A 56,047-nucleotide genomic window follows, 5' to 3' on the forward strand; every position below is an offset into this window, starting at 1 on the left:
GTAGATGTATCCCCATTGACACTGGGCTCCACAGCTTGGCATTCTGATCAGTTGAAGCTTTCTGTAGCTGCCTCCCTCTGTTGCAAGGAGAAGCTTCCTCGGTGAAAGGCAAACACTGCACTTACCTGTGAGAAGGACAAAGGTTTAAAATGCAGTAGTGATTATGCTGGTTTAGTGAAGCTGTTGCAGATTCTCTGGTAACTATGGCTTCATTAGCAGTGAGTAGCTGGCTAGACTTCCAGTACCAGGCAGTCTCTCTCCTGTTGAGCAGGTCTTAAGTCCAATTAGAGCTGTTGGTCACCACCAAGGTACGTGTGCCACTACTGGATCCTTAGGTTTATGGTGCCCTGCTGATCATTGATATGGTTTGTAGGCATCTTAGCTAGGCAGGACTGTTTGTTGCCTCTCCTTTGGATGCTTGTATGGTAACTTCTGCTTCCATGAAGGTGGGGCATTCAGGTCAGTTCCAGCTTGTGAGCATCTGGGCCCTGTTTCTGAAATGCACGATGTCTTCAGCAAGAGAGATTTATCTTCCATCTCTGAAGGGAGACCAAGGGGAACAGCAACAGGCTGTATGTTTTGGGAGTCTCTTGGGTAACCCAATTTATTTTGAGACAGGATCTCTGTGGCCTTAGCAGTCCTGGAACTTATTATGTAGAACAGGATGACCCCAAGCTCACAAAGATCCACCTGCTTCTGCCTCCTGAATGCCGGGACAGGTATGCACCATCATGCCCACCTAGATTTATTACACCATGTATGCATGCATGAGTGCCATGACCTGTGCATGGAGATCAGAGGACCACTGTGGAAGTCTGTTTTCTCCTTTAACTTTGGTCCAAGGGATGGAACTATGGTTGTTAGATTTGGCGGCAGGCGCCTTTACACACTGAGCCATCTCTATGACCCCTCCAGAGCTTTAAATTCTTCTGAGAACACGTGACCCTGTTATGGGGAAAATGGGATAATAGATAATTTAGTATGAACTTATTCATACTAATAATAGGGGGTAATAAAGTAAATATTTGTGAGCTATTATTTATGAATAATTTACATTTTTTGTTTTTTGTATATTGATACAAGTTCAAATTATATTTGTTATTTCTGTTTACAATATTTGTACACCTATACAAAGCTATTCTGTCAGATTATATATATGCATGTTTCTACCTCTGTTTAAGACATTTTGTATACTGATACAACTTTTAGGATATATTTTCATATTGCATTTATATATTATTCTTACCTCTGATCAAGATACTTATACATTGTTTACATTTTGAAGTCAATGTCTTCATTTGCTGCAAATTTGTTTATAGATTATTTAATATTCTGACACAAAGTCTTAGTCTTTAAATTATACAAGCATTAAATATTCTAGTTATATATTAAATACTATATTATAATTATTGTATTATTAAATATTATATCATTAATATTAAATATATTGTATAATTATAATAGTATAGATATTATGGAAATGTTCATGTTTGGTATACATATAGTCAGATTAATTAGGTTCTTTAGATACATGAAGATTGTATTCTGTCTAGATAGGTAATCTTCAACTACATCAAGAATTTGCAGAACTTGGCATTTAAATAACTTAGGGTTTTGCTGACATGAGACACAATTGCTCCTGACAGCGCCAATCTATTCCCAAGAGAATGTTGAACACTGAAGACACTCTACTTGAAGTTTATTTTGGCACAGTTGGCCTTTGGGAAAGGAACTGCCTATACCTCAACCACTGACAAAGTATCTGGTGTCTGGACTGGATAGGCAGGACACAAGGAAAAGGAATGCCAAACCTTGCCAAGACAGGATAAGACAGTTCTAAAAATTTCCTGCCTCTGAAAATAGTCTGTTAATTACGCTAGGCCTTAATCAAAGTTGGTTGCTTCAACATTGCAAATGAGACTTTGGGGGATTGCTCAGGTAGTCAATTGTCTCTGTCACATACTGCTCACTTTGGAAGCTGCTTTATTGCACTTCCTGCCTACTCAAGTAATATCATTTTCTTTCTCAGTCCTTCGATGGGGTTGAAGATTAGTCTTAGTTACCTTCCTCTTATGATTTAGTCAAACCATTTTCTGATGCAAGACTCTTTAGAATAGAATGTTTGTTTATTAAAACATTTATCATGTGTTCCTTGTTTAATATTGTTTATGTTGGTTGTAATTTTATACTTGATATCTGTTCCTGTTGTATATAGTTTTGTATTGGGTTTGGATAGCTCTTATTTAGACAAAAGGGGGAGGTGATGGGGAATCTTTGCCAGCCAGTTATCTTTAAGAGGTGGGGCCAAGTTAGGACGTGGCTTTCTGGATACCAGGAGAAAAATGCGCGGCCCAGGTGCACTCTCTCTGTAGTTCTTGTGCTACACAGCTGAGCTTGGATGTCTCTTTCCTGTTTCATGAGTTTGCCCCTTATAATAAAGAAAAATATAATTGGTGTATCTTGTAGTTAGTCTGGTATTTCTCGACCTGAGATAAATTAACAACCCTGAACCCTAAAGCCTTCTAGGAATCCAATCTGAAGGGAGAAACCTGGTCCTATCCAGTTCTGTGACTCAGAAGTGACAAATCAAGATCCTCCTTGACTCTCTAAGCGCATTTCCAGTCCCCAGGGACCTGAACCCCACATAGCACTTTGTTAACAGTGAGAACTGGTTTCCTTGTGCACCAGCAAACCACCTCAGCTCCACGGCGATGCCTGAGATCAGGTGAGAAGGCTGCAGAGGTAGCGTTTGGTGACTGAGGAGCGCAGCAAGCAATCCCACTCCCTAAGCCGGCAACCCTGAGTCCCCTTGTGTTCGAGCTAGAACGAGACCAAGACTCGCTTTCTCATGAGTCAGACAGATCCTAGAAGTCCATCTGCCTAAAGCCAGGAACAGTCTTTTCCTGTGTGTTTTCATGTGTGTGCACATACCCATGTGAAGAAGTCAACAGGTCAACATGGGGTGCTGCCCTCAACTGTTCTCTACCTCATTTATGAGACAGGGTCTCTCACCGAGCCTGGAGCTCACTGGTCCAGCAGGGCTGGCTGACTAGTGAGCCCTGGGCATCCTAGGCTCTTCCTCCCTCGCGCTGGGATGATAGGCCTGTGGCACTACCCGTGTGCCCAACCTTTCATATGTGGAGCCCCACTTCACCCACTGAGCTACACCCCCAGTCCTGGAACAACCTTGATGCATCTGCCACTCTTCAAACTTTCAGAAACCACAAAAACCATCTCGAGAGTTAGTTATATAATCGCTTTATTTTTTCCCCCACCCCAAAATGTAACATTAAAGCCATTCCAACATACAGATATTCCTAGAGCTTCTTGCACATCTCATTTTAGCTAAAGGTAGGTATTTCAGTAATGAGATGAAGATTATCCCATCAAAATGGCAACGTGTCTCAAAAAAATGGGTTTCATATTCCTGTAACTCTCTGCCTATCCCCCCAAAGCCCTTTAGTCCAGAGCTACAGGAAGACAGCTCACAGTCCTGGCTAATTCATCCCTACTCATGCACAGAAAGAGCCCTCCAAACAAGCAGCAGGGTTAGACTTCAGAACAGGCAACTTCTTTTATTTATACAGATAAGAATACAGAAGAAAAGCCCCCTTGGTTAGTGCTTTGCCGCCACCCCACATTGCTGCATACCAAGCGGCTATGAATAATAAGGACCAGCTCACTGCAGGTCCTGCAGTGCATGCAACTTAAAAGTCTCTACAGCACACAGTCAGTCCGAGGCTCCAGGCGGACTCTAGGGAGCCACTGGATTGCCAGCCGAGTCCGCTGTGCTGCTGGGATTTGGAGGCGAGGCTGCTTTGGCTTCGGGCTGTTGGCTTTCAGTCTGTGGATCTTCGTTTCCAGGACTTTTCTCATCCTTGTCAGTGGCCACGACACCCATGCCCATGATTTCCTGCAGCGGCTGCTCTGACCCAAGGTTGCTGGGCTGGAGTTCATAGACTTGTACTTGACCTGGGACATCGATTGCTTTCTGCTCGAGTTTTTCCAAGATGGTCTGAACCTTCCTGACGCCATCTCTCCTGGCCTGACGTACGTCGGCTCGCCCTTCGGGGTCTACAGAATCCAAGGCCAGCAGCTCTTTGGTCAAATACTCTTCGATCATCAGGTACTTTTTATCAGTCTTCTTGCCTTCAAAGTTGTCTACAGCCTGCTCCAGCCCCTGCACCTTCTCCAGGATGGCTTCCACTTTGAGCACACCTGGGTGTTTAGGAGGGGCTTCGGCTTCTGGTTTGGAGGATGCAGATTCTGCAGGGGCAGGGCTTGGGGCTGCCTTCTGTTCTGCAGCCACATTCTTGGGGGAAGAAGGAACAACTGAAGGGGCTGGGCTTGGAGAAGGACAGGGAATTGGGGCAGAGGAGACCTTTACTTCCACCTTCTCCGCAGGAGGAGGTGGCTGCTGGGAAACAGGCTTAGAGTCTGCCTCCTTGCGGATCACTTGAATGGGGATGTGTCCAGGAGGGAGATCAGGTCCAGCTGGGCCTGGCTTACTTTCTGCTTTGTTTTCAGGTTGGCTGACAGGCGGAGGCTCTCGTTGGCTCATGGGCTGCTGAGAAAAGACGATACAGACTTTTAATAGCCATCTGAAGCAATAATTTATAGCTAATACTAAATAGTAAGAAGATCAGAAATAACCCTTTTACTGAGTGTGTGTGTGTGTGTTGTGTGTGTATCACAGAGATTCACCTGCCTCTGCCTCCTGAGTGCTGGGATTAAATAAAGGCGTGCGCCACCACTGCCCAACTATAGATGATATTCTTATGGCAAGAAAAAGCAGGCCACAGTAATTCTCAAAAATGAAACAGCAGGCTGGCTGCTCATGGGTTTGCTCAGGGTACTGAGTGACTCCATTACAGCCCTCGGCAGAGACGCTGCCTCCGCTCCAGTCTCTCCTTGCTGGACCCTCACAGGTGACCTTTCAAATGCCTGGTCCAGACTTGTAACAGTCTAGTAGTTTCTGCTCAGACCAGTTGTTTGTTTGTTTTTGAGAATAAGCAAGATGCTCACAATAGTTGAACCTGGAAGAGGCTGGCCCCTGGACACTGGTGCTCTGCTGAGATACAACACCTACCCTGGCATCTGCCACACAGTCCTTCCAGGGACTAGAGGTCACGGTCATATTTTTAAAAATGAATTATGCTCCGAATGGGAACTGAGCAGGGCTCTTCTAGCACTTAGATGAACACCTGTACTCTAAAATCCTCTTATGCCCCAGTTTCACCAACTGGGAAAAAAATTTTGCTCTATTCTCGCCCCAAGTAAAAATATTAATTCTGCTTTAATGGTCAGATGAGTGAAATCCTTGAAAACTCTAAAAATGGTTCTTTGAACAAAATACAAAAGGAAGACCACCAAGATCAAGGTCAACAGAGGTCAAACTAGTATTAAACGCTCCTTGACTGACGTGGGAAACATGGAGCAAGCCTGAGCGAAATTCTCACTACCAATGGGCGCTCTTTCCTAGGATTGCTAAACCCTAGGATCCCGAGTGGCATGTCTGTCTCACTGGCAAGCTCTGCTTCCACCAAATGCCCTTTGTCCCATGTCAGCCCTCACCACTCCTGCCTCCACACAGCCATCCCCCACCCTGGGTTCTAAAAGCAATGGAAGGCCAGGTAAGGAGAAACACTTAGGAAAGGGCGTCCTGAGCTCTTCAGAAATGTCAAGGTCATGAAAGCTCGAGAGGCTGGGGAACAGTTCCAGAGACTAAAGAGAAATGACGTCTAAAGGCGGTGTTTGCGGTCCTGGATCAGATCCCGAAATGGGAACGTGCTGGGAAGGAAATCTAAAAAGTGGAGAGTATACTGGATTGTGCTACTGCAAGAATATGACATTTCTGGAATCAGGCCATCCTATGGTCGTGCTTCTCAGGCAAATATTTGCTGAACTATCCAGGAGTAAAGGGCATGATATTTGCAAACACTTCTCGTGCAGTTAAAAAGTAGACGATACAGAGGAAGAAGTGACGGTGAACACGAGTGGGGCGGGCATTGTGGGGGGGTAGGAAGGGGGTACTGGGGATGTAACTCAGTTGCCAGTGTTCGACTGGTGTGTAAAGGGCCCTAGATTTGATACCAGCACCACATGAACCCAACACAGTGGTACACCCTGTAACCCCAGCACTAGGGAAATAGGAACAGGAGGATTAGAAGTTCAAAGTCATCCTCAGATACACAGTAACTGTGGAGCCAGACTGGGTTACTTGAGAGAATGTCCTAAACAAAACGAAACAGTGGACATGGATGAAGGGCCCCTGGGACTTCTTTGTATGAGTCTTAGAAGTCTTCTGAAAAGTTGAAATGATTTCCAAATCAAAAAGCTAAAGACAGTGCTGGGGAGATGACTCAGCAGGCAAGACATCTGCTGCGCACACGGGAGGGCTGGAGTTCGGGTCCATGTATGTATCCATGCATGCATGCACGCCACACACATGCAGAACCAGCAAAGAGATGAAGGTTTTCTGTTTCAGGGACTTAGATAATATCACTGTTCGTAGGAGATTTTCTTTTAAAAACTGTGATAATAATTCAGCTGCTCCTGTGTCAGCCAGAGGAGGCCAAGGACACTGAGTGTCCTGCCTCTAAGGTGCAGGCTGTTCAGTTTCAGTAACATTCTCTCCCCAGTTTCCCGGGAGGATAGGCAGGGTTGCACCCATGCTATATCCTGGACCAAGATGGCTTTCCATTATTGCCTGCCAACGCATCAGTCAAGGGCCACAGTGCCCTACTGTGTGTCAGACATGGTCCCTTGTTATCAGGCTCAGGGCTGACGAGATAAGAGGGCCATTTGGTGTGTACAGAATAATCAGGTGCTGGACCCTAAGGGACTCCAGCAAGACGTGGGAGAAAGGAGGTGGCTTCAGGGCACAGACTAGCTGCCCTTTGGAGGGCGGGGAACAGGGACTGCGCTGGTGTTTTTGGCATTGGATCCGGCCTGAGCAAACTCCCAGAGGGATCAAGAGGATGGCTTGGAGACCAGAGAAAGGGAAACAGTGTACCTCTTAAACTGGAGACTCCAACAGTGGTTGGAGTGTGAGTGGGGGCATGGGGAGACCAGGAATCACTGGTGTGGTGAGCATTAAGGAATACAGAATGAGAGAGACAACACTGAGAGTCAGCATTACCAAGCTCCCCTCTGCCCCCAGAGTGAGTGCAATCGAAGCAAACAGCTGAGCAAACGCTGGGGAAAGTACTGAGGGCTCAACAGTCCCTGTCCTGCGTTTTCAACAAGGACCGGCAACTTCCAGAATTCAGCGTTTCTCGAGCTCTGCCTATGCTGACTAGGCAGCACTTTGAGGAAGCCCAGGGCACCTGTGCAACCCCTCAGCTTGCGACAGCCATCAGAATTTCGGTCAGCCGCTGTCTCTCCATACCTGAGGTCTGTCAACCACGGTGTGCACACGGATGGGTGAAGGGGAGTGAATGGGTGTGCCGCTTCTGGCCGGAGAGCCCTCCCGGCTGGATGCACCCCGGACTGGTGACCTGAATGGGGATGTTGCCCGGAGTGGCCGGGGCTCCCAGTCATCCCCCTGGATCTTGTGGTACACAGGCTGGTGGGTCTGGTATTCACCCTGCTGAGCTGGGTAGTGGGTCTTCTGGGCTTGGTGGAAGGCGGGCTGGGCTGCCGGCCGAGGGATGTTCTGCTCGTGTATCACGGGGATGGGTATGTAGCCCCGGGGGAGCTGGTGGCTACCCAGACTGCTCCTGCTGGAGGAGGGCAGGCTGGCTGAGGAGGATGAGGAGGAGCAGTCAGAGGCAGCTGGGGACTGAGACCGCTGTAAAAGACAAAGGGCAGAGGCGTGGTGCCATGAGCGGCCCTGCTGTCCTGGCACTCCGAATTTCCACCAACCACCCCCTGGCCAGGATAACCACAGTTCCCAAAACCTTCCCACTACAAACATTTCCAAGGTGTGAGGAGAAGGGCAGCCTTTGTGTGTCCCTTTGTGAGGAATCACGTGCTCAGTGCTCTTGGGGCCCGGTTTCGATCTTCAATACCACCCTCTCCTAACACTCGGAATGTCGTTCACTGGGAGAGCACTTGCCTAGTACGCCCAAGGCTCTCAGCTCTGACATGAGAAAGCTCGAGTTCAAACACTTGGAAGCTCAGTTCTCTGGGCCTCACCTGAAATACGGGCAAAGGCTAGGCTGCCTGCCCACCTCACACGGTTGCTTTAAGGATTAACTGAATGCGTCTGTGCACATGCCTTGGCAGGCAGCGGTGTACACTGGAAGGGCGTGGTCCGCTGTGTGGGTTAGGTCTCCTCACTTCCTCTTAACCACTTACTGGAGAATGCAGTGGGACCTCTATTTGGGAGCTGCCCGTGTCTGCATGCAGGCCAGGCCCCTTTCTCTTCTAATTTACTTTCTAGTCTTCTAGAAAGTGAAGACGATGGCTCCTCAGGCGGCTCACACTAAAAGCCTTGTTAACTTAAGTTTTCTAAGATCTCTGCCCACTGTGCTGTTTTGACTCAGATACCGCAAAACTTTACAAACATGGGAAGCACACCTCCAAGGAAGGAGAGGGACCTCCAGTGTCCCACATCAACTATGACCTTTCACCCCGGGATGGTGAAGCTGAGCAGACGTAGGGGAGGCAGTCAGGACTCTGACACAAGCAGGAAACGAGGGCTCATACTCAAGAACAATGCCAAGGGCCCGGGGGATGAGCTGGAGACAGGAGGAGGAAGAGGGCTTAACAGCTGAGGAACCCTACCAGATCTGCCGGCCACAAGCCTCAGCTCAGAACCGGATGGGCTACATCTTCTCGCTATTAACGCACCTTGCAGTGCTGAGCTTCAGGGCTCAAGCCCAAGTCTAAAGCTGCTGCCCTCTGACTTCAGCTGTGTTTCCTTTAGTGGCACGCTCTGAAGACAGAGATGCCGTCCTGATTTCAGCCCCAGCATAGGTCCAAATGGTTGATGTGTGTTTGGTAGGACTGACGAGAATAACAGAGGGCTCTCTCCGAAACAGAGAGTCCAGGGTGAATAGAGCGCTCTTACCTAGGAGGCCAGCCAGCTGCTGTCAGCTTTATGGTCTCTACTCTATGCATTCTGACCATGCAACTGCCATCTTGGCACCAATTCTTTCACTACAAAAATATCACAGGTGTAAGATACAGGGAGCAATATGAGGCTGTCAAACTGTCTCTGCACGGTGCAGCAGGCCGGGCTCTGAGCCCTGTGTCCCACCAGGCATCTGGCCCAGCATGAGCCTGGTCTCTTACCTCGGGTCCATGGGCTGCTGGGGGCTGAGCTGCTGCAGCTGTGAGCACTTGTCCACACTGTTTATCCGGCTGGGTGGCTTCTGTCATGCCGCCACGCAGAGGAGACTGGGACCTCTGAGGAGCAGTGGCTGCTGCCTCGGTTCGAAATCGCTGCACCCCAGGCTGGGAGTAGGCATGGAAAAGGTGTGGCTGCCGATTTTCAGCGCCTTCATGAAGGACAGGAATGGGAATGTAGCCTGGTCGGAGCTGGGGGTATACAGGGTGGCCTTCTCTAGCGGGCAGCAGCCTGGAGCCTTCACGGGAAGGGCCATTGGCAGAGGATGCAGTTTCCTAAAATAAAGTAAGGAGAAACGAAGACTGGTTAGAAACAGGGCAGAGAGACCCTGAGGGGGAACGGTAGTGCTGAAGGCCTTGATCCTCCGGGGTGACTTGGGCATCACAGGTCAGACAGGTGAACTGAGCACAGCGGACAGACCACTCCACTGACTCTGCTTTTCCCAGATTCCCGGAGACTGCTATGTGATCAACAGTTTAAGATTAAGGGTACTGGGAATGGTGGTGCATTTCTTTAATCCCAGAACTTGAGAGGCAGAAGTGAGTAGTTCTCTGACTTTGAGGCCTTCCTGGTGAGTTCCAGGCTATCCTGGACTATATAATAAAACCTGTCTCAGAGAGAAAAAAAAGATGAGGTGCACCTGGAAGTCAACGTATCAGTTTGAAGCACAAGAGGGAACCCACTCTTCCACAGTGGGGAGACAGGTTTTTCTGGGTGACCGTAAGGCAGCAGTGTAGGGTAGCAGCAGACAGCAGCTAACTGCCCCCGCAGATCTGCAGAGGCTGACATCAGGAGGTGACCCAGGAAGACTCAACTCCGACTACTAAACAGCAGCAAACTTCTCAGCTCCCAATAAAGCTCTCGTGTTTCCCAACCACAAAGTTTGTATTTGGTTCAAACACAGAACCTAGCTTGAAAATCTTTCTGGAGAAGTATATATGTTTGTGTGCCGTGAATGTGATGTCGTGTGTGGTGTGTGTGTGTGTGTGTGTGTGTGCGGTGTGTTTCAGGGGCGAGCTGCTTGGAAATATTTTTAGAACAAGTTGCAAGAAAAGGAGATACACAGGAATGCAGAAGTGGTGCAAGAAGAGAACAAAACCTGGGGATTAGTCCCGGTGCCAGTCTCCCGGGCCAGCTCGCAAGTCTCTGCCTGGCTAGACTTTACAGCAAGGCTGCTGAACTTTCTCCTAGGCCCATCTGTGCATTTCCTTGTAAGATCCAGTTACTACAAAAGTTACTGAGCCAGGTCAGCCAGAACCCCCTCCTCCCAGCCCACCACTGCAGCTATCTGATCAGGTTCCCAGCGCTACCGTCCTCCCATCCTCCCCAAGTGTCTGATCACCCTTGGCTTGGAAGAATCCTGCTGGGTGAGTTTGGTCAGAATCTCCTCTGACTTGGAGCAGCTTTCTCCTTTGAGTGATTTTCTGGCCACAGGTCCCACCCTGCGCCTTGTCCGTGCTCAGAGGGAGCTGTGCTCATCTGAACTTTTCCTGGCCGCACTTTGACAAGCACCATAGATACCACAGGACATTTCTCCCACCCCCCAAACGCTAAACCCTGTTTGGGTTAAGAACAGTTGGGGGGTCCTCCTCATGTCCTCTCACAAAGTTGTCCCTTTAGAGGCCTGGCTATTTTGGGGACCCTTGAGAAGGCCAAGTTCCAGATGTACCTCTTGGGGAAGATCTTATTTCAGGCACTGAGGCTGGCCAGCCACTCACTGGGCAATGACATCTCCAATCAGGGCCATGCAACTTAGCCTCCAGCCGTCTCCTGAGCAGATGCGTCCTCCTTCCACAGAAGAGGGGAGCTGTGCTCTGTCACTTGTACATATCCAAGTAGGTCGGTATTTAGGAGAGCGAGCCTTCCTCTGTGAGGTAGTTCTCCGAATGGCAAACATATGTCAGAAGCTGGGACTCTGTGAGCTCGGGGTGTTATTTCTACAGCTGCAGACCTGGGCAAAGGCTAAGCACGGACCCTCACGGTTGATTTGCACCTTGAGTGAAGAGGCATTAATTCCACCATGTTTTGTATTTATGTACGGGTCTGGATACCAGGTAGCTGGTCCAGGAATGTGACCCTTTCGGGCCCATCCACTGCCTCTCTCCTGCTGAGACCTTGGCCCTGGAGGGCCTCCAAAAATCAGAAAAGGCAAGGGTGTCACTGTGTCCTTGGGGAGAGGGGCAGACAAGCACTTGGTACTCTCAGATTAGAATGCCCACGTGCTCAGGACATCAGCATTATTTTAGCCTGCTTAACTCTCAGGTCACCCAAGAGCTGGGAGGAGATCCAGGCTTCACTGACAGAGCCCAATTCTGGCCATGAGGCATGCACCATAGGGAGCTGGCAAGAGACAACCAAAGAAACCTGCTATAATGTATTTTCTAGGCAATGTGTCCACTCACTGGGACAGGCACCCTGCTTTGCAGTTGAAATCAGACTTTGCATAGTCCTGTCCTATGTTTTGGGGGACTGCCTGTGACTCACTGTTTCTTCGGCACGAACAGAGACTCAGGCACTACCTACCCCCTAGAGTCAGGCAGCTAACAAAGCCTGAGCTAGCCTCATCTAAAACTTCCAGGGAGCATCAAGCCACCACTCCGATGGGCCCTGGGGTCATCAAACCAACAAGATATGACCCTTGCAAATAGGGGGTTAATAAGACAAGTTAAAGGGCTGGGGCTATAGCTCACTTGGTAGAGTGCTGGCCTAGCATGCAAGAAATCCTGCATTCAATCCCAAGGAGCACATAAGAACAGGTACAGTGGTGCACACCTACAATCCCAGCACAAGTTCAAGGTCATCTCCAGCTACACATTGAGTTTGAGGTCAGCCTGGACTACATGAGACCTTGTTCAAAAACTAGACAAGTTGACGCATGAAACAAATAGGAAACGTGTTTACCTGAAAAGCCAGGGTGGCTGAGGTATTAGACACGTGGGGCTTTCCCACCGTCTCGCTAGAATCCAAGGTCATTTTTACCATCCATCAACAGCTCAGCGAGCACGGATAATTCCCTTCCCCTATAAGCCTTCATTTCCACTTCTTTAAAGCAAAGCTGGCAACAAGTGCTCTACAGATTACTATGAGATTATTTGTTTGTGACAGGACCTTACATGTAGCCCAGGCTGGCCTCAAATTTCTGGTCTTCCTTGAACTACCCGGGTACAGCGATTACAGGTGTGATGTCAGGCCTTGCTTTCTGATTTCTTTTTTCAATTTTTAAATGTGTCTTAGTGTTTTCCTTGCATGAATGTATGCCATGTGTGCACGGCATCCTCTGAGGCCAGAAGAGAGCACGGGATCCCCAGGGACTGAAGTCACGAATAGCTATTGGGTACCACGTGGATGCTGGGAATCAATCACCAACTCTCTAGAAGAGCGTCCAGTGTTTGTAACTGCTGAGACCCCTCTCCAGGCCTGAGGGTTTTGTTCGTTTGTTTGTTTGAAAGACTGAAATTCACTATATGTTCTAGATCCAATTGCCTTTGCTAGCCTTTAATAGATAGTCATAACTGCTGCCCCCTGGGTGAAGTTTTATACGACACACTGAAGAAGGATAAGCAAAAGGCCTAGAACAAATCAGGGTTCCCTCCCTAAAGAGACACAAGAGACTCCCAAGCATCAAAGGAACCCAAACCAAAGGGCAAAGCTAACTGATGGTGACATAAATCTGCATGCGGTCATCTATGAAAGTGGCTTGGAAGGTTCTAGAAGGAACCTGGAGTTAAAACATTCTCTGCATCTGGGTGGTGCATATGTACACATACCTCAAACACTGCACTTTTCTGCAGCCCCTTACCGCTCACCCCATCACAGCTTACCCACCCGACCCTATGCCCCCACAGACAGGCCTGACTGGGGGGGCTTCTCCTAGGGTCAGCTCCTATACCAAAGGCCTAAAGACCTTGCATCTTGTGCAGCTCGCCTGTGTTTCGTACCTCAACTAGAAAAGCAAAGGAAGAGAAGTAGGAAGCCCCATCCAGCTCACACAGGGACCTAGACAGGAGAGGCAACATATAACCCACATCTTGCCAGAAGTGTTAGGCCTGGGCCCAGGGAGGAAGGGGCGCGGTAACCAAGAGCGGATGCTATACCGTGGAAGATGAGACTGAAGGGAGAGGGTCCTCAGCGAGGTAGGAGGAGCCAAGGAGGAACGAAGAAGTCAGAGATGAATGAGGAGTGGGGACACGCGAGGCAGAGATGGGAAGGAGGTGTGATGAGAAAGAGATGTGAGCAAGGGATAGGAAGCCCTCCCTTGTCGGAAGGAGGTGAGGAAAAGCAGGAACCTCCACCAAGACTCTGGCCTTGAGCTTGGAGTCAACAGGAAATGGCCCTGCTAGCTGCTGGTTGGCACTATCTGGACATTAGTGACGGGCAGCCAGGTAAGCCTGGCCCAAGGATTTTCCTTAGAGTCCTGAGTCTCGTGGGTCTGTGTGAACTAGTAACCCACACACGCCAACTGATAGAAAGCCATCATCATCATCAAGAGTGCTGCACCCTAAAGAAGTTCCAGGCTCCCCTCTATCCCTCTGTTGGGTTTTGTTTGAAAAAAAAAAAAAAAAGGATTTTGAAAAACCAACTGACTCACAGAATAGGTCAATAACACATCTAATTCAACAATAATTTCAGCTATAGCGAGGTGCACACCACAGTGCCTTGGCCTTGCTGATGCTCGGGTTCTTACTCTGGAGTCTCAATGGCAAAAGCCTGTTTTCATTAAGAAAAAGCACTGCCTGGGAGAGATGCAGGGTCCATTCTAACCTGTGATGGTCTCACGATGACACATGCATGCATACACGCCAAAAGAAAATGTGTGTGTAATATGTGTAATTCCTCTTGAACACCATTTAAACATACCTCTTTGGTTCAGAGTGATTCTCAAGGTCAAGCTCACATCCACAGGGGACTCGGGGTCACACCAGCGTCTTTGAGGTAAGACTCCCCACCTCTACCTGCACTCCTGACCGCAGTGAGGACCCCAGGAACCCTCTCCATCCACACAACAGGCGCTTACCGATCAGACGCCCGAGAACCTTTCACCTCTTCCCCTGACCTCCCTACAGTCCAGCTCATTACCCTTATCTTTGCTGAAGCCCTCAGAAAGGGCAAACTCTAATTAGGAAATGAGGGCCTCAGGGCTGACTTTCACTTATCTTACTGCATTAATTTATAAATGAATGCACTAATCTTACTCTTGTTTTAGAGTGAAAACATTATTGCAAACATTAAAATCCTGAGGCTATCTTAGGGTACCAAACAACTCCATGAGATGACCCGGAAAAAAAAAAAATCAGGAAAAATACTACATGAGCCCAAACGTGCCCTTTTAGGCATAAGACACTATTAGAAAAAGTGTGAAGCTAGGCTCTGAACCCAGTGAGTGATGGGTCTGCAGGAAGTGCAAAAACACTAAAGGGACACACTACCGACAAGAAGACAAGAAGACTGCGCTTGGCTGCTTCCTGCCCCACCCATGTGCTCCATGAGCAGGCTGCAGCCCCTCCCTAGACCTCAGGCTTTCTTAGCTATAAAATTCAGGGGAGGCCCAGAAATCCTAGAAAGTATTGGTTCTCAGGCTGTAGGACCCAGGAAAAAATAAAAAATGATGAAAGCTGTGTCCATCCCAAGAAATCTTATTCATCCTGGGAGAGAGGGCCTGCCTGGGAAGAAGGACCTGAGGCACGTGCCAGAAACTGCTGGAACTCCTCTGTGGCCATATCACCACAGGCATGCCTTCATTTGTCAGAACCAGTATAACTCAGAGTACCCCAAAGTTTTATAACCCAAATTAAGACAAGGCTGAACCCCACTCCCACCCCCGTAACAGCTCTTGGGCTTGGCACACTGTTTCACTGAACAGAATGAAAAGCAAGCCTCGACCCAACCACAGCTGGCTCCCTGGACACTCAGCAAGTGGTCCTCTGAACCCTGGAAACCCCCTCCTGGCTCTTAGTGAAGTGGACTTGACCCCTAAAATCATAGTTCCGATTTATCAGGAGAAAAGATGGCGAGCAGGACTTCCAACTCAAGCCCCGGAGTCTTAAGCAGAACACTAATTCCATGAGCTGGTTTTCAGGCCAGAAGAGCTTTCGCCCAGGTGAGCTGTTGAGTCTTACCAACAACACTCAAAACTGCTAACACCACTGAAAAGACAGAGGTTTCAAAGAGACACAGTGCAAGTCCCGGTGGAGCTAGGACCTAGGCAGAAACAAAGTGACTGGGCTCGCCTCTATCAGGCGGGGTACCTATGACAAAACTTTTGCCTAGGCAGATACCTGAGCTTCAGGAACCCAGCACAGCCTTTGTGCCCAAGAGGCCTCATAAATGACTGGTCATCGATGAGATACCTAAGCCAGCATGTATCTGGCAGCCAAACTCAAAATTCTCTTACTCCCCTGGGTTGTGACGTTGCTTCTGGAGGGCAAATTCTGACTCAGAAGGCAGACCCACATGCCTCTCAAGTCCATTCACAGTGCTTCTGAGGAGACAGGCTTTGTTCTGGGACTCCCAGGAAGACAGAGGGCCATGGGGCTGAAGATGGCTCAGCAGATAAGAGCACTGGCTGCTCTTCCAGAGGTTCTGAGTTCAATTTCCAGCAACCACATGGTGGCTCACAGCCATCTATAGTGGGGGTGGGTTTGCACATTCACATTGGCCTTGAACTTGCTATGTACCTGAGGATGGTCTTGAACTCGTGATCCTCCTGCTTCTTATCTCCCAAGTGTAGGGATTAGAGGCATGTGCCACCTCAACTGGCTATTATTAAAAGACATAGAGAGACAGGGTATGAGAAAGTCTTCGTAAAGACTGAGCTACTCCCTGTGTTGAGCTACAATCCCACACCATCATTCCCAGAGATTCCCAGAGAGATGGCTCCACAGACTGTTCTTCCAGAGGACCCAGGTTCAACTTTCAGCACCCACATGGCAGCTCGCAACTGTCTCTGACTCCAGTTCCAGAGGCACCCTCACACAGACATCCAGGCAAAACACCAATGCACATAAAATAAAAATAAAGTTTTTTTTTTTTTGAGAGAGAGAGAGAGAGAGAGAAAGAGAGAGAGAGAGAGACTAGTTAGCAAGAATGTCAAGGTCTACACTGACTAACCTGGAAGTAAACAGGGCCAAAGAAGCACCCTTAAAACCTAAGCCCTGAGCTATTCTTTCAGATGCTAGTCAGCTACTTGGGGAGGGGCTTACACACAGAAAACCTCACTGCTGGGAAACTGCATACAAATGCAAGGAATAGGGCTCCCTTGCACACCCAAAGGCTTGGGGGGGGGGGACGTCAGGCCAGGGCAGGGTGCGTGAAGGTTGGCCTGGGAGCAGGGCATCTGCTGCCACCTCCTCAAAGTTCACATTGTGTCCCTCTGTCCCTCCAAGGAGCCCACGCACAGTCTGAGGGCAAGTGTAACCAGCAGCAGCTGCCAGGTATTTCCCCTGCTGGAGGGAGCACTGGGAACCCATAGCCAGCCTCCAGCCTCCCACGTTCCCAAGCCCTGGAACCTTCCTCTGGTTTTCCACATGGCAGATAAAAGAATGAGATGGATCCCTAGTCACAGGGGAAGCTGGCGCACAGCTCCATGAGGAGCCCAATCAAGAGACACTTGACTCCTATACTCACAGCTTCAGGGGAAAATCAAGTACTTACTTCTAGGGAGAAAAGAAAAAGAAAGGCCACCTGCTTTAGTCAAGGCAGACAGAAAAGTACTACTCTGGAAAGCAAACTGAATTTCAAAAGATCAGGAGGAGCCCCTCCTCGGGCCTGGAGCAGTTCCACAGCCTTCTCAGGTGTCACTCAGCCAGACTAAAGGGAAACACGGTGGTCCCTGTCACAGGGCCTTCACCTAATGTTACGTCTCAGTCACTTATTCCCTGCCATAAACCGAACTCCTGGCTCTTGCCTGGCACTGTCCTCAGGACTGCGGAGACAATGGAGGGACAACTTCTTCTCAAGGAATCAGGGCCGAAGAATGAAGAAGAGTTCAGCGCAGTACAATGCAGTGTCCCCCTCCTGTCCGTCCCTGGTATAAAAGAACAAGTCCTCAGAGCCAAGGGGCCTGATGGAGGCCCTAGAAGGTGCCAAGGCCTTCATCTGAACCCCCGCTGTGTCCCAAGCTACTGTGTACCTGAACACAACCCTCACAGGGACACTGGAATCCTAGGTCAGTGTTCTGAGGGCCATCTGGACACCAACCAAGGGAGAACCAGTTACATTTGGGACAGACTTATGAGAGAGAAGACTTCAGGTCTGTCTGTTGTCCGAAAGACCCATGTGTGCCCAGGTCTGCTACATGGGAAGGTCAGCTGGATGCCTATCTACAGAGACCTTCCCACTTCACAGTAAACATCTTTAGGAACAACACATAGGCCTCAGTTCAAGCTTAACTTGAACTTGAACGAAGCACCGTCCATGCACTAACTCCTTGATCCTCTTAACCCTGTTAAGAGTGGTTCACCGACAGAGGGACCAGGCTAATGGAGGACGTGCAACTTGCTTGGATTTCTAGAACCCAGATTTGTCTGGCGGTAAGGCCAGGCACATAACTTTTCCCCTGCCCCTTGACTGCCAATCGTGAATGCTGTGTGTTAACATGTGTGATCTCTCCAAACCCTTCGGATCCACTGCTCCTGAACCGAGGCTCAGTTTGGGTACTCTCCAAGTCAGGGAGTGCCCGCTGTGTGCTGAGTCACCGGCCCAGCCAAGGCAGGACCGGCAAGCAGACTTTGGGCTCCATTCTGAGTCACCCAGGCTCTAAGACTTCACCATCACCAGATGCAGGGGTGCTACGGGAGGAAGACAAGCCGGTTGCACCTCGCGAATGAGGGGGTCTTGTTTGGACGTAGACAGCCTGAGCTAACCTGGAAGGGTGAACCAACCACAATGCCTTTTCTTCTACATACTCAGCTGCCTTCCAATTCTCCCACAATTTGGCTTTTCAAAACTACCCATTCCTTACTTATTCATTCAGTGTCCGAGAAAGACATTTCTAAATAACCGAGGAAAAGCCCCTACACTTCTACTTTGGTGAGTACTGAAGAAGATCCTTTGGAATAGGAAGAATTTTTTCCCAAGAAAATGCTAAGGCATTTTCAGTGGAAAGCCCCAGTTTGGAGGATACAGCCCTGTGCTGGGAACTCGGGAAACGTGATGGGTTTACAGGCTCCCCTGACACGGACTGGCAGCAAATAACGATTCTAAGTGGTTCTGGATAGACAGTAAAGAACTTTATATATGTGGTGTCTGCTCTTACTGCCAGCCACAAGAAAAAATAATTAGATTCCTTTGCCAGAGCCACCAGGCGCTGTCTGCTCCGGATCTGCAGTGTCTGGTTGCTGTCATTTCCCAGCCCCTCCCTACAGACCTGACGAAGATGCTGTGTCACTGATGGGAACGAAACAGCTCCTCCAGACCTGCGAGGGTGGGTTCAGGGAGTCAGCACTGACCGCTGCACAGAAAAGGCCATTCAGAAAGTGACTAAGAGGACAGGCCTCTGGGGGACATCTGGGAACCTAGGGACAACACGGTTGTGCTGGGGGATTGTCGAAGGGCTTCTTAAGACACACTCTGTGTTTATACTTCTATGGAGGCATTGTCCCATGCCCACAGATTCTGCTAGGCAAGGAGAGGCTGAGATGAAACAGACTGCCTGGAACACTCAACAGGGTTGAGAGCCAAAAGGGCAAAGCAAGAGAGATCCCCCACTTAGAAAAGATTCGGATTGGAGAGCAGTGCAGAGCCTAGAGCGGCGACAGCCTGCTTCTGGCCCGAGAGAGGCGAGGCAAGTCAGTAAACATGCCTGACACTTCTACAGAAGCAGGAGCAGGAACGACAGGCCGGCCTTTCTGTGGAGCCACAGGCTAGGTACATCCCTCTGCGTCATGGAATAGTTTCCACCCTGGTGTCTGGAGTATTTAAAGAGACAAGGTTTTCAAAAGCGCACATCCACATCCAACACACGTCCACACTGCTTGGCTTCCCCCAGAGCTACCAAGGCCCCAGAGATATGTTTCATAGAAACAAGTGACAGTTTTGTAACATCAGCTGTCACACATACACACACACACACACACACACACACACACACACGAGACAAAGTTCGGCTCCTGTATATGTGTGAAGTGAGGAGATCCGGTGCCTGGCTAGGCGTCCCTAAGGTCTGAAGCAGCAGGAGATTTATGTAGTGGTTCCTCACAGTGCAAAGCAGGGGGGGAAGGGGTTGGAGAGCAGAACAGCGGGGTGGGGGTGGGGCAATGAGGATGCTCATCAGGGCTGTCACTGTAGAGTCTCCGAGGCTCTTGAGAAGCAAGAGCCTTGTTCAGCTCTCGGCTTTTCTTCATAAGGTCTCACATATATTTAAGACTAAATTAAAGCATGAAGGAAAAACAGAAAAAAGAAAAGGTTTAGATTAGGTATGGTTTCCTATTTTGGATGGAAGATACCAGAACAAACATTTTTAATGTCGAGAAACGGTCATAAACATGTAGAGTGGTTTATATAAGGAAACCATGTGCCATCCCAGAAACGGGCAGTGGCTAATCAAGCCTCACGGGGCGGTATGAGGCTTTCTGACTCACCACCAGCCCCGACGGCATCCAACAGTTTAAGCTTTCTCAGGCCTGACTAACGTCAAACGCTACCACAATTTTCCTGTGTACGAATTCTAACCCTCATAAAGGACACATCTACTTCACAAAATGAGGGACAGACTGTGTCCTGGGAGGTGCAATCAGTTCTTGTGTGAGCCAAATACACAGGCTGTTCTTTAGAGGGAAAATGAAGGTCTTGGACGCACACCCTCCCGAGGCACGTGGCCGTGCTCCCGATCCACTTCCACCAAACCACTGCCCTGACTGCAGCTTGCTGGAAAGGCGAGGGGAATAAACAGCCACTCATTTCCTGACTCTGCTAAGAGGTGCACTGGCCTGTGATGGATGTAGAAAGAGCAAAATGACCTCATCTCTAGAGAACAGGAGGCTCGGCTGAGCCTGAAGCAAAATAAATGGGTCTTTCCACTTTAACCGTAACTCAGAAAAGACTTCCAATGTTCTGTGAAGAAGGGACGTTACTCCCTCTCGCAGATCTACGTCCAGTCTGCCAGAGTGGAGGCGAGATGGGTGGATAGAGAGGAGGCAAAAACTCCAGGTCTGGGAGGAGGGCAGTCTCCTCGCACTGCCACGGCCACAGCCACGATCACCCCGCCACTGGGCACAGGGTCTCGAGGCTCCAGCAGTCAAACACCAGGAGTACTGGCAGGTCAGATGTGAAGTAGGTCAGCATCAGGGGCCACTGTGGCTTTCACGGCCAAGGTGGAAGAATCAGAATCGCCAGAAAACCCTCTGAACTTACTTCTGGGTGCCATTCTGGGCGATTCAGATTCAACGCGGGGTGGGAGTAGAATGGGTCAAGTAACGACGATGTGCATTTTTAAAGATTTATTGTTTCTATTTTATTTGCGAGTGGCTACATATATGTCTGTGGAACTGGAGTGAGCCACTTGATGTGGGTCCTGGGAAGTGAGCCCAGGTCCTCTGCAAGAGCAGCAAGTGCGATTACCTCCTGAGCCATCTCTCCAGCCCCTTAGCACAGTCTTAAAATGCTCCCCTGGAGGGCATCAAGACTGGACAGGTAAAGACACCTACCACCACCAAGCCTAAGGACCTAAGTTCCATCCCGAGAACCCACATGATGGACATTACCACCTCGTCCTCTCACCTCTATGTGGAAGCCATGATGTATGTGCCACACAAACAAAATTAAACTGAATTAAAAGAACAGAACACATCTCTGGAGACTGCCAGGTTGGTGAGAGTCCCCAGATCCACAGAGGTAAACAGCCCTGCTCCACGAAAGGGGACAATCTGCCTGGTAAGGGATCAGCACTCTCGAGTACCTGGCCTCTGTTTGTTCATGGAGGAGAGATGCTGGGGAGGAGCTACCAGGGCTCATGTATCTCCAGATCCCAAAGTGAACACTAACGTTGCTACAGAAAATGGGGTCTTGGCTGGCGTGGGCCTCCCTGATTAGTGGAAAACTGTGCAGAAAACTAAGACGGAGGAATCGTGTGACTGCTGAGAAAGGCACTTGCGTACAGACATCACCGGCTCCAGCAGGAACAGGCCAAGGCACTGGTTTACTACAAAAACAGGGGTAGGAGGCTTGCTATCACCTCTTCAGAGACGACCAAAGTCAACCCCGAGAAGACAAAGTTTAAGACTGACTGCAACACAAAGGGCCAATGGTTCTCTTCTTTCGGTGAAGGACTCATCTTTATCAGCTTTGACTATCAACAACCACGTGGCTTTCTTTCCCAACTCAGTGAAGGGATCCTCATCAACTGAGAAGCAGCTCCCACCCAAGGGGAATATGCTCCGAGGGTCTCTTAGCTCTTCCCAGACAAGCCTTTGTTTTGGGCAGCAGCTCTTTCTCCTTATGCTTCAAGAAATCTACTTCAAGGAATAGGGAGACGGCTTGGCAGTTAAGAGGTGCCTTCTGGTCTCCAAGAGGACCTGTGTTCGATTCCCAACATTCACAAGTTGGGTCACAACCGCCTATAACTCCAGTTCCAGAAAATCCAACACCTGTTTGGGCTCTGAGGGCGCCTGTATACGGGCATACACATAAAAATAAAGAAACCAATTTCTTTTTTTCTTTTTATTGTTTTATTTTTCAAAACAGGGTTTCATCTGTAGCTTTGGAGCCTGTCCTGGAACTAGTTCTTTGCTGTTGTTTCTGGTGGTGGTGGTTTGGTTTTGTTTTGTTGTTCGAGACAGGGTTTTGCTGTAGCTATCAAGTCTGTCCTGGAACTAGCTCTTGTAGACCAGGCTGGCCTCAGACTCACAGGGATCCACCTGCCTCTGCCTCCCGAGTGCTGGAATTAAAAGTCTACGGCTATCACCAGTGGCCCAGCCGTAGAAACCAATTTCCATTATAGGATATTAAAGGTTTTCCCAGTTTGCAGCCTGCAGTAAGTAAAACTGCCCCAGTCACACAGATGTTCTGTGACCATTAAAGCATCAGTTTGGAAGGAGTGAAGCCCAGGCTCAAAGCAAGCACAGCTTGAGGGACTTGGCTCCCAGACGGAAATGTTCGTTTTCTTTTCATGCTTTGGTACCATGCTGGCAAATCTATCTCAAGTAGCTAATTTGGTAAAGGAACCCCTTCTCCTGAGTTAATCACAACCCACCATCAAAAAATCCTGGCTAGCAGGGCAGTCAGCATGCTCCAGTTTCATAAAAATTCCCCACTTCCACTTTTGTACAGGTCAGTCCGCTTGGCCCCTCTGTTTGCTATTGGTGCTAGGTGGGTGGCCTTCAGAAACACACTTGAATTAAGGGCCTTGTAAGTTTAAAGTTATAATGGTGAAATTTTCCAAGTTTTTTAAGACTAAACATCTATCTAATTTAGTACTTTGCGCTTTGTTTAGTAAGAACAATGTTAACTTGTTTAGTTTTTTTTTAAACCTTGTATAGTCTAAAGCATCTACTTCGTGGCTACAACACCTACCTCGTGGCTATAGAAAGATCCCAGTCCTCAAGCTGGGCAGTGGTGGCACACACCTTTAATCCTGGCACTCGGGAGGCAGAGGCAGGAGGATCTCTGTGAATGTGAGGCCATCCTGGTCACAGAGTCACAGGACAGCCAGGGCTACACAGAAAAACCCTGTCTGAAAAAAACAAAAACAAAACAAAACAAAAAAATCAGTTCCCACTTGCTGAGTACCAGCATGGGCATGCTCAAACTGGATGCTCACTCCCAACAAGGGGTGCCAGCAGGTTGTGTGTGAGTCTTCTTGTAGTTATAGGAAGGAGGTCTCAAAATACAGCTGTATACAGCTGTAATACACTATGGGTTTTCTACTCCCCACAAAAAGAGAACATTTTACCACTAATGAGTAAAACAGACACAGACAGAAAAGATACAAGTATGCCCACCCAATTTCAGCCAGGAATAAATACATAATTAATTCCTTGTAAATGTAAACTCCTGAGTATGTGGCTCACTGCTGGGTACAGTGGTTGTAGCGATACTTGTAAGGAAAAAGTGTGTCTGGCATTTTCAAGACCTTGGGTTCAACCCCAGCTCACATGCATAAAATTAAAAGTAGAATTTTCTAAAATTTTTAAAAATCATTTATAAAATGATTTATACAGCATTTCAAATTTGGTGAGTTTTTGAAAATTCTAAATAATATATCAACTCTTTACTGCTTTTATTTTGTTCAAACAGCAATAATTTGGGGGGGAGGTTGTTTTGGTTTATTTTTTGTTTTGATTTTGTTTTTTTTGTTTTGTTTTGTTTAAAGCAAAGTTTCTCTGTAGACAAGGCTGGCTTTGAACTCACAGAGATCCTCCTGCTTCTGCCTCCCGAGTGCTGGGATTAAAGGTGTGCGCCACCGCGCCTTTTAGTCTTGAAGTATAATTATTTTGCCAAACTTTTCATTTTGAAAAGATTAAATTTACATAAATTATTACTGATCAGTATGCTAAGTATGACTCTTGTTAATTATATATTAAGAGATCCTACCTAAATCTGTATCTTTAAGTATTTTATTCAAAATTTAATTTTTTTAAAGACAGAGTCTTAAAAACAGGCTGGCTTCATTCCAAATTTAATTCATTATTATTTCTTGAGGCAGACTCTGGCCTTGAATTCCAGACCCTTCCGCCTCAGCCTCCTGAGTGCGGGGACGACAGGACTGCACCACGCCAGACCCAGACTTCGTCTCAAATCTGTGTTTTCAAATTTTCTTGCCCTTGATGCTGACATAACAGGCCTGGCTGTGCGCAAACGCAGCATACACCTGCTGTGTTCAAAAGACTCCCCAGCTGTTTCTGGTAACAAAGTCCGAGTATTTTAATACGACAATAACAAGAAAGAATTACGCCATTAAAAATATATTCTCTTTCTCTCCAGTGTGAGGCAATGGCTAAGCGTGCGAGACAATGTCGGATCTCTAGTTTTGAAACTGTCAGAAAGAGTATCCTTAAAAAACAACAACAAGAAGATCAAGTATCCTCTAACTGAGAGTTGTTTCAATCAATAACACAAGTTAAAACTTTAAATATAGCGGTAAAATAACTTATTTATTCGAGCCTACTGAGTCACTCTATCCCTGAGATCACGGGGGAAAAAAACTAAGTTCGGAACTTGAAGGTGAAATTCCCAAAGAACTCCACCCCAGCAGCTCTGCCAGCTGGGCCGGACGCCGCCAGCCCCGGATAGAGCCGAGGGTCTCAGCACGCGAGGCGGCGGGACAGAAAGGCGGCGGCCGGGCCAGGCCAGGGCCTCGGCCGCTCATCGGGCCGCTCGCCCCTCCCGGGGACCTGGCGCACGGCAGCTCCGGCCGCAGGCCCTTCGTCCTTCGCAAGAAGCTGGTGAAAACGATCCCATGATGTCACCACGAGGGTGGCACCTCGCTGGCTACCCTCCAAGGCCACCCCTTCGGAGGCTCCCCCCGGGCCCGACGCTGTCCGGGGAGGGTACGGAAAGGGGCTCTCCGGGCACAGCAGGGCGCGGGGTGGGGTGATCCCCGTAGCCCCGGCCCGACCCCGGCCCCTTTAACGGTCGAGGTGGGATCGCGAGCCCGACTCACCTTGGGACCCTCGGGGGGCACGCGGGGGTCGTTCCACGTAGTGGTGCGACTGTTGTGGTCCACGAAGAAGGGCCAGCCGGTCTGCGGGTCGATCTTGATCTCCCAGCCCGGGGGCAGGGGTTCTCGGTCACCGGCTCCGTTGCCGGACGCCATCTGCATCACGGGAGACTGGGTTGCGGCGCTCATGCTGGGTCGGGGTCCGCCCGGGGCGCGGAGCTAGGGCGCGGGTGACGAGGTCGTGGAGTGCGGGCACCTCTGCGTCGCCGACGTGTTCGGGAAGCCGGCGCCGGGCACCTTTATGAATTAAAGGACTGGGTGACGTGGCCGAGAGGGGTGGAAGTATCTGGAAATAGCCTCCTCTCTGCCAAAGGGGAAGGAGGAGATAAAGGGAAGGCAGCAACTGGCCGGCTAGAAACTTCTGGTCCCATCCAGAGAACTTGGCGGCCGCCGCGGGCTGGATGTGGAGCTCCGCCCTGAGTCATCGGCTATAATCGCGATGGGGCGGGACCGTGGGCGGGATCGGAGGCGGGGATCTGTCACCGCCCCTCCTCCTCCTCGTCTTCTGCTGTCCCTCCCAGCAGCTCTCCTGTGTGCGTCCCGGGGCGTCTGCGTCCTAGGGCGAGTGCGCCTCGCAATGGATGGGCGTGCACCGGTGTCCTTGTGCGCCCGAGATGGTTTTGATCTCCGGACTCGCAGCCACTTCTTCATTCCTCGTGGGGAGTCTCGGGCCAGGAAGCCCACGGGCCGGGTGCCTGTGGCCCCGCCTCTGTGACGGGATTAAATCATCTTTAAACTCGGAAAGTCTCGTCCGCCCCCACGCCCAAGTACGCTAATACACTGGCGTCCTGCAGTGACGTTTTAATAACTTTCTTTCGAGGGCTTTGGGACTTCTCCCGAGAAGTTCTGGAATGCTGATCTGACGTCACAAAAAAAAAAAAGCAAGAAAGTACTGTGGAAACTCACCTGCCTGCTTTGGAAACCTGAAGAACAAAGAAATGAATTGATGGCTTCATGCTCTTGGCCTTCTCTAGTATAGACACTTTCTTACAGTGACTAGCCTTAGAATATATATTCTCTGGAATTTGGAGTGGGTTTGTTGTTTATTTGGCTCTGTTTTTAATGGCAAAAATGGACTCTGATTCCGAAAATAACGATCAGACCAAACCCTGCAATTTTCTCCTAATCCCATAGCCGCCCCCCCCCCCCCCGGTTCCCAGTGCACTCCGGAGAGTGTTTGGGGGATTAAGTTCAGGTTAGGGTACAGCCTCAATCCTTACTTCAGGAACACCCTGGCCTAATACTGAACCCAAATTCCCAACTCAGATTCAGAGAATGTTCTGGAACCTTCAAAGATACTATCTCTGGCCTCTTCCCCTAAGATTTTTATACAGTAGCAAATGCTAGAGGGTTCTGCCAGACATTTCCAATGAGTGATTTTTACATCCAGGGACCGTCTTACCACCCTGGAAGCCCCAAAACCTCAGTATTAGTACTGACATGGCTAGCCTTCAGGAACTGTCACCAACCACACTAACGTGGGTGTCCTGACTCATCATATGGCAGTCACGTTGAAATGTTTAGACTCCTTAGATTCATCAGTCAGTGTCTGCCTTTTGCTTCTTTATACCTGAACCCACCCGGCACATGACTGGGTCAGAGTCCATCTCCTATAAAAGAATAAAGATCAATATTTATTGAAGACAGAGTGAGAAATGATTTTTTTAAAAGACCTGGTCTATCTATGTGCCCATGCTGTCATTTAATTATGTATGTAGACCAGACTGGCCTCCAACTCACAGAAATCTGCCTGTCTCTGCCTCCCAAGTGCTGAGATTAAAGGTATGTACACCACTGTGCCTGGCTAAGTCCTTTTATAAAAAAGCCTTTAGTCCCATTATTTTATTTTATAAAAAAGGACTTAGAGAGAGAAATATTTATTTCACGTGTATGGGTGTTTTTGACTGCTTGTATGTATGTACACTGTGTGCGTACAGTGCCTCCAGAGGCCCAAAGAGGGTGTTGGAGCCTCTGAAACTGTAGTTGCAGACTTCCTTGTGGGAACTGAACCTGGTCCTCTATAAGATTAGCAAATGCTTTAACTGCGGAGTCATCTCCCCTTTCACCCCCCCCCCCAATTGTTCTTTCATTCTCACCATCCAATCATAACTTCCTAAATATTCCTTGACTCTTGTCTTTCCTGTCCGGGTCATCCTACCCTCCGTATCCTCACACCACCTCTTAATGGGTTTCCCAGTCTCTGATCTTGTCCCGTATAGCAGCCAGAGAGACCTTTTCAAGCGCCCAAGTCCACTCTCCTCGGTCTGGTACGAAGGGCTCTTCCTCACTTCCCTGGTGCTGGTGTATACTACAGCTGGTCCTGCTGAGCTATCTCTGGCACACACTGCTTCCTCCACGAGGACAGCCGCTCTCTCCACTCCCTTCACTGGCCCTCCCAACTCAGCTTTTCCCGGTTTTGCCTTTGGCACCACTCTCCGTCACCCCCCAGCGCCCCCATACACAACACCTGAGTGGCGTGACCCTCCATCCACATCCTGCCCCACCCTCCCCATTGCTCTACATTGTAATGCTTGTTTGTTTGATTTACTTCTGGGCTGAGTTTCTGAGAGCAGGAGCAGGATCTTGATGACCACTGTGCCCCCATCCCCGGGCACAGTGTGTGGTAAATAATAGTTATTAAGGCAGCAACAGTTGTAATGGCTACCGCTTGGGCAATTACTGCATGCCTGGCCCTGCGTTAATGGCTCTCCATGAACTGTCGCATTTGATCTCTGTGGTGGAAGCTGTGATACGCTGCTTAGATCTCCTTCCAGGAGTGAAGGCTTGGTGCTCCCCTCCGCAGAGAACGCTGCCAGAAGAGATCAGGACCTGTCCCATTTCTCTACCAATAGTGCCAAAAGAACGCAGACTTTTTGGTTGTTTGTTGTTTGTTTGGAGATAGGGCCTCTCTAGCCCCAGCTGTCCTGGAATGTGATATGCAGACCAGGATCATATTTAGCCTCAAATCTGCAGAAGTTCCACTGTCCCTGCCTCTGGAATAATGGGACTAAAGGCATGCACCATAAGGCCCAGTGAGATAGGAATTTTTATTAAAATCTTGTGTGCATGAGGAAATGGGCTTAGAGATGTTTAGTAACATGCTCACTGTCCGGGGAGTAACCCAAGTGAAGAAAACCACCTTGCCCAAGGTCAGCCTTTCTTCTAAGGTGGCCTGTGTTCAATGAATGGGTTCACTGAGGGCCATTCTGCCCAACCCCCAGGACAGGACCAATGGGCGTCCCAGCTCCTGTGCCCTCTGGGTTTGACTACTGTTTTCTCTGGAACTGTACCACAGCTCAGCCTGTGTCTGTGCTCCTAAGAGGATTCTTGACTGGCTCCTGGTTCCAACTCCATAACCTTCACGTCACAGTCTCCTTCCTAAGGATCCTAAGTTGGGCCAGACCTGCAACAGAGACTTTCGACCCCAGATACTTAGGAGGCTGAGTCAGGGGGATCAAAAGTTGAGGGCCTGCCAGGGTTACAGGGCCACACACTGGAACAATGCTCCCAGTAGCTCCATGGCTAGACAGCCGGCTATTTCCTTTTCACAGATGAGGCAGCTTGGGTTTGGAGATGCTTGCACGAAGCTTTGATTGGTGGAGGTGGGATCCGCATTTCAGCAACTGACTCAAGCCCACGCTATTAATCTGGCACTCAGTACATAAGGTAAATTAGTCAATGGCGCAGTCCCACTAGTCACCAAGAGGAAGCAAATGGAGAAAGTTGTAATTGAGAAGCATAGCTCTGTGTACATGCTTTTTCTCAACGCCAAGACCTTGAGAGTCGAAATCAGCCTATCAAGGATGGGTCCCAATTGACCTGACTCATACTTCAGGTCGAAGATGTGGGGGACTCATGCCCAGCTCTGATTTTTAAATGAAAATGTCACCCAAAAGATTTTAGTGCCTGGATGATTTAATACATTTCTAATGGAACATGAGCTGGCACTGAGAACAGCCAGTTCTCTCAGATCCATGCAGAACACTGATCGTTTCAAATCTTGTTTGTTTGCCTTTGTTGCTATCAGAGAGGAGTGCATGCAGCCAGGCACACCTCCAGCCACTCCCTCTTGGGGGCCCCTTCCACCGTGAGCAGCCTAAGGCAGGAAGACAGGGGCTTCTAAAGAATGCCTAGGTGGGAGGCACAGCTTGGGGAAGGGGTGACACGGGCAGAAGGCGTTGGTACAGACAGGGGGACAGGAGATATCTGGTCTGGCTATGCTATGGAGACTCATGATAAGTTCTATAAATACACCCTGGTGGAGGTGGAGGGGGAAATCAATATGGTTTAGCTACAGCATTTCAGACTGTCGCTCTAACATTGCGTCTGTTTGTCATTAAAATCTGAAGTCTGTGCGGGCTCCAGCACAGCTGCCCTGCACTCTCTGACCTCCTGTGGCAGGTACATCCTGTAACAAACATCTGGCTTTTAATCATAGACATTCGGTTGTGATAGTTTACAGTCTTCCCTGAAAAAAAAAATGGAAGGAACCAAGGAACTAGGTGCTGTAACTGTAAATACTGGGGTTTCTTTTTCTTTCTTTTTTTTTTTTGTAAGGATTTTGCTTTATTTTGTTTGGGATGGGGTCTCACTTTGAAGCCTTGGCTAGCTTGGAGCTCTCTATGTAGACCAGGGTAGCCTCAAACACATAGATATCCACCTACTTAGGCCTCCTGAGTGCTGAAATTAAAGGTGTTCCCCCACCATGTGAGCTACAGATTTCTTTTTAATGTGAATGTATATATTATATGCTATGGAAGAGGTCAGAAAAGGGGCTATCCTGGAACTCTCTATGTGGACCAGGATAGCCTCAAACACATAGACATTTGCCTACTTCGGCCCCCTTAGTGCTGAGATTAAAGGTGGTCACCACCATGTGAGCTATAGATTTCTTTTTATGTGACTGTGTGTATATGCTATGGTGGAGGTCAGGGAACGGCATTCCCCCGAAGCTGTAACTGCGGGCAATTGTGAGCCCACAAACATGGGTCCCAGGAACTGAATTGGGTCCTCTGGAAAAGCACTCTTAACCACTGAGCCCTCTCTCACCTCTGTTTGTTTTTTTTGAGAAGGGAAAAAGAAAGAGGGAGTGAGCAGTCATGCATCTGGGTACTGCCCAGAAGAGGTCAGAGCCTGGGATTTAAAGGGAGCAGATTAGGCAAGGAGTCACTCAGTGACGTGGAACTGATCTCCAGTCAAGCTGGGGCTGGCAGAAGAGAACCTGTGGGGGGCAGGATGGTGGTGTGACTCTGGTGTTGGCAGGGAGGTTAAGATTTATCTGAAGTGTGGTCAGCAGCTCAAGGGCAGGGGGAGGACTGCCCAGCTGGCTTTAACAGACAGCACATCATTGCAGTGTGCAATGCTGTTTGCCTGAACTCTGCTGGTGGCATGGGAGAGACAGCTCGGTAGTGGTTAAGAGTGTTTACTGCTCTTCCAGAGGAATTGGGTTTGGTTCCTAGCGCCTACACCAAGGTCTCACAGTCTCCTATAACTCCAGCTTTAGGAGATTCAATGCCTTTTTCTGGTCTCCACAAATACCCAAACATATGTGGTGTACACACACACACCTTAAGAAAATAAAATCTCAGCCAGGCAGGGGTGGCGCACGCCTTTAATCCCAACACTTGGGAGGCAGGTGGATCTCTGTGAGTTTGAGGCAAGCCTGGTGTACAAGAGCTAGTTCCAGGACAGGCACCAAAGCTACAGAGAAACCCTGTCTCGAAAAAACAAACAAACAAACAAAAACCCAAAAAAACAAAATACAGCCCCCTCCCCAGCTATCTCCTAACTACCTCCCTTAACTATCTCCCTTAACTATCTCCCCAACTACTTGCTCTAACTACTACCCCTAACTACCTCTCCTACCTCCCCTAACTACCTCCCTCAACTAGTTCCTCTATCAGAGACCTTAGATACAACACAGCCCAACTTGTTCCCCTCACTACCATTCCCCAAGCTTAAAAACGCTGAGGAAGCACATTCCACTCTACGCGGGTCACTTTTCTCATTGCTCTGACAAGAGCCCTGGCAAAATCAATTTAAGGATGGCTCTAGCTGGCTCACAGTTTGAGGGTACAGTCTATCCCAGTGCCCAGGGCAGCGGGCACGAGAGGCGGTAGGGCACCTCAAGCTCAGTCAGGAAGCAGAGGCGCGGGTACCAGCGCCTGTTCACTTTGTTTCCGCAGTCCCTTATCCCAGCCCATGATACTGCTTACGTGTAGAGTGGACCGTTTCTTCTCGCTTAACCCTCCGGGAAACACCCTCCTAGATACACCCAGAGGTGGTGTGCTTGGATGGTGACACAGACAGACACTGTGCTAAGACTGTCAGGACCCAGCTCATTTGTCTATCCAGCAGACCTAGAGGCGTGACTGCTAAGCCCACTGGAGGCGTGAGGAGCCGTCTAGAACTACGGAGTAACTCACTAGGGGGTTACATTCCTTGAGAGTCAGAGTGGCAGGTCTCTGGGATTCCATGGCCTGAACATGCACAGCTCATGCCGCTGTGCCTCTCTCCTTCCCGTGGGAAACTTTATGGGATGGAGTCCATCTCCTGACCCAAGTTCATGGCCATCTGCAAATGTGACCATGTCAAGGAGGTTGCACTGAATTAAGATGGACCCTAATCCAATGACTGGCATCCTTATAAGAAAGAAGGGTGGGCACAGAGATGGGCAGACCCACGGGAAGAGCCCCATATGATTTCAGGCAACCAGCATGATGCATTGACAAGCAAGGACAACTGGCAACCGTCAGTGAAGGCATAAGAAGCAAGCAGGAGCCTCTCTTAGAACCTTCCAGAGAGAGAGAGAGAGAGAGAGAGAGAGAGAGTCTTACTGATTCATCAGTTTTAAACTTCCGGCCTCCTGCACCATGAGGTCTAATTGTTTTAAGCCCCAGGATTTGTCAGACCTTTATGAGTGTGGCCCTAGAAAATAAAGCCAGCACCCAGCAGCCACACCATAGGTGTTCATTGCCTGACTTCAGGGCGACACTCGGAACTGTCGCTGCTGTCCTCACAGAGCAATCCTCATTCAAGCACAGTCACACATTGTTCCTCGTCAGGCACAGAACCCCCATCATGGACGCTTCTGCCCACTGAGGTCACAAGCACCCCACTGACATCCCTGGAATGCTGGAGCTCTGGGAAGGCAAAGACAACTCTTACAGAAGAAGGTAGTTAACTGAGGACTAGCTTCCAGTTTCAGAGGGTTAGTCCGTTATCATCATGGTGGGAAGCAGACGGGCATGGTAGTGGAGTAGTAGTTGAGGGCTTCACATCCTGACCCACGGGCAACAGGCACTTGGAGTGGCACAGCTCCTCCAGCAAGGCCACGCCTCCGAATCCTTCTCAAGCAGCTTAGCTTCTTGAACCTATGGGGGTCATTCTCTTTCAAATTACTACACCACTCCAAACTCTGCCTTGGTCTTTCTTCCTCCTCTTCCTCCTCTTCTGTTGTGGGACATTTATACACTCTGTGAAGATGTGTTGCTGTGATTGGTGTAATAAAAAGCAGAATGGCCAATAGCTAGGCAGGAAGTGGTTAGAGATTTCCAGAGACAGAGAGGACTCTGGGAAGAAGAAAAGCAGAGTCACCAGATTCAGAAGGGGCAGCAGCATGAACAATACAGAAAAATGAGGTAACCAGTCACATGACAGAACACAAATTAAAATAAATGAGTTAGTTTAAATGATAAGAGCTAGTGGGACAAGCCTAAGCTAAGGCCACACTTTCATAATTAATAGGTCTCTGTGTTGTCATTTGGGAACTGGGTGGTGGGACAGAAAAAGACTACTTGTACTCTTCCTTTTCTTCTTTTTTATTTTTTTGAAAAAGGGTCTCTCTCTAATATATATAATACACACACACACACACACACACACACATACACATACACACACAAGCATATAAAATTTCCCTGGCTGTCCTGGAACTCACTATGTAGACCAAGCTGGCCTTGAACAACCAGAGATGAGTCTGCCTCTGTCTAACAAATGCTGGGATTAAAGGGGTGCGACACCAAACCCGACTGTTCTATTTGAGTCAAGTTCTCATTCTGTAGTTCAGGTTAATGTTGAAGTCACAGCAATCCTCCTGCCACAGCCTCCTAAGTAGTTGGTTTACAACTACCATACCCAGCTTCCTCTTTACATGACACTCTCCTGTACATGACGCTCTCCTGTATGTGACACACTCCTGTACGTGATGCTCTCCTGTACGTGATGCTCTCCTGTACGTGACGCTCTCCTGTATGTGACACATTCCTGTACGTGATGCTCTCTTGTACATGACACTCTCTTGTACGTGACGCACATGACACTCTCCTATACCTAACGTGACACTCTCCTGTACATGATGCTCTCCTGTACGTGACTTGACACTCTCCTGTACACGATGCTCTCTCTCCTGTATGTGACGCTCTCCCTGTTTGCTCAGCTGTGCCCGAGTTTCACACTAGTTGTTTGTTTTTGAGATAGAGCCTTATTTAGCCCGGGCTGGCCTTGAACTCACTAAGTATTTAAGATGGCCTCAAGGCCAGCCTGGTCTATCTGACGTCAGCCTCTGGCTGGCACATGTATGTAAAGTGAGTTCCAGGACAGCCAGGGCTGTTGTACAGAGAAACCCGTCTCAAACAAAAAACCAAAAAGATGGCTCTGAACTGAACTGTAGAACTGTGGATCCTCTTGAGTGCTGGGATTGTAGGTATTTGTCATCACACCCGGCTGATTTCTTCCTTTTTTTTAAGATCCATCATTGTGTCTTCACTCATTCTGCCTACAATAACCTTATGTCCAAATAAGGACACTTCGGAGGGATGGAGATTAGGACTTCAATGTACGAATTTGGGAGACAGCTCTATCCATAGTAGGCCCTCAGTGAAGAGTAAGTCTACCTTCTTCTAGTGTTTCCTGGTGTGCCAGCTCCCATACCAGTAGCCACCAACATCCCTAGGTTAGTGGGTATTCTTCTAGGGCCCATCCCTTTGTCAGCATCCATGAGTCTGTTCCTCCTACTTAACAAATGAAAGTATATCAGTACTCTGGCATCAAACACACACACACACACGTGTGTGTGTGTGTGTGTGTGTGAGCACATGAACATGTAGGTACATACATGTGTCAGTCAGAGGCTGACATCAGGTGTCTTGACTTTCACCTTATTTTTAAGACACGATCTCCCACCTATTGACTGAACTGGGTGCCCAGCAAACCCTGGAGATCCTCCTGTCTCCATCTCCCCAGCACTGAGCTCACAGGCACCGCATTGGCACTCCTGGCCTTTTCGGTAAGGTCTGGGGTTGATCTTCACGTGTGTGCAATCATCTCCCCAGCCTCCACTTCACTCTTTCCCTTAACAGTTTCCCTGGGGAATATTTTGTCTTGGCCGCACATCCCTTTCCTCCCTCCTGCAGGGTCTTGTAGTATATCTGCTTGTTTATTTAACTGCTCACCACTTGGTAGACATCTCAAGTCTTCTGTAATGTATATTCCTAGGAGTGGGACTTTGCATGGATGTACAAACCAATACCTGCAAGTACAAGTGCTTTCATCGTCTGGCCAGTGCATTTTAAAATGTCAGTCATTTTGCTAAGTCCCTCTCCAAGAAGTTTAGGAAAGGCCAGCCTGTGTGGACAGAGCTGAGTGCCTGTGTCTCGGGATTTCGCTGGACTGCGCTAGCTGAACACATCTTGGCCAAGCTGTCACCTTTCCCCTGGGCTTTCGTTTGTGTTATGGCTTTGTTGAGTGCTAATGGGTGTCTTTTCCTGTTTGGATTCCTCTACTGTGAACAGTCTGCCCCTATCCTTTGCCCATTTTTCTTTTAGGATTGAGGAGGAATGAAAGGGATTTTTACAGACGCAGAACAGGGAAGTGAATAAGGCCACCGGATAGCTGTGGAGCACACAAAGATGAGGACTGTCATTGAAAAACAGCCCAAGGCGTTCCACCTCTGCTCCAGTTGCCTGGAATTTCTTTCCCCTCCTGCCTAATCAACAGTCAGCTCTAGAACCAAGGAGGAAATTAAATTCTGGGTTTAGAATTGCAAATTCAAGCTCGGAATTGAATTGTCTGAGAAACCCCCAGGCCCCCTTCTCGGAGCCTGGTTTGTCTCTAGGGGGCTGATGTCAGCTTGGTTGCAGACAGAAGGTAAGAAAATCCACTGGATGCATTAAGTAGGCTTGGGAGAAAGCGGAAGACTACAGGAGGCGCACATATGTCACAAAGGGCAGGTCAGAGACCAGAGCCAAGGAGTTCTCCTGGGGCCACAGCATTCCTTTGTGTTTTTCTTTCCTCCTCCCACCCGCCTCCTCCCATGGTTAGGGCTGGGCTAAGTTCAAACCCAGAGGGACAGCAGACATTTCTGCTCGAATCTGTTCTTAGGCTATTTTCAAAATGGGGAAAGCGCCAGGGTTGTGCTGGTGGCGTCTCTGTCGTGCAAAGTGGGACTCAAGCGGGTCTTGGTGCCTCCTCCTCTTCTGTCGTTTCCAGAAGGTGCGTACAGTTGCTTCCTTGGCATCCTGGTCTTCTAGACTCTCTAGGGATTTACCCAATACCAACGATCCCTGACCTAGAACGGGACACACACAGCTTGTTCTGTGCCTTTCAAGATGACGTACTCAAGCTGGTTAGTTTTACACCTCAACTTGGTCGTGCCACCAGTGTTCGGGTATTTGGGCAAGTGTTATTTGGGGTGATTGTGTCAAGATTTCATGTTTGGTTGGTTTTTGAAGGAAATTATCATTTAAATCTGTAGACTGTAGAGCTGAGAACGTAGCTCGGTGGTACCTGTCTAGCATGTACAGGGCCCTGGGTTCAGTCCTTAAGTCCTTAGCACCACCATAAGCCCACAGATATAGAGCAAAGCAGATTATCTCCCATAATTAAGGGAGACTCCGTTCAGTTCACTGAAGGCCTTAAAGAGGATGCAGACTGGCCTCCCAGGATGGACTCTGCCAGCAGTTTGTCTTTGGATGCTTCTTCCCAAGTCTTCAGCTCAATGCATATTCCACAAATCTCTCTTTCTCTCTCTCTCTCTCTCTCTCTCTCTCTCTCTCTCTCTCTCTCTCTCTCCCCGTCCCTTCCCTCCTCCCTCCCTCATACACACACACACACACACACACACACACACACTGCTGCTCTGGGAAACCTTGGCTAATTAGGAATGAGTTGCATGATCATCAGAGGTTGTAGTTGTAGTTTTTAGCGGGAAAGCATAGGTTCACACATCTCCAAAAGAGTGAGTGTCTGCCACCCAGCCCAACACACCAATTTGATAGGGCAAACAGAGAAAGGATTTTAACTCAGAGTGAGCATGTTGGTGAGAGGAAAACATAAGGGGTCCATTGAGCCAGAGTTCATCCTCTGGGTAACGACATGAAGTTTAGATGAGATGTAAATAGAGGAAGAATGGGGGTGAAGGGTCTGTAATCCTGGCCAGGCTGTGGTCTGGTGAAGTATTGTGTTAGTTCTGCAAGGTGTTCTGAAGACGTCCTCGCCATGGTCATCACTTGAGGGACGCAGTCTGTTCTCAGTAGATGGTCACGTCTGCTCCAGCGTGCGGCCTCACCGTCATGGAAAAGTACCCTCATCTGGGGGAAGCGACATCTTTCCTGTGGAATTTGTTCTTCCTAGAATCTAAGGTGACTGCAGGTTTAGGGCCTTCAGCCCTGAGGAAGGATGAAATAAGTTAGACAGACCATCCTTGAGTGATTGACATGCTGACCTGTTCCAGGGACAAGCAGGGAACACACAGTAAAGGAGACAGACATAAAACAAAGAAGTCCCAAGTTTTATCCCAAATTTAGCTGTGTAGCAGGCCCAAGTGGAGGAATCAAGAGGAATCTTTTTTTTTCCTCCAAAAACACTTCCTGAGTGCCTGTTTCAAGCAACATGATATCTGACAGTATCAGGATGAGGGATGCCAGTCAGAGAGATGCATCCAACTAGGGAGGTCTTGAGAAGGGGATGGAAATGAAGGAGTAGTGTCCGAACCAAGGTCAAGTTTAAAAGGTTGGGGAAGAAGAAAGGGAAACACGTTCACAGGAACCAGTGCGCAGAGCCAGGGTCCCAAAGGAGCCAGTCAAGGGCCCACGGGTGCCGCTGTCACTCCTGGCAGCTGCCGTGGCTGCCACTGGACTCCCTAAAATGAGTATGTGTACAACGCACATCTTCATCTTGAGGACATAAGCAGGGGTCCTTCGCATGCATGTTTCCCTGTGGCTAACTGCATTTCGGTCTTAGCCGAAGTTGATGCTGAATAAATGTTCTAGAATTAGTGAACTGTAGTCTGTGGCATGATTAGTCCCTTCCCTTGTCCTCAGAAGTGTTGGGACTCTGGCGATGACGGTTGTGAGGGCCGCTTTGTCCTTAGTACCTTATGTTCCAAAATAACACACTTGTAAACAATCCAGGCAGTACGTAAAACTACAAACAGGCACTGGCGGTTCCACTGCCTGGAGAGCAGAGGTAATAATTCATCGTCAACTGTAAAATAGGATACTTTATTACTGTCTTGTTATCGGATTGACTTCTTTGCTCTTGAGCCCAAACCCTCACATCCTTCGAGCATCCGTGTGCATTTGTCAGTGTGTAGGGTCTACATACAAACAGACAGGCAGCATGGGGCTTTGGGGCAAGCCCCCAGTGATCAGAGAATTTTCTAGAAGCCAAGTTTCTAAGGGCTTTGTTGTTTCTGGGTCACATCTTGGCTGTTGGACACATACTCTTATGTTAAGCCTGAAAACATTTTAAAACAAACAAACCAAAAAACTAGTCTTCTCCCCCAAATTGTGGTGAAAGCAAACAGAACTCCTCAGAACATTTCTCCAAAGCCATTCCCAGTTTTCTAGAAAAATAGGGTATGACATTTTGAAGAGCTCCTTTTCATGGCTTCGTTTAGGTCTGTCTGGAATTTCATCCTTAGTTTAATGAGATGTTTTGGTTTGTTGTCTGTTTCTGAAGATCATGTTCTTCTATTGGGGAGCAGCTCTTCACCCCAGCGGGTCAAACTGGTTTAATTTGATCTCTTTTCAGGGATGAAAAGAAGCTTTGTTTTTTGCAAATAAGAACCCCAGCAGTGTGCACTATTTCCCTTCTTGATGGTTTTATGTTAATAACCGTAAGAGCACAAACCATATAGAAAGGCTGTCATTATTTGGAAATGTATTTTAAAAATTTAAACAACTGCATGCAGGAAGCATTTTCAATGTGTCTTTTCTCTTATTCTTTTAGGGCATAAATTTTTTATTTTGTCTTGTTTTATGTGCATGTGTAAATCTGTGGTTGCATGAATGGCATGACTTGTATGTAGACATCAGAGGACAACTTGCCAAAGTCAGTTCTCTCATAGCTGGGCAGTGGTTGTGCATGCCTTTAATCCTTGCACTTGGGAGGCAGAGGCGGGTGGATCCATGAGTTTGAGGCCAGCCTGGACTACAGAGCAAGTTCCAAGACAGTCAGGGCTACATCCAACTGTTTTTCAAGAAGCAAAACAAAAGAGCCAGTTCTCTCTTTCTGCTATGTGGACCTGGGGAGGGAGCTCAGGTGTCAGCTCTGGTAGCAGGCACCTTTACCCACTGAGCCATCTCATCAGCCCACTTTAGTTTTTTGAGACTGGATTTCACTGTGTAGTTCAAAGCTGGTCTACAAGGGGACAAATAGTAGAAGATGACCTTGTACTCATGATCTTTTTGAGACGGCTTTTTCAATGCTGGGATTACAGACACGTGCCACCACATCCGGCTTTACCTAACAAGCTCTGTTCTGGCCTTTCTTTCTTTCCTTCTCTCTCTTTTCCCTTCCTTCCTTCCTTCCTTCCTTCCTTCCTTCCTTCCTTCCTTCCTTTCTTTTCTTTTCTTTTTTTTTTTTTTTGGTAGTGGGGATGAAATCTTGGGTGTGCTCAGACACTGCTGTGGGACTAAGCTCCACCCCCAGCTCATTTCTTTGCATTCTGTAGGATTGATTTTATTAGATCCATGCCTGGAGTTTACCCTCATCCAAGGAAAATCCATTAGGATTTCCTAAAGTTATTCTGATTAATTATATTCAAGACCCTCGCATTCCATATCTGGATATGGGAGAAAATATCAATCATTTGGTTCTTTCTCATTTACATAAAGGTCCCTGTCTTTCCACAATTGCCATTCAAATAAAGCAAAAGAACCTTCAACCAATTATTATTGGCAGTACAATCTCACTCTGTCCTCATAAGGACCTAGGAAAGGGGCATCATTATTATGTTTGACTAATAGAGAATGCAGACTCATAGAGGCTAGAGAGATAGCTCAAAGGTTAAGAGAACTTGCCAAGGAGCTTGTTTGGTTCCCGGTACTCACATGATGGCTCACAACCACCCTTAACTCCCTGGGATCTGTTGCCCTCCTCTAGCCTCCATGGTCACCAGGTACTCACAGTGTATGTACATACATGAAAGCAGTAAAAATATTGTATGTATGTATGTGCATGTGTGCAGGTATCTGTAAAAGCCAGAAGATGGCGTCACATCTCGTGGGACTGGAGTCATAGATGGTGGTGAGCTGCTGACCATGGGTACTAAGAACTGAACCCAGGCCCTCTGTAAGAGCAGCAAACACTATTAACTGTTGAGATATCTTTCCCGTCCCACCATGGAGCTTTCTAAATAACACATAGAGCTTCCTTTTCCTCCCCCTCCTCTTCCCCCTCCCTCCTTCTCCTCTTCCTCCTTTTCCTTGAGGATTAAACCCAAAGTCTCTCTACCTCTGAGCCCAAATAATGACCTCAAAGAGTTAAATCCTTCTAGGACTTACAGGATCCCGACAAGAAGCTCCAAAGGGAGGCTGTGAAGCTGCCATTTCACAGGCTAGGAAACTGAGGTACAGGGAGCTAAGGGAACTTTCCCACCGTCGCCCAGAAGGGGACTGCAACTTCAGGTGAACTGGCAAGAGGGCAAGGGTTCTGAACGCCAGCCTGTGCAGCTCACAGACGCCTCTGCAATCTTAAGGCCATCATCATTAAAGCGAGCCGGGTCTCTGAGAAATAAGCTTTTGCCTTTTAAGTCTCTATGAACATAGCTGGCGTGGCGGTTTGAGTAAGAATGGCCCCTGTAGGCTCATACATCTGATGCTGAAGACTGGCACTATTTGAAAAGATTAGATTTAAGGAGTGTGCCCTTGTTGGGGTAGGGAAGGCCTTGTGGAAGAACTGTGTTACTGAGGGGAGGCTTTTAGGTTTCAAAATCCCATGCTTTCTCCCTCTTTCTCCCTCCTCTCCCTCTCCCTCTCCCTCCCCCTCCCCGGATCAAGATGTGGCTCTCAATTACTTCTCCAGCATACCATGCCTGCCACGGTGCTCCCCACCTTGACTGATAATGGACTAACCCTTGGAAACTGTAGGCGAGCCCCCAGTTAAATACTTTCTCTTAGAAGAGTTGCTTTGGTCATCATGTCACAGCAATAGAGCTGTGGCAAAGACAGTCAGCAATTGGACAATTGGCTCTAGGACAGGTCAACAAGGCAGTCTACAGGCAGGCACCCTCAGACTTCTCTATTGTGTGTGAATTCCAGTCTGCTGGAACGTGACCATTGGTGTCCTGGACTGTACAACGGGGTCCCTTGTCTCCACACTAGTTCTGAAGAGGTTAGGCTGCAAGGCTGCAGAAGCTTGAGGAGCTGTCTGGTGACGAATCTGTGAGGAAACTTAGGCTTCCAGAGAAGTCTCCTCGTTATGCAGATGTGACCTTCTGGCGTTTAATAACGTAGCTTTGCTTACTGTGGATGCCTGCGGAGCTAGGTTTGTAGAGATGGCTGTTAACAGGAATTCCTACCTTGTGTAAGGAGTTAGAAGACATTAGTGGGGGCAGAGATTGATCTTGCCTTCAGAGAGCCAGTAGTCTGGTGGGAGCATTCCAACTTGCATACAAGTAACTAAAATACGACGCAGAAAAGTCCAAAGCTCCTCATGGGGAGCTGGGGAGACCTGGTGTCAAGGGTGACACGAAAAGCTCTGAGGGGTTAACGCTCCCAGCTAGCATGCTGGGTCTGCCAGAGACATGCTTAACATGGTTGGTGATGTTTGGCACGGGGTAGATATTTATTAGTGAGTCTCATGGTACTCTTATAACAGCCTTAAGAATTCTGACTCTCTCGCTTGCTGTACATGAACCTGGAAGTTACTGAGTGCTTCCAGGACTCAGTTTCCTGCTATTAAAAGTAGCTAAAGACAGTATCCAGTTATAATCACTCTCAGTTGCCATGAGGATGTCATGGGAGGTCTGTGGACCACACTTGGAATGGGGCTGGACACCCAATATACACTGAGGTACTTCAACTCATCACAGTGCCGGTGGCTGTGATGGTGTCCCCTGTCCACTGGAATAGCCTGGGAGATGGACCTCGGGGCAGGCCTATGGGAGATTATTTTATTAAGTTCATTAATGTGGGGAGACTCCTCTTACTTTTGAGTCGGACCATTCCCTGGGCAGGGAATCCTGGGCTGTCTAAAACGGAGAAAGTGGGGTTGGAGAGATGGCTTATAGATTAAGAATGGCACCCTGTGGTGCTGGTGCATGACTTTAATCCCAGCACTGGGGAAGCAGAGGCAAGGGGATCTCTGTGAGTTTGAGGCCAGCCTGGTATACAGAGTGAGTTCCAGGACAACCAGAGCTACATAGAGGAAACCCTGCCTAGGAAAACCAGGAAAAAATGTTTACTCCTTTTCCAGAGAACACAAGTTAGGTGCTGGGCAGCGCACCACTGTCTATAACCCAGTTACTGGGCATACGAACTGTCCTCTGGTCTCTGAGGGCACTTGCGTGCACATGATACACATGAAGCTCATTCAGACACAGACACGTACATGTGTACACATGTACACATGTTCACAATACACACATACAAATGTGCACACATACATATGTTCACATATGCATATATAAACACACACGCACGCACATACATATATACACATACACATGTATACATATTTACATATATACACATACACGTGTACACACGTATACATATTTACATACACACATATACATATATACTCATACGCATGTACACAATACACGTATTTGCATATATACACATACACAGGTACACACCTACATACACATCTACACAAAAATAATAAATAAGTAAATAAAATGGTTAGAACGGAGAAAGTGCACCAAGCACTAGCCCTCTTCTGACTTCCGTCATAACAGGGCATCTGCCTCCAGCTTCTGCTGCCTTGAGCTCCCTGTGGTGGTAGCCTGCGGCCTGGAGCTGTGAGCTAGAGGAAATCGTTCTTCTCTTGGGTTGATTTTGTCAGGATTGTTCGTCACCGCAACAAGACAAGGAACTAAGAATAATGATGCTCTCCACTGTTGAAGAAATGAAAGAAATAGAAGCTTGAGGTATTCATTAAGCAATGGCTGTTGGGGGCGGAGGGGGAGAATGTGCTGGGGATGGAACCCAGAACTTTTGCACATAGTAGGCACTTTGTGCACACTAGCTCTACCACTGAGCTACACTGCCAGGACCCCATGCTTATACTTCTAACTGTAACTCTCTAGTATTTCCAAAAAAGGAGGTAAAAGAAGGCAAGACTAAGAACCATGTCAGTATTTTCTTGTAAAGATAAAGAAGGATTCGTTCTCATCCAAAGATGATGACCAGCGCTCTTGAAAACAATTTGTTCTAAACCGTGGCCCACTGGATCCAGACCGTAAACTGCTTTTACTACTTTCCATCTTAGAGGGCTCGTGGCTTCTGGCTGGGCAGCCCCTGGAGCAGTGGAGAGAGTCTGGCTGCTCCTGATAGCACTCACTGGGCAGTTTATAGCACAACTGGGAGCCACCAGGGATAGCAGGATGACTACCACCGTGGGCTCCGCTCCGCTGATGCAAACCCTATTTGAATACAAGAATGTTTTAAAAATAGCCTACAATACCATTACGCCCTAAGGGTGGGGGTTGAATGAATACAAAAACACCATTAAGACAGTTCATTAACTAATTACAGAGCGCACAACCGTACCCTCCTGCAAGGCAGGGTGATGGGGATGACTTACAGGGTTGAGCTCAGAGGCCAGAGGGGTGTGCAGTGCTCTAGCTTCAGATCCCAGGAGGTAACACCCTTGATTGGCAGAGGATCTTCCCTCCCTTGCTGTCTGTAGCATCCATGGCAAGGTGCTACAGGGATCCGGAACCCCTTCCACACGATGATCACATCACATCCCCAAAAGTCTTACGTCTTCCCTAGTGATTCTCCGCATTTGTAACTTGACATAGGATCTCAGAGAGCCTAGACAGGATGAGCAGGCAACTGGAATCTTGTATTTTTGGCGCGCGCGCGCGCACACGCACACACACACACACACACACACACACACACACACACACACATACACTGACCTACATTATTTTGCTAATTTACGCACTGCCCAGATGTTATGGCTTGAATATGAAATTCCCTCCAAAGGCTCTTGTCCCCTACAATACATCCTCAGCTGGTGGAACTGAGAAGTTCTGGAAACTTTCGGAGGCAGGGCTAAACCGGAGGGAGTAGAGTAGGTCACGGGGTGGGGGGGGGCATCTTGTCCCCGACTCCTTCCTCTCCTTCCTGGTCTTCTCTGCTCCCTCTCTTTGCTTCCTGGCTGTTGTGCTGTAAAGCAGCTCTCTCTGCCATGCCTTGCCTGCTGTGCTAGACAGAACGCTCGGAAGTAATGATAATAAGGAAACAAATCTTTCCCATTTTAAGCTGTTCTCGGGTATTTTGGTCACAGACACGCAAAAGTAGCTAAGACATTTAGTGTCTTGTCTTCAAGATGATACATTTCAAGGACCTAAAAGATGCAGCCTCAAGAGCCCTCCTAAAATTTGTAGAGGATACAGATTTGTTTTCCAAAACCTCATCTCTATCTCAGTTTCAGAATCAGGCATCAGTGGGCAGCAGAACAGGCAGCCAGGCGGCCCACAGAGGCCAGACAACCAGGCGCTGGGGAAGACCTTGGGCTACAACCAATTCTAGAAGAACTCAGTAGTAGCCCGCAGAAATCCGTTTCAGAAAGTTCCGGAGACCGACAGGGAGATGGCTATCAGGTGATCAAATAGCAGTTACTGTTTTATCAAAAGTTCCTCAAAATAAATAAATAAAATTAAAAAAAAAAAAAAGAAGTTCCCCCAGCTGGGTGTGCTGGCACACGCCTTGAATCCCAGCATCTCGGAGGCAGGGGCAGATGGGTTCCTTTGAGTTCAAGTCTGCCTGATCTACAAAGTGGATTCTAAGCCAGCCAGGGCTGCATAGTGATACCCTCTCTTCAAAACAAAACAAAACAAACAAACAACAACAACAAACCTACCAGTGTGGAAATAACTCAGTAACTGACGGCAGGCGCTGACTCCTGAATCGGGAGCCCATACTTGTTCCTTTTCCCTAAGTCTTACAGTTTGGGCGAGAGAGGCTTAATCAGCAGGGTATGGGCCGGCAGTGGACTGCGGGTCACATCCCTGAAGCCCTGAGCTCTGTCCCCAGCACAGCGAACAGCAGCTCTGAAGGGAGCCCTGATGAAAGAGGCTGAAGAGAGGGCTGTGTCTGGCACGGGGCCCCAGCGAGGGGCAGGAGAGAACAGACTTGCATTCTATCAGGTGTTCTGTGGTGCACGGTTTTATAAAATACCAAATTATGAAAATGGGACAGGTCAGGTTTACAGATGTTGGAAATGAATGTCAAAGAAAGGCTCGTGGGAGGTCTAACATCACCACGCTTAATAACAGGTCTCACCTGGGAGCTGTTAGGTAAAGGTCGCAGTGAGGGCAGCCTGAGGGACTTCCTGCACTGTCACCCTCAGTCAGGAAAGCATTCTCAAGGTACTTTTCCCCAGGGCCTCCTGCTGCCTTGCCTTCTCTCTGCCCTACTTCTGCTGCTGAGCTCTGCGTAGCATCTAGAAGCTTCTTGACTACCCTCACTGGAGGCTGTGGGAAAGGGACTGAGGGAGGGCATACAACCTGGGTGTGCGCTCACTGCTGCAACAGAAGTTAAACATTTCCATCTTCCTCTCAGCTTTGATTTTTTTTTTTTTTCCGAGACAGGGCTTCTTGGTAGCTTTGGAGCCTGTCCTGGAAACTACCTTTTATAGACCAGGCTGGTCTCAAACTCATAGAAATCCGCCTGCTTCTGCCTCCTGAATGCTGGGATTAAAGGTGTGCACCACCACCGCCCAGATAGTTTGCTTATGCAAACTTATCTGGAGAAATAGCTCAGTGGACGGTGTCTGCTCTGGGTCCCCAGAACCCACAGAAAAGGCAGCGCAGCAGTGTTCATCTGTCCTCCCAGCAGAGGCACAGGGAGGTGGAACAGGGCAACCTCTGGAGGCTCATGGGCCAGCTGGACTGGCAGACACAGTGGTGAACACCAAAAGAGCCGTCTCTCAAACAAGGTGGAAGGCAGACTGGGCATTTGAGGCTGTCTTTAACTGACTTTTGCATTTGTGCCCTGGCACACACATGTGCACACACACACTTTTAGAAATGCTGCAAGATCCCCCACAGAGCAGCCGCAAGCACAGTGGGTCCCAAGCTGCCCACAGTGGGGTGGGCTGGTCCCACCATGTGGCGAGCGGGTGTGAGCAGGTGGCGGGTAGAAGGCACATGGGCAGACACATTGCACAGAATAGAATTGGATATTTATTACTTAGAAGAGAGAGAAGAAGAGGAGAGAGACAGAGAAGGGCCAGAGAGAGAGAGAAAGAGAGAGGCAGTACCAAGAGGGGACAGTCAGAGTGAGTCCAAGATGGCGGGGCAGGGGTGGGGGTGGGTCGCTGGGAGTGGGCGTGGCTTGCCCCTTAAAGGGTCAAAAGAATAACATACACAATCATGCACACATATCTGTGGTGGAATATTGAGATGTGTTACATTCATTTATGCTGTGGAATATTTGTCTAATGATGCAGAGATGTGCTGTGTTCTTTTATGTTGCATTTGTTTAACTCTGTGAAGCTGTGCTACTTTGCCTGCCTAAAACACCTGATTGGTCTAGTAAAAAGCTGAATGGTCATTAGCTAGGCAGGAGAGGCATAGGTAGGTGGGTGGGGTTGCCAGACAAAGAGAATAAATAGCAGGAGAAACTAGGCTGAGGAAGAAGGAGAAATGAGAAAAGGAGAGAGGATACCAGGGGCCAGCCACACAGCCACACAGAGAGCAACCGAGTAAGAAGTAAAGAAAGACATAGAAGGAGAATAGGGAAAGATAAAAGTCCAGAGGGAAAAGATAGATGGGATAATTAAGTTAAGAAAAGATGGCTAGAAACAAGCCAAGCTAAGACTGGACATTCATAAGTAAGAGTAAGTCGATATGTATTTACTTGGGGGCTGGGAGGCAGGCCCCCAAAGGGCAAAGAGTTAAAAAAAAACTTCACACATCCAAATAAATAAAACATAGAAATAAAGAGGGCTTTTAAGATATCTTAAATAGTGTAAGACACCAAAGTTGCTATAATTTGCCTCTTTCAGCCTCAGTTCCCTAATCTGTACATGCAAGATAATTGAAGCATCTCCCTCTTTGGGTTACTGTGAAGGTTAAACAGGTGTGTTGTGGTTCAAGGCTCCCAGTCAATACATGCAGACACAAGAGGTTACCGGCAAAGCAAGACTCAATGCAGGGCAGTACAGAAGAAGAGCCTGGTGCAGGGCCCAGGGTGGGGGTTGATCTGTCAGGGCTGCAGAGCAGACTCCACAGCTGAACTGCCACCCTGAATGCCAGCTGAAGCAAATATTTAAGTACAAAAACCACAAGCATTTGCTGCCAAGTTACAGTTACCATTTTTACCAATCAGAAAGACCAGGGGCCTTGCTTGTCAACTGATGTACATTGCAAGCCTTTCAGTTCAACCAATCAGATTCACTTGTCTCTTCTATTGTTAGGAGCAGCCATATGATTTCTAGAGAACTAAAGATGCATAAGGACTGTTTTTCTAAGGCTCAGGGAGGAGGTGGGTCAGCCACTGGAAAGTTCCCAGCTCCCCTAGGGCTTGGGGATCTGAACTTTGTTTCACCTCGCTAGTAAAATGGAGTCTGAAGTTAAGATGGCAGCACTTGAGATAAGAGCTTTTTGGCTGCTCCCAGCAGGTGCAGAGAAGAAGCCCATGGTGATGCCTGACAAAAACCAGATTCTGACACATTATCTCAACTGCTAGCGTAGACATTCTGTCTCCACAAATGAATTTGAGCCTCTTTGCAGAAATATTCTGTGCTCAAAGAAAATACATGTTATACATACCTGTGATCACAACAGTTCAGAGGCAGGAAGCAGGTTACATTGTGAGTCCATGGCCAGCACGGGGTTATGTGAAATCCTCTACCAAAAAACAAACGACAGCCACGTGGCGGTGGTACTTGTCTTTAATTCCAGCACTCGAAAGACAGAGGCAGGAGGATCTCTGAGTTCAAGGCCAGCCTGATCTACAGAGTGAGTTCTAGGATAGCCATAGCTACACAGAGAAGGCCTGTCTCAAAAACAACAAAACAAAATACACATACACACAAACACAAAACCAACAAAACTAACCAAACTGAAAATGGCAAGGCAACACATGCCTTTAATCTGAGCATGTGGGATCTGCAGAGACAGGCAGATCTCTATGAGTTTTAGACCACTTTGGCCTATGTAGCAAGTTCCCGGCTAACTAGGGCTACGTAGTGAGACCTTGTCTCAGAGAGAGAGAGAGGGGAAGGGCAGGGAGAAGGAAGGAAACCCATTTGCACACATGCACAGAGATGTTGTATTTAACACAAATCTTGAGTATGTTTCTGTATGAATGAATACTGATTCACCATTCTTTTTTAATGATTGATCAGTATTTTGCTGAATGATTTTTATCATAATTCACATGACCAAAGCAGGGTATTTAATGTACATAATGACATATTCATTCAGAGACTATTTTTAAAAATGCATGCAGACCACTACTTGAATAATTCACTTTCGATATCCACAAATCCTGTAAGGAATATGGCTGAGGCACAAACCGGGACCTCGAGAGTCAGAGCAGGCGCGCTAAAGGAGGTGTAATAGTTGTCTGGTCAGGCGTTTAACGGCAATGTAAGAGGACTAGTGATTTTACTATTGTATTTTTCATTTGGCTTCACAGCACCTCAAATTCAATCAGTGTCCTGCTGTTCTGAGATATTTCGAAATGTGCCAAGTCTGAATTGAAGTGGAAGTGGGTGGAACCAGAGCTAATACCAGGAGCTCCAGGGGGTCCAGCTTATGGAGGTGAGCTGTTGCTAATTCTGCATTTCAACTCCTCTCAGCTCCCGGGGCCAGTTCACATTCTGACTGTAGCCCGGATGGCTGGGGGCTGAGTTGGACAGGGCCAGATATGCAGCTCTGGTGGGCTTGGTGAGCTTGGTGGGCTTCAGATTCTCTTGGGATGTAAGAGTAGAGTTATGTTACAAGGTCAATATCTAAGTCATGCAGACCTGACATGCCTTCCACCAATATGGAGTGTCCAGTGCTCTCGGGACTGAGCTGGGAGCTAGAGAGAAAGTGAACAACAGGATGAGACCAGCTTCTCACTTTCATGGGCTTTAGATTCTAGTTAGGGGTGTCCACACAGATAAGTAAATAAACAAAACAAGTAGACCTTTAAAAATATTTATATTATGTTAAAGTGTGTGTGTGTGTGTGTGTGTGTGTGTGTGTGTGTGTGTGTGTGTGTACCTCCCCCAAGGAGGCCAGAGGAGTCAGAAACCCTGGATCTGGGGTTGCAGGTGGTTGTGAGTCTCTCGATATGGATGCTGAAAATTATTTTTTAAAATAATTTATTTAATTTTACGGACACTGGTGATGAGGGTTTCAAGTCCCCTGAAACTGGAGTTACAGACAGTTGTAAGCTGCCTTGTGGGTGCTGGAAATTGAACCCAGGTCTTCTGGAAAAACAACCAGTACTCTTAACCATTGAACCGTCTCTCCAACCTCAGATACTGGAAATTAAACTCTGGTTCTCTGCAGGATTGTTATATGCTCTTAACTGCCAGTCTGTCTCCCCAGCTTCAATAGATGGATCTTTTCATTAAACACCATGATAAATAATCCACAGTGATGGACCAGAGAGTAACTGGGGGGTGGGGGGGTGGTTCCACTGCATTGTTGCTTCAACAAGTCTCAGAGAGTGGGCATTTTATTGAGGAAGGAATTTTATTTAACCTAGAGTTCTAGAGGGTCAAGAGCATTGTACTGACGTCATCTTGTCTCTGGTGAGGAATCCCATGGTGGACGGGATTATGGTTAGGGTATGTGTAAGAGCATTGTGCTAATGTCGTCTTGTCTCTGGGGAGGAATCTCATGGTGGACCGCATCATGGTTAGAGTATGCTTAAGAGAGAAAGCCGAGTGTTAGAATCAGAAGCAAGAGACTGAGGAAGGCCTCAGGCCTATTCTTTTCACAGTATACCAATCTTCAGGATCTCATCCAGTCCCCCAAGACCTGCGTTAATCTTTTCAGAAATTACCACTCCCCCCCCCCCCGCCCTACAAACCTTATTAAGTCAGACTAGGCCCCTCCTCTCATAGTTTCCACCTCCTTAACATCACCACACTGAGGATCAGGCCTCAGGACACGCGCCTTTAGCAGGCAAACTCATACCACGTCCAAACCATGGCATCTACATTCAATGGGAGGTACTGTGAGCTATACTTGATAGATGAGAAGCACCCAGCTGTGAGAAGAGCTGCAAAAGACCCCTGGAACCTAAAGGAAGATCAAGGCCCAGGACCTGGGGCAGAATATATCTATGGACTGAGGCAACGCCCATGTGTATCATAGAGAGGCACAGGAGAATATCCAGAGTCAGCAGGGTTGTACAGAACACAGGGAAAAATTAAGACTTTATTCTGAATCCCATGAGATGCACAGGGGACCTTAAACAAACAAGGGGATTATGGGAATCCTATTCTCTTCAAAAAGACTATTAGCCTGTTGTGTGGAGGATGCCTTGGAGGGAGTAAGAGCAATGGAGGAGTAGGCTGCAGCGTTTCTCTAAGACACGATGTCTTAGCTAGTGTTCCACTTCTGTGAAAAGACGCCATGATCAAGGCAACTCTTATAAAAGAAAGCATGGAATGGGGAGCTTGTTTGAAGTTTCAGAGACTTGGTCCATTATCATCATGGCAGAGAGCATGGTGGCAGAGGCACACCATGCTGGAGAAGTAGCTGAGAGCTACATTCTGTTCCGAAAGTAGAGCGAGAGAGACTCTGGGCTTGGCATGGGTTTTTGAAACCGCAAAGCCCACTCCCAATGGCATACTTCCTGCAATAAGGCCACACTTCCCAATCCTTTCAATTCTTTCAAATAGCGTCACTCCCTTGGTACTAAACCTTCACATACATGAGCCTATGGGGGCCATTCATATTCAAGTCAGCACATTCCACCTCCTGAACTCCATAGGCTTAGAGTCATACCATAATGCAAAATACATTTAGTCCAGCTTCAAAAGTCCCCATAGTCTTTTGGAATCTCAAGACCATTTAAAAACCCAAAGTCTCTTCTGAAATTCAAGCAATCTCTTAACTCTAATCTCTGTGAAATTAAAATCAAAAAGCAGATCACATACTTCCAACATATAATGGCATAGGATATACATTACCATTCCAAAATGGAGGAAAGAGAACACAGTGAGAAAATACTGGACCCAAACAAGACCTTAAACCAGCATGGCAAACTCCAAATTCTGCATCTCCACGTCTCGTGTCAAAGTGCTCTTGGGATCTCCAACCCCTTTCAGCTTTGGTGACTGCAATACGCGATACAATACACGTCTCTTTCTTAGATGGTTTCCATTCCCTCTTAGCAGCTTTCCTTGGCAGGTATCCCATGACTCTGGCGTCTCCAAAACCCTGAGGATTCCCAAATCAGCCCAGTCTTCACCTTCACAGCTTTACAGAATGGCCCATTTGAGCCTCCATGCAGGAACACCCCTGGCCTCCATGGTTTTCCTTAGCTGTAGTGAGGGGCTGCGGGCAGGCCTGCTTTTTGCCTCACCCGGCTCCCGCCCGGCTAGCTCAGTCGGTAGAGCATGAGACTCTTAATCTCAGGGTTGTGAGTTCAAGCCCCACGTTGGGCGCCATATGTAGTGAGGGGCTGTGGGCAGGCCTGCTTTTCACCTCACCCGGCTCCCGCACGGCTAGCTTAGTCCCAGAAATAACAACACACAAATTGTATTCATTTAAGCACTGCCTGGCCCATTATCTCTAGAGAGTTAGTTACTGACTAACTCTCATATCTTGATATTAACCCATTTCTAATAATCTGTGTAGCACCACGAGGTAGTGGCTTACCGGAAAAGATTCAGCATGTCTGACCTGGTGGCTGGCTCCATGACTTCTGCCTCATAGCCCTCTTCCCAGCATTCTGTTCTGTTTTCTCTGCCTACCTAATTTTCTGTCCTATCAAGGGGCCAAGGCAGTCTCTTTATTGACCAATGAAAATAACACAATAGACAGATAACCCTCCTCCATCACTTAGCTGCAGAAGGAGATTCCCTAATCCCTATCTTGTATTCTTAAATCTAAAGTCAGAGCCGCATGGCTGGCTGCTACACTTGGTTGGCACTGGAGCATGAGCCCCTCACTCAAACACACTTGCATCTGTTTTCTGATGTCCTGATTCCCTTTACTACCTAAGTTTTCCTTTCATTCTCTTTCACAATCTGAAAGCTTAGCTGGATGGAGTCTTTACTCAGGTAACCACTCCCTTTATTCCATTTTGAAACAGGGCTTTCTTTAAGCATTTTACCTCCTCAAGCACTGGACTTGGCTCCAACATTACACTTCCTGGTGTCCCTTTTCTCCTCAAACTGGACATCTTGTATATTTTCTTGCCTGGCTTGCTCCTTTTCATTATAGATCTGCATAAGAATGGCCACTAATAGCCACATAACAGAGTCAGTACTAGGCTGTCTTGAAATTTCCTCTGCCATCACCATTAATCCAAAACTCCTCAGTTTAGCTTCAGGCAGATGTTTTAGGCCAAGGGTAAAAATTAGCCACATTCTTTGCCAAAATACCAAAAGAACAGTCTCTAGGCCATATATTAATATTATTTCCCTCTGAAACTTCTTGAGTTGGGCCCCTACAGTTAAATTGCCCTCAACACTTATATGTCATAAGTCACCTTTTTGGGGGTAACTTCTGTCATGATCCTGGCCACAGCGGGTTTATATATTCCAGGGTAGGGGTGTGAAGGTTAGAAATGTTAGGTAGGAGGAACAGAGATAAGAAAGAAACACAAAGACATAAGAGAGTACCAGCAGGGTGTTGGGGGAGGCCGCTTGTTCGTTACCGACTGCCCAGACATGAAATAATCACTCAGAAACTATATTATTTGCAGTATTGTTTGGCCAATAGCTTAAGCATATTTCTAGATAGCTCTCACATCTTAAATTAACCCATTTCTATTATTTTATATTTTATCACAAGATTTGTGGCCTACCGGCAAGGTTCCAACTACCAACTAGTGTCTTTCTCCTTTGGCAGCTACATGGTATCTCACTGACTCCACCTTCTTTCCTCCTCTGTCGGCTTGGAATTCCCATCTTGCCCTACTCTGTGCTGTAATAGTCCCAAAGCAGCTTCTTTATTAACCAATGGTATTCACAGCATACAGAGGGGAATTCCACATCAGGAGGGTAACTCAGTGAATACTGAATGCTGAATTTGCCCGCATTTATTTTCCATACACTTTTATACCCCAATACAAAAGGTGGGGGGGAAAGGCAAAAGACTGCTCTAACAGGACACAAAGGACAACCAGAACAGTTACTTGCTTCAATACTTGAGACATCAAGCCACTATTTCCTGAGTAAAGCATTTGATGCCTTGGACAGGAATGTGCAGTAAACATACCCTAGACCAAGTATCTTGTAGGCAGCCACTCCCTATGTCAAACCTCCTATTTTAAATGGGTGCACAGGAGTATGCTTGAATTCTCTGACCTTTGGTCAGGGTGGAGTGGATCTACCTCTATGGGCCATCTTAATGTCCAAAACATTAAGTAACCACACCCTAGGTCAGAATATCTTGTTTTGTAGCCACACCTGTGTCAACAGCTTTGAAAGAGCAACAAAAATACGCTCAAACTCTCTGACCTTCAGACAAAGTGGAACAGGCTCACATCTATGTATATCCCGACACTTACGATGGCTAAAGTTATATTTTAAGCCTAAATTACTCTGCTTAAGAGATCTATAAAACAAAAATGCCTCTAGCCAGTAAGCCCCACTTGCCCTAGGACAGATAACTTCCTGGAATGCTGGGCCTGTGGTTCGCGTAAGATAGCAAGCTTCATATTTTCACATCTGTAAAAGAGCTTGCTTGCCCCAACTGTACAGGATGTGCTTGATCACATGTAGCTAGGAGGTACATAAGCAGGAAGTATGTCAGGATGTATGCTTGCCCCTGGTTGTATGAAGGCAGGGAGTACATAGCCTGTGGGTTTTGCCTTTATAAGTCCCTAGCTAATATAATTTGGTGCCATACTCTGGGAGTCCCAGGTATCAACCTCACCAATGCCCATCATTCTGGCCAGTATTTAATAAAACTTGCTTCAAACTTGACTCAAAAATTATGGTAGTGGTTTTATTCTTGACTGGTGGGATTAACACATTGTCTTTGTTATTCTTTTGGCACCAAATATTGTTCTTTAAAAAGAATATGATGATGGGATGCCCCGGGTGGCTCGCAGAGCAACTTCTAGTCCGACAAGGATGGCTGTGGGTCCCTGCAAGATCTCCAGGGTGGCAGCGCCATGCGGCCGGGGGAGTCAGGCGGGCAGTTACAGCAGATAAAAGGCTCACAGGACATAGTATTATTTAAAGAAGAGGGAGATATTTATTGCTTAAAGAAGAGGAAAACAGAGAGACATAAGAGAAACATAGAGAAAAACAAAGACACATGTACACACAACAAGAGACAAACACAAGACAACAAAAGATGGCGACGAGGGAGGTCAGAAGTGGCTGGGGGGTGGGTGTGGCTAGCTCTTAAAGTGACCGCAAAGGAATAACAGTCTTCCATTCTCTTACTAGGATGGCCCATTAAGTCACACTTAAAGTGTCCAAATACTTTCTAGTCCTGTTATTCCCAGATCATGGGACTCCCAAAAGACCACCACAGAGACTGAATCCCGTATGTAAAAACAAAAAGTCTTTATTCAAGTTTGAACTTGAACTCTCCATGTGTCCAGAGCATTGGCACAATCAGAGAGCCTTGAGCTCAGCTGGGGTGGGTTTTTTTTTTATCATAGCAGAGGTTGGGATGAGGGATTTCTAAGGTTCAGGACCAGTGATTGCCTGACATTTGTCTAGGGGTATCTTGGTGAAAGGGGATGGGTGTGTACTGGCCTAAGGGACATCAGGTGATCCTATCTACAACGGTTATAATGTTAGGAATTTTGTTTGAAACGTTAGTCACTTTCCCCTTTGGATGCTAATTGGTCCATTCCTGGGTGGTGCCTGGGTGGTCCCAGTTTGTGGTCTTTCCTAGAGTCAGGTGGTGCCTTACGGTAAACTGAACCTCAGGCCTACTTTCTGGTTGATCTCTATTGAGCCTGTCTTTGCAGATGTATACCATACCAAGCTGCCCTGGGTCCTTTATTAGCTGCCCTAGACCCTATAGTCCAAAGTCCCGAAGTTTTCCATATTCCTTCAAACAACAACAACAACACCCAGTCCCTAGTACTAACTTCTTAGTTATTGTTCTGTGAAGAGACACCATGACCAAGGGATTCTTACAAAAGAAAGCATCTAATTGGGGGCTTCCTTACAGTTTCAGAGGTTTAGTCCATTATCATCATGGCAGAAAACATGGTAGCAGGCAAACATGGTGCTGGAGAAGTAGCTGAGTGCTACATCCTGATCTACAAGCAGATAGATAGATAGATAGATAGATAGATAGATAGATAGATAGATAGATAGATAGATAGATAGATAGATAGAGAGAGAGAGATAGAGAGATAGAGAGATAGAGAGATAGAGAGATAGATAGATAGATAGATAGATAGATAGATAGATAGATAGATAGAAATTCTGGGCTTGGCATGGGCTTTCAAAACTTCATGGTGTCTCTTCACAGCAATAGAAACCCTATTAAATAAGACACATGATCATCAGGAGTGACACTACCTGAAAGGGATTATTATTGCAGCCTTTTTAGAGAAGGTGTGGCCTTATTGGAGGAAGTGTGTCACTGAGGATAGGCTTTGAGGATTCATGGGCCCAAGTCAGGCCCAATGTCCTTCTCTCTCCCTCCTGCCTACAGATCTGAATGTAGAACTCTCAGTTCCTTCTCCAGCACCATGTCTGCCTGTGTGCAGCTGTTATGCCCTGTCTGTGGGAACCCCAAAAGACCATTTCACTGAAAGGCAAAAGTAAGGTTTATTATGTGCTTGTTACAAGCCAGCAGGGAACTCATCAGTGCAGCAGTGAGAGGAGGTACCCCGCCCTTCTAGAGGGCACTATTTAAAGGCAAAAACCAGAAAAGTTACATTAGCAAGGTGTGGGGTGAAGGGATCAATCCTGATTGGCTGACATTTGTCTAGGGTGGTGAAAAGCAATGGGTATGTGCTGGCAGATGATCCTATCTACAAAGGTTGGAATGTTAGGAATTTCCTTCGGATGGTCTGTTCCTGAGTAGGGCCTGGGCAGTCTCAATTTATGGTCTTTATCTCTTTATCAGAACCAAGTATTGCCTTAAGGTAAACAATTGTATTGAGTTTGTCCAGTTGGGTCCTACATTTCCTCCTTCACAAGTACCAATGACAGGGTCCTGCTTGCCCACAGGTTTAAGGAGATAGTATTGGGACCTAAGAACCATTAGCTAACATATTTTTTTTCCCTAGGGTAATGCCATCCTCTGTTATCAGGTCCTGTAGCTCTGATCTTTGAGTACAACCAATTTAGAATTATAATCTTGAATGTCCTTATTGGTTCTGTGGTTCTGCATAAAGAAACAAAGTGTCTTTTTATTGCAGGACCATTTTAGTTAATAAATGCATTAATTGACAGCTCTGGGCCTATTTTTCTGGTATATCAATGGGCACTATATGTAGTGAAATTACCTGGCGTGAATGAGACGGAAACACAGA

The 56,047-nt window shown here is 47.7% G+C and overlaps 1 protein-coding gene across 2 annotated transcripts; it reads right to left on the bottom strand.

Moving 5' to 3' along the window:
* Positions 1 to 3,242: 3,242 nt before the first annotated feature.
* Positions 3,243 to 25,363, bottom strand: Bag3 (BAG cochaperone 3). Of its 2 annotated transcripts, none has more exons than XM_048455111.3 (4): positions 24,891 to 25,363; positions 9,241 to 9,570; positions 7,391 to 7,792; positions 3,243 to 4,564 (listed from the first exon to the last, which is right to left on the bottom strand). In XM_048455111.3, the coding sequence occupies exons 1-4, from the start codon at positions 25,074 to 25,076 to the stop codon at positions 3,755 to 3,757; spliced, it is 1,728 nt and encodes a 575-aa protein (XP_048311068.2). In that variant the 5' UTR covers positions 25,077 to 25,363; the 3' UTR covers positions 3,243 to 3,754. The 2 variants fall into 2 exon arrangements, with proteins under 2 accessions (XP_048311068.2, XP_048311067.2); XM_048455110.3 differs by having other exon boundaries at positions 3,243 to 4,567.
* Positions 25,364 to 56,047: the final 30,684 nt, after the last annotated feature.

The sequence above is a fragment of the Myodes glareolus genome, chromosome 7 (genome assembly GCF_982192425.1).
Source record: "Myodes glareolus chromosome 7, mMyoGla1.1, whole genome shotgun sequence".
In the NCBI taxonomy this organism is placed as follows: domain Eukaryota; kingdom Metazoa; phylum Chordata; class Mammalia; order Rodentia; family Cricetidae; genus Myodes; species Myodes glareolus.

Coding starts and splice junctions, on each gene's coding strand:
- Bag3 (XM_048455110.3), bottom strand. CDS start 25,076: ATGAGCGCCGCAACCCAGTCTCCCGTGATGCAGATGGCGTCCGGCAAC. Junction 7,793..9,240: donor CAGCAGCCCATGGACCCGAG/GTAAGAGACCAG, acceptor TGTCTTTTACAG/CGGTCTCAGTCCCCAGCTGC. Junction 4,568..7,390: donor CCGTGGTTGACAGACCTCAG/GTATGGAGAGAC, acceptor GTCTTTTCTCAG/CAGCCCATGAGCCAACGAGA.